The 72,089-nt window shown below is 39.2% G+C and overlaps 1 non-coding gene across 1 annotated transcript; it reads right to left on the bottom strand.

Moving 5' to 3' along the window:
• Positions 1-51,141: 51,141 nt before the first annotated feature.
• LOC139004690 (small nucleolar RNA SNORA42/SNORA80 family) lies at positions 51,142-51,276 on the bottom strand. The gene has a single exon (XR_011470535.1). It is a non-coding gene; the product is annotated as a small nucleolar RNA SNORA42/SNORA80 family (small nucleolar RNA).
• Between the last annotated feature and the right edge of the window lie 20,813 nt (positions 51,277-72,089).

The following is a 72,089-nucleotide window of genomic DNA, read 5'->3' as shown; positions in this document are numbered from 1 at the left end:
ACTTACCCAAACTCAGACAGCTACAGATAAGTTTCTATGACTCACACAGCTAGAAAGTAGTTTGATTTGGTCAAATTTGAACAGGATTTGAACCCACAGCTAGCTAATCTACCTTGAAATTCATACTGTTTTTATTATCCTGGGTACAGTCTTTTACCTGTGAAATAGAAATGATGCCTATTATATTAGTCAGGATTCCAACAGAAAATAAATGTACACCCAGTCAAGGTCAGTGGAGACGTTAATAAAGGGACTATTTATGAGCATGCAGATAGATATATGAAAAAAGGGACAGTACCCTGGGCTAGCAAGGAGGGAGAGCCCTTACCAACCCTTCTCATGAACTGGGCAAGTGATGCAGCTTCTGTTTTCTTCAGTTCCAGGCTTTAAATTCATTCTTTGTCAGTCATTTAGTCATTCACCCACTAGACAGACAGTTGTTGAGCCACCAGGCCTTCAACCAGGTACAGTGTACATGATGATGAGAAAAAACTAGTATGCTTGCTGCCTTCCTCAGCTTACAAGTGGGGGAGCACACAGACAAATATAAAAGTTCTCAGTGAAAATTGTTACAAAGGAGAGTTTTATTGCCCTCAGAGAGCCTATAATAGTGATATTTGAACCGTTAAAGGCAGGATTCCCAGGGGAGGTGAAGAATAAGATGTGATCTAAAGAAGGAGTAGGAGGAAGCCCACAAGAGCTGGTTGTCACAGAAGCCAGGGAAACAGTGGGTCCTGAAGAGTTGGCGTGGCCAGCAGGGTTGAATGATGCTAAGAGGACAAGAAAGGGGAGGACTGAAAACATTCAATGGATTTGGTAGCATGGTGACCTTAACAAGAGAGAGTATGGTAGGGGATTGAAACAGAAGCTAGATCAGATAGTCCAAGGAGTGAGGGGAGAAAAGGAACTGGAGACGGGGTGTGTATACAATTCTTTTTCAAGAACTTTGACTGTAAAAGGGGGGAAAAGAAAGAGTAAGGTAGAGTAGCTTGTGAGACTGGGAGTGGTTATTTTGTTTTTTATTCTTGTTCATGGAAGAGGCTTGAACCTGTTTAAAAATCTAGGGAAAGCTTCAGATGGAGTTTCTGAATATACAAGGAGAGAGGCATTGAAGGTGTACAATTCATGAGATGCTGGAGAGAGGAGAAGCGGGGAGAGCTGCAGAAGATAGGATCATATGCTTAGTGTCAGGGATTTGAGAAATTCCTATTGGGTAGTTTCTATTTTATATGATTGGGGTCACCAGCCAAAAGAGGGAACGGTTGGAGTTAGCGATGAGGGTCAGAGTTTTAATACAGTGAAGATTTAAAATGATGACAGGGATGGATGAGAGTGAGTTGATTGAAGAAATGTAGTTGGATTGAGGACTTACTTGAAATTGGTACTCCTGGAATTTTAATAGGACACATCTTTATGTTGCAAAATAAAATGTGATTTTTACTTTCCCACCAGTAAAAATGTGTGAGTTATACTGTGCAGCACCTGGTTCAAGGCTCTCGCTTCAGACTCACGTTTTTATGAGTTTCATTCTGAGGTTCTTCTTTTCTCACTTCAGACTACATTTTTCTTAGAAATTTCATTCAGGTTTACAATTTGCGTTGTTATCTATGACACAGGTGTCCATCAACTTGATGTGGCTTTTGGCTCAAAAAGCTTTTTTTAAAAAAAATCTTAAACTAGTTAGAGATTGGGAGAGTTTGTATTAAAATCCAAGTTTCTGATTTCTCTTGAAAATAAGAAAGAAACTGGAGGCATTGGGTCCACGGTCCCCCAGCAATAATGGATTGGACCTGAGTTGCAGCTGTCCCACTGAGATGGAACAATGCTCTGTTCAGTTTATGACAGCCCCCATCATTCCTTATTATCTACTTCACTCATTTACTTTCTCTACCCAGCAATTGTACCATGTAGACATTTAAGTTCATAATTCTCAATCTACCAAACCATGACTCCCAAAGATTTAATTTCAGCTCAGATATCTCTCTTCTACTCCAGCTACCAATAACCAGCAGTGATTGGACAGTCTTTAGGTGCCTGTAACTCAATATCGGAGAGGTAAGTGATCTCTCAAACTTGCTGTGCCACTTATAACATAGTCTGGTTTTAGCAACACAGTCTACTCAGTTTACCAAACAAAAAAACCTGGGAGTCTGAGTACTTCTCTTTTCTATTTACCTTCTCTATTCCTATTGCTACGACTTCAACTGACACTCACCATTTTTCACCTGGATTATTGAAATAACACTCAACCAGTAAGCTCCAGTTTCTTCTATCTTCTAATACTTCCTCTGTACAGCCACAAGATTGCTCTTTCCAAGCACAATATCCTTTCTGGCACATTTATTTGAATTATAGCATACTTCTCATAATTTTTTTTAATGCGCTGGCATACTTCACATGTGCATCTTGCCAATTGCTCCTTCTTGACCTAGAATGCCTTCTGCCTCTGTCTTCTTGGTGAATCCCTATTCATCCTCTGGGACACAGCTCAAATCTCTCCTCTTCTGGGAACCATCACTGCTAGGAAGGTAACTTAGGCAGAGCCTAATGGCATAGCCTTTACCATAATGCTCTGCATTCAGAGCCACCTCTCCCCTCAACTAGACCATGAGCTTGAGGGTAGACACTATAACTGTGTAATTCAGTTATCCTCGGCACTTAATTCCTAGTGGCAATTGGCTCACAATAAGAATTTGAATAAATACATTCCTAAATTCAGGAGAAGAATGATGTTATATTAGGAAAAGTTTTCGTAACTTTCAAATGAAGATTATTGATATATTACTACTTTTTGACCTGAGTCACTCTACAAGAATTAATGCTAAGACCAAGAGGATGTATTGTAACATGCTCTAAAATCTTTTGTTTGTGTGTTCTTAATATATGGAAAATGTGCAATCCTTATATCATGCTATGTATTAAAATAAATTTTCATGCTAAATGTAAAAAAAAAATAAGCCCATAAAGGAAATAAAAGATATTGGTGAGAAATTAGATATTCAGAGCATCACATCCAAAGCAGTGAATAAAGAAAAAAACTCTGTAAAAAAATAGTTTGACAATAAAATATATAAAAAACTTCTGAAATTTAAAAATAGCTTTCAAACAAATTAATAACAAGTAGGAAAAAATATTTGAAAATGTTTTATTTATGATAGGAAAAGGTTCTATTTATATTCATAATACATAAAACAGTCAATAACAACAAATGGAACTGAGGTCTCTCCTAATTAAAATGCATTATTAGCTGAAGTAAAACAAACCCCTCAGAGGCTTTTTTATGTACTACATGTTCCTCTGCTATCTTCTCTGAAAAATGGTGAGTGTCAATCTGAAGTGCTTTGCCAGATATCCGACTTTATAGGCACCTGAAGTTTTAGGTACTGGTATATCTTTGCTTTAGGTTTTTATTTCTCTGTTTTAAGCAGTTTTATCTAAGGAAAAGAGACTACTGCATACCTTTGGAAAACACATACAATAAAAGATGTATAATAATTTCCCCCTCTGGGTACCATGTACACCATTGATTGGAGCATCATCCCTTACACCAAAAGGTCATCGGTTTGATTCTGGTCAGGTACTATCCAGGTTATGGGTTTGATCCTCATTTTGGAGGCATGCTGGAGGTAACTGGTCGATGTCTCTCTCTCTCTCTCTCTCTCTCTCTCTCTCTCTCTCTCTCTCTCCCTCTAAAATAATCAATAAAAGCATGTCCTTGGGTGAGGATTAAACAAACAAAAAAGAAAAGAAATGACACTTTTTGCTTCAGTTTCCAACTGCTCATGATTCAATCCATACACATTTGGGGAGATGAATGATACAGTTTAAAGTACCTTTCTGAATATGCTTTCTTCCTAAATAAATATTTTCAGAGCTTCTGTTCTCTTTGGAGAAAGGATTGCATATATGAAAGAAGTACATAGTTAGAATATTTGATTATGCAATAAAGTTGAATAAGCATGAAAAGGATAAATGGGGTAGTAAACACACAGTGGAAGAGAAGGATGGAATCATTACAAGAGAGTCAACTAGAAACACAAAAGAGCTGGATCTCCCACTGCATAATTTTCTAGGTTAACTTCGGCCAGTGCTCGTAGCTCAGGGTTTGGATTAAATTTGTTTTTCTCCACACAGTCTGCATTTCTCCTAGCAGAGGTCTTAATCTATGTAGACAGTTGGAAAGCCTCAAGCATTAGGATACACAGGTCTGGCTGTTGTTTTTCTCTACATATTCCTTGAAAGAACAGATGCCAGACTCAGGATCTGCAAGGGAGCATGAAACAAGAACCCAAAACCATCTACAATAAATTATAAAGCCTAAGTTATGGATTTTTAAATTAAATATATTATTCAGATGAATCAGTTCAGAATCCCTTTTACATCTTAGAATTCAATGATGTTCATCATGCATAAATTAACATGGATATTAAGGCCCATGATACAAGGTGATATGTACAATACTGGCTTCAGTAGCCTGGGAATATGAGATTATTTTTGTTTGTAGAATACTCCAACAAATATCTCTCATAAATAGTCATATCTTATTCTTAAACTTGAATTTCTACATGTTGAACTTTAATACTGAAGTTTACCTTATTTTCAAGTTACTCAGTGTAAAAGAATAATATGTTTCCTTGTGGCTAATTTAGATGTGAGATTTCACACATTTTCAACCATTTAGAACTCCATAATAAACTTGCAATTAAAAAGTACTGCTGAGTGATGAATGCCCTTGTGAAACAGTTAGCATAAAGCCAAAACATTTTACTCTAAAGAAGAGATAAAGAGCCCTAACTGGTTTGGCTCAGTGAATAGAGCGTTGGCCTGTGGACTGAAGGGTCCCAGGTTCAATTCCAGTCAAGGGCATGTACCTTGGTTGGGGGCACATACCCAGTAGGGGGTGTGCAGGAGGCAGCTGATCGATGTTTCTCTCTCATCAATGTTTCTAACTCTCTATCTCTCTCCCTTCCTCTCTGTAAAAAATCAATAAAATATCTATATAATAAAGAGCCAGGGTCATAATGACCAATTATCACCGAAGGCTCGACCAGACCAGAAGTCAGTGCTGGGTTGCAGTGGCAGGGGCTGCTGCCGGCGCCCTGACCCAGCACTGACTACCTAGGGAGCTGTGGATCAGGCCCGGAGAGACGCCTGCAGAGAGAGAGGCAGGGTCTGATCCGTAGCCTCTGTGGCAGCTGTTGATCAGAACTTGCCTCTCTTTCTCTCCCAGCCTGGCCAACAGCCACACCTCCATTTCTCTCCAGGCCTCCACCAGAGCTGCTGATCAGCTCCGCCTTTCTGATCAGGCCCCATTGATAGGCCCAGAGACACTGACTGGCATAGAAACTGACGAATCAGAACCAAATCTAGGTCAACTGTGAGGAGCCAATGGCTCCCTAGAAGGTGGAGCTTTTGATGCTGGCAGAGGAAGGCAGTTGGGGGCGATATCAGGCCTGCAGGGAGGGCAGTTGGGAGCGAGATCAGGCCGGCAAGGGAGGGCAATTAGGGGTGATCAGGCAGGTAGAGGCAGTTGGGGGTGAGATCAGGCTGGCAGGGGAGGCAGTTAGGGATGATCAGGCAGACAGGCAGAGGGGTTAGGGGCAATCAGGCAGGCAGGCAGGTGAGTGGTTAGGAGGCAGCAGTCCCAGATTGGGGTCAGACATCACCTGAGGGGTCCCTGATTGGAGTGGGTGCAGGCTGGGCTGAAAGAATCCCCCCTCCATGCACAAATTTCATGCACCAGGCCTCTTTATATATATATATAAAGAGATAAAGTATTCAAAGTGGATGTAAAAGGTCAACAAATTCGAAAAAAAAGGACATAAGAGAAACTAATGCCAAAGGAATAAGACCAAACACTTCTAAAATCTGATAGATCTACAGAAGTAAAGTATGTTGGACTCATTTGGTCAATAGAATCTCAGGTCATTACCAAAGATAATGCATTATGATGATCTTGAGTCAACCCCTAACAGGGAAAAGAAGTGATCAAGTTCAGCATTCTCTTCTTGCCAAGCAGTGTGGTATGCTATATTTCAGAAAATAGTTCTATTGCTTCAGTTTGGTGGAAAATGCATCTGTGTGAAACAACTTTCTGGCACTGTTGGGAAAATGAAGCCTCATTATAAGTGGATATCCAACCTCACATCTTCCGTCAGTTTTATGATTGCCACTGTTTTAATTTTAAGCTTGGAAGATTCAGTTCTCCAATACAATCTTAATGGGATCTCCCTCAGAGCATTTTTCAGGTTTAAAGAATAGCCTTTGAGATTGACTTTGCTTAGAGCTGGAAGGCATGTCAGTATATGCCATTTTCTCATCACATTCAGCAGAAAACGGACTTTCACAAAAACTTTAAACATTAATGATCTCCCCCAGTTTAGAGTAGATGTATTTGACTCATGAACCTCTCACATTTTTATGATAGCTCATATACAGTTTAATTACATTTTGATCAAGATACTGACTCTCACAGAGGATTGGCCATATGCATTTTGCCTCCTCATGAGAGATTTCTGGGCTTTACTTCTCTACTTCTCCATGACACTGGAAAGTGACTGAAGGTCAGGGAAATGGTTGATCAAGGAGGAGCTGGATTCAGACTCCCATCGCTAAGAATTGTAGTTGTTTTGTCATTTGATTGCACTTTCCGGTTGTCTGTCTGTCTGTTTCCAGAGCCTAATCTGCTCCTATGAGGGAGAATTAACCATGTTATCCATCCCCAAAGCCAACATCTGGCATTCCTGTCTCACTCCTGTCCCCTCTTACATCACCTTGCCTGGGAGATTGCACCAGCCACATTATTAATCCATTCTGCCTGAACTTAGACAACTGTTTTTCATACTTTAATAAAACATATACAGCGTGGCTGGTGTGGTTCAGTGGTTAAGCATTGACCTATGAACCAGGAGGTCATAGTTTGATTCCCAGTCAGGGCACATGCCCTGGTTGTGGGCTCAATCCCCAGTAGGGAGCCTGCAGAAGGCAGCTGATCAATGATTCTCTCTCATTATTGATGTTTCTCTCTCTCCCTCCCTCTTTCTCTGAAATCAACAAAAGCACATTTTTTTAAAAAAAAGGTAAAGAAAAAACATACACAATCAAGTATCTGACCCAAAGTATGTGCTATGATCATTCAACACTTCAGTGATTCTGTTGCTATTTGAACTAGACAATTATGCAAGAAATCATTAGCTGCTAATTCCTACTCAAGCTTGTTACTTGAGTATCAGATTCTCATATTATCTCAGGTGACATTTCTATTACTTATTATAATCACATTTTTAGTGCTTCTGCCATGATTCTTTTAGTGGCATTCTATAGAGCACCTTTCAAATTCTTGACCAGAAATGAATTTTTATTCCCTCCCTTTAGTGTCTCTTTTATTGGGACACATCCCAGTAATTTTTAACTCTAACTTATTTTTTCCATCTTCAGCTTGTCATACCACCTTTAACCTTCTAAATAATAAAATTTACTTCAAGTAACATGTCATTATTAAACTTATATTTCCTTCACCAAGTAACACAATGGGGTTATCTGTGTGAAAGTTCTCTGTTTTCCTACTCAGTAACATTTCCCAGGTTCTAATCCTAGTTTTCTTTTCTAGCTAGCTCCAAACTGGTGGTTTTCATGATGCCTCCTATTCTTTGGCTTGAATTTAGAGCCATTATTCTTATTGAACAGCACTTATTTTCTGGCGCTCACACCCACTTGTAGCCTAATCCTCCTCCCCTCCCCAAGGTTTTGCCCAGGTGTTCCACTCATCCCCTTATTTATTTGCATTAGTATTTATCAAATATCTGCAAATCTATGTCCTCTAAGAACTGTGCTCAGCACTGGGGATACATTAGTAAAAATGATAGCCATAATTCCTTCCATCATAGACCTTACATTCCAATGAAGAAGACAGACCACAAGGAAATCCTCAGATACAGAAAATAATTGGAAAGGTGATAACTTTTAGAAAAGAAACAAACAAGTGGCTAAGAAGAATGTTGTAGGAGTGGGTCCAGAAAGCCTATTTTTGATTGGGTTGGCAGGATGCGGTCTCGTGTGGGAGAAGACTCTAACCATGAAAACGCACAAAGGTCAGGGAATCACTGTGCCAAGGCCTGGAGCAGAAGAGCACTTGGTATGTATACTTAAGGAGCTGGTGTAACCCTTGTGAGCAAGGTGGGAAATAGAGCAAGATGAGGAGCTGTAAGAATCTGGGGACTCAGGGGGTATACCCCTAAACAAGTTAGGGATCTGCTCACTGTCATGTCTGCTACAGCTCCAGGCCTCAGCGCAAAACACAAAGTCCCTTGATGACTTCACAATTTTGGAGAAAAAAACAAAAACACAGTTTTATTCTTCCATGTCTTCTTCAACAGTGAGAATAAAAAAGAAAAATCTCATTAAGTTAGCCTGCTTCATGTGATCTCTATGCTAAAGCATGTATCCTTCTGAAAAAAATACTAGAATTAAGTACTTTCAAAATTGCAAAAGATTTGGAAGCTCACCTGCCATGACATCTTTCTTTTCCACCTTGGATATTTAATATTTAAGATAATTTAATATTTTGGCACAGAGTTTATTCCCTTTATAAGATATGCTCATGTTTGAATGTTGTATCTTTGAACACCATATCTATCAATGTCACTTCTTAAAAAAAAATGTAAGCTTCATGTTACCCTCCCTGCTGAATATCTCTGCCCAGGCAAGTGGGAGCCAAGAATACTGGGCCTGCGCTGAGGTCAAGCCTGCAGGGCAAGGTGAGAACTGGGAATGGGACAAAATCCCCCCAGAATGAGAACATGTGCAGGAGGATACCTCAGGGCAGAAAGGAGTGAGCCAATGCAAAGACACAGAGTGGAGGAGGCCTGTACAGGACGTCTAGGCTGAGCTCCTGGAACAGCTTGTCTGTGCCTGAGGAAGGACTGTTACAGACACTCACCAGCTCGGGCAGCCAAGGCTGAGGGCTCAGAACATGTTTGGCCTGCAGATATTGCTTGGCATGTGCTTTCTCAACTCGATTTGTAAATGTTCAGAGCTGAGTTTTGTGATCAGATAACTTGTTTAACTCTGCTCCAGAGAGGAATTGCTTGGATTTGCTTAATCCCTGTTATCACCAACAAGTTAAGATTATGTTAGAAACAATTTTCAGACCGAGGGTTTCCATGGACCACACAGGAGCTCTTCCCCAGCTCATAGAAGTACATGCCTCCAGCTGGTCCCACGTCTGCAGCTATCTCTTTTCCAGTGGTACATTGATTTAACCTAATGCACCCTCTGAAAAGGTTGTAATTTGATGTTTTCTGCTGTACTAAAATAGCTCTGATCCAACCACCATACTTTGGGGGCTCAAAGTTTAGTTTCCAGTCTTGAATATGTGTGGTCAGTTAAAACCCAGGCACTGGGCCATCAGAAATTAACAGATGCCCTCAGATCAAAACAAACTCTGAATTCGGCTTACCACTGTGCAATCACTCTTTCCTCTTAGTCTGGCTTCTGATTGTTTTGTTTTTTTATTACTGAGCTCAGACATATTTATCTAAAGTTTATTATATTTTATCTAGCATTTTAGATGTTCTACAGCTGGAGATATTTCTCCGGATATTCAGTCTGGAAAATGGCTCATGATAGAAATTGTATTTATCTATTTGACATTATGCATCCAGTCCCGTGGCTTTAAATAGACCCCTTGCCTAAATGGACATCTCAGTCCAGATGTCTCTGAACTCCAGAATCATAAAACTACTCTCAAACTCGCTCCACCTAGTCTTAACAACCTATATATAAAAGCCTAATATGCAAATTGTCCCCTCAGGCGGTCATTCACCCAGGAGTTCAACAGGGAGACTGGGAGTTCAATAGCTCACTATGGCATGCGCTGACCATCAGGGGGCAGCGCAGAGAATAGTGGGTGTTGGCCATGCGGTGCTGGCAGCACGCAGCAGTGGAGGTGCTGCTGGTCCCGATGTGCCCCAACCAGAGCGGGACCACAGTGGGATGGTGGAATAGGTGAGCAGGCGTGACCAGGCCAAAGCAGGTGGGAGCAGGGGCCCAATGCCCCGCTGATTGCCCTGCAGATGGTGACCAGCAGCGGCAGGCAATGGGGGGCGGGGCCACCGCCCGGCTCCCAGGCACTGAGGGAGCCGGGTGAGAGTTCCTGGGCCCGATCGATTGCCCTGCAGGCAGGATGGTGGAGCAGGTGAGGAGGCAGCACCTGGCCAAGGTGGGGTGCCAGGTGGGGCTGCAAGGCTGCGAGGCTGGGGGTGCGAGCTGAGGCCCGATCTCCGCAGGGACCCCACCCTTGCACGAATTTGTGCACTGGGTCTCTAGTCTCAGTAAATAACAATCCAAAATTGTCAAACACCTTGTAATAATTCTTGTCTCCTTTCTTTCTCTTTTATTCTTTATGTCAGGCTTTAGAATTTCTGTTGGCTCTACCTTCTAAACCTATCATTGTATCATTGTCACCACCTTCACTTTTAACCATCATGGTCCAAGTTAGCACCAGCTCTCACCTGGATTATGGCAATAATGAATACCCCTGCTTCTACCTTTTCCTTCTTATAGTCTCTGTAAGACTGTAGGACTTCATCTAGTACCTATCTGAATGCCATCTCCTACTACTATACCCTTGTGTACTCTGCCCCAGACACCTAGCCCTTCCGCCTAGTCTTCAAACACACATTTCTACCTCATAATCTTTCCCTACTGTTTCTTATCTCCGTAATGTTTTTACCAGATATCCATGTGATAACCAGAATGGAGAGCCAAAGTGTTTTTCCTGGGGTTCTGTCTCCCGATGCCAAAGAATGAGCTCCTCAGATCAGAAGATTTAAGCAAAGTGTGGAAAATTTATTACAAGCAGTTTCAGACTCCCCGCAAGGGGAGGAGGACCCAATAGTGGGCTTCCCATTGAAGCCTTGTAGTTCAGGTAGTCCAGGGGAATGTATTTGCCACAAGCCTGCTCTATGTCTACCTGTGTCGTCACCCGATTGGTTCCCTCATTGTTCTTGCCCAGCAATGGACCTGAACTTTCCCTGTTTCTCTGTGTTCTTTCTCTGTCCCTATGCTGGACTTTCTGTGTTTCTATGCGTTCGTACACTTTGTTGCTGCAGGCCCTCCCTGGGTTTCCCATGCCTCCCACTTTGAGTCCAAAAACATTCTATTATTTCTGCTTGATTGGTTCCTATGGTTAGGCTTGCTCACACTGCCGTGCTTGCCCCTGCCTATGTTCCACCTGCCTTTGTTTTCCACTGGACCCCTGCCCTATCTGCCTGAGTTTCAAGTGAACCCTCTCACATGTGTCTCCTTTTCCACTTCTTTCAAGTGTTTGCTAAAATGTCACTGTCCACCCTAAATATTAATTTAATAAATTCTAATAAATGAATCCCCTAACCCAGCAGCTCAACCCTACTTGTCATGCTTTATTTTTTTTATTACCTTCTGTCTATACTGTATACTATAAAATGTAGTTATTTCTCATGTCTACTTCCTGTCTCTCCGCACTAGAATGAAGCTTCATGAAGCAGGAAAAGCACACTGGTTTGTTCCCTGGTGCAGCCACAGCACCTAGAGGAGTGTCTGGCCACATTGAAGGCGCTCCATAAATATTTGTGGGAGGAGTGATATACTGAAGAACACTGTGACAAATGGATACATTTTTGCTGTAAAAATTTAAACAACATGGAAAATCTCCTAAAGAGACTATGATAATAATAAAGAACAGAGAATGATGGTGAAACAGAAACTCATAGTCTGTTCAGAAGCTTCCAATTAATTATTTTTAAATTTTGGTCAGTAATTTTCTGAATGAGTTGGAATGTCACCTGAAGACATCCCTATAGCTCATGTGTGGCTGTGCTAAGGAGTGAGTTAAATGGGACAGCTTTGGGGCTCCCTTCCTTGGTTGAAATCTTGGCTCCTCCATTTCTCAGCTCTGTGACTGGGACAAGTTCTTTTAAGCTCTGTTTCTCAGTTGTCTTACTTGGAAGCATCTAAATTGAGAGGGTTAATCTATACTCTCCACTGAAGAAGTTGTTTATGTTCTGATCTCATCCTATCTTATCTTATCCTGGAGTCATTCAACATCTCAAATTTCTTTATCTATTAGGAACTCCCAGAGATAACCTTCATCTGATTAATGCTGCTCATATTTCCATTTTTTTTTTGTTCACAGAATTATGCAATCTTACTCTCTTTTGATCTACTGATGTTTGGAATTAAAAAGACCTCTATGACATCATTTGTGCCAAAAGCTGGTGCCCCAGTTTTTATGTGCTGATGTTAAATGTCTTAAGATGCCAGTAGCTCATGGAGAGAAGATAGGAAGGGACATCTAAGTACAAATATTTCCAAGTTAGAAGAAAAGGTTACAGTTGGCTAGCTGACACCTTGTCCCATAATATCTTTGGTCGTGTGAGGCATTAGATTGTTAAAAGAGCAAAAGTGTGGCAATGTATATTTAAAAGTGATTTACATAAGTCATTGTCTAACTATACATTCTTTGTGAAGTTATTCATCATTTGAGCTAGTAAAACTGCAGGGCTCGTTAGACTGTGAGAAATATGAATTGAGGTCCTTAAAGATTCTGTAAGTCAGACTTGTCTTGGCTTTAATATTAATGCAGGCATTCAAAGGGTCAAGCCTGCCAACCCATTATCAGAACCTCACTAGGTGGCCAATTTCATCTTGAAAGATTTCCATCAAACAGAACATTTCAAATTATCACTCTTATATTGTCTTGAGTTTCATATATCTATTTTTGTTTCTGATCAATTATTATTTATTCTACTTTCAGATACTCAAGATTAACTTTAAAATAAATGGGCACATATTTATTACTAGCGGCCCAATGCACGAGGATTCGTGCAAGAATAGGCCTTCCTTCCCCTGGCTGCCAGCACCGCCTTCGCTCCAGCCCTGAGCCACCTTTCTGCCTTCATGGCCTGGCTGTGCCATCTTTGTCGCATCAATTTGCATATTCCCTCCTTATTGTCTGTGGGTGCTGGCATCTTTGTCATGAAGTGATGGTCAATTTGCATATTCCATCTTTATTAGATAGGATTATTTGCTTTTGCTTTTCTTTCACTCTACCCCACTTTCTATTCTAGAAAGTTCAATTTACTTCAATTAATTGCAAATAGATTTCCAAGGACAATAGAATACTCTTAGATGATTTATGATACTTTCTGTCAGATGATATGATGAAAGGAAGGATGCTAAAATACATCATTATCTATTTTCATTAGTATCTTTATTATTGCTTTTCACTAGGTGTAATTGCTACATTTTATGGCAGGTATAGTAGAACATTTTTGTACAAATATAAAATTTAGGGTGCCTTTGAGCACTTGTGCCCTTCACGCTGGTTAAGAGGTACTGAAAGGATCTTCGAAACAAGCTTCAGATTGGTGCAGTGAAACATTGCATAACTGACACTGTTTCTCCAGCCTCTATTCTGGGGACTTAACGAGGTGTCACATTTCCTTCAGTAGATTTTCATAGTGCCATTGACTAGTGCACAGTAAATAGCTGACCCCATCTCTTCTCTGGTGAATTATGAGCCATTTGGGGCCTGTCAGCTTCCAAACTATCCAATGCACAAGACTGCTACTTGCCTACGGGCTGCAATTTTTCATCATCCAACTTAATTTGGACTTACTTGGACACAATGAGACAACTTCAGCTGCAGGGTATGACAAGGAGTAAAAGGCTTGAGCAGTACAGATGAGAAAAGAGGATTTTCATTCCCTCTGTGAGCCTGTTTATGGCCACTAGAGGGTTCTCTATTAATCAGAACAGTCTCCCTCTTCTAACACTGCTTAATCCTTAAGAGAGTAGATCCAGATCATCCTATGGTTTATTTTTCCTATGGAAGCCACTTGGTTGTACTTCCATGCTTTATGGATTGCTGGAAGAAAAAATAGCAACCCCAATCTCATTTTGCTTAAGCCAGTGATTCCCAATGTGGGCGCTTCAGTGATCCAGGGGGGCGGTGATGGCCACAGGTGCATTTGGGGGCTATGGGTAACTGCTATTAAAATTAAAAAAAAATTAATTTCCAGGGGCTGAGTAATATTTTTTCTGGAAAGGGGGCGGTAGGCCAAATAAATTTGGGAACCACTGGCTTAAGCAATCAGACATTTACTAATTCCCTAAAAAGAACTCTGTTTCAATATATTATATACATATAATATATCGAAAGTATATATATATATATATATATATATACATATATATATATAGATAGATAGATATAGATATATATATCTATATAGATATAGATATAGATATATATAAAGTTGGGGGCCTGGTGCATGGATTCATGCACATTGAAAGGAAATTAATTAGAAGGTGGCCGATGGGGCGGGACTGGGTGAGACGGGCCGGACATACCCTGGAGCCAACCTTCCATGGTCCCTCACCAGCTAGCCACACCTGCTGGGGCTTGAAGGATGTCTGCAGAGTGAGCAGGGTCCCTCTGGCAGGTGGGGTCCCTCAGCCTGGCCTGTGGGAACTGGGCAGAAACTGACATCCCCTGAGGGGTCCCAGATTGCGAGAGGGCACTCTGCAAAGTTGCTGTCCCTCAGCAGCTCCTGCGTTGAGCATCTGCCCCCTGGTGGTCAGTGTGTGTCATGCCTACCGGCTGGTTGGACAGTTTGTTGGTCAGACAGTCACTTAGCCTTTTATATATATAGATAATATATATAATCACATCAAGGAAAATGAGATCCCATTTTTTGTAAATAGATTTTATTGATTTTTTACAGAGAGGGAGAGGGATAGACAGTTAGAAACATCAATGAGAGAGACACATCAATCAGCTGCCTTCTGAACACTCCCTACTGGGGATGTGCCCACAACCAAGGTACATGCCCTTGATCGGAATCAAACCTGGGACACTTCAGTCCGCAGGCCGACACTCTATCCACTGAGCCAAACTGGTTAGGGTGAGATCCTATTTTTGACATCATTGGCAGCTGTCAGAATGTGGTTTTACTTGGTGTCATCCTTATGGAGTCACAACTTAGAAGATAAAACTCTAAGCTGGTGCTTCAATGATAAGGTGATATGCGACATTAGACAGGATTCTTTCCATAGGAAATAACTTAAAACTCAGCCAAACTGGCTATGTATAAGGAATCAACTGAGTCCTGTAATGAGAAATCCATGAGACAGGCTGGCTTTAGATGGGCCTGCATTCAAGGACTCCAATGAAGTCCCCGAGGCCTGATTCTCTATATCTCTGGACTTGGCTCTTTTTTAATGCACTGTCTTCGATGCTTTCTACCCTTGGTTTCTAGACAGCTATTGTGGTTTAGGATTTATACCTTTTCAGCTTCAGGTCTACAAAATGGAACTCATCTCTGCTAACAGATAAGTAAAAGTACTTGGCTTGTTCACTGGCCAATTATGTTCCCAACTAAATCCTCAAATCAATTACTCTAGTCAAAGGGATGTGAAATGCTGAATGGCTGAAAGCAACCCACGGCTCACCCTGAAGTTGAGGCAAAGGAAAAACCCATCGAAACCATATGGCCTGAAATGTAAGATAAGATCTTTCATCAAAGAAATTGAGATGTAGCAGAAGATGAATAAGTACTTCATAAGAACTCTGGATCTGGTAACCACTATAATTTTTTGTTTGTTTGTTTCAGGTTTACAATTTCGGTAAAGTTGGCAAGTTATCCCTCCATATGTCAATGGACCACTTATACAGTGGTCAATCCAATGCATAACTTATTATGAGCAAGGATGGGGCAATAGAGTCAAGCAGAGACACCTGGGATTGGTTGCTGTCCTAACCACACTGATTGTTGCCACAAGTGAGTTAGAGGATAAAGATTACCAATGAGTTGACTTAAAAATAATACTTTTAAAGCTTTAAAAGTTCCTTATAGTTAGTTGAGCCATCTCCCATGTTCCCTTTGGATGAAGAACAAAGGCCATTTCCCTGGTTACAAAGACTCATTTTCATAGTGCAAGGAAATGTTTATGAACTATAGTAGGATTTAATAGTGGCCATACCAGGCTTTTGTCTTTGTGTTTGTGTACACACTAAATGTGAGAAACACCTTGTTAATTATTATCTTGTTAGAGTGCATTTTCCTATATGACTATGCAATGCTTCTCTATAATTTTTGTATTGTAATATCTGTCACACCAAGTAAATAATAAAACTACATCTAAGATAAGAATTCTAAAATACAACCATAATAGTGAATTCTGCACATTCAGAGACCTAATTTTGCCTACTGCAAACAGTTGGTGGCTGATTTTTTTTGTCCAAACTTGTCTGGGAGAATCTATTATCTGGAAAAGGTATATTTGTCTAGAAGCCAAAGGCACTCCCTTTTTGATGCACCATCTGAAATATTTCTGTAAGAACTATTTTTCCCCAACTTTGTGTGTGTATATGCGTGTGTGTGTGTGTGTGTGTGTGTCTGTGTGTGTGTTTGTAGGATAGGAGGTAGGCTGGGAAGAAAAAAATTGAGAATCTGCCCTAGCTGATTTGGCTCAGTGAATAGAGCATTGGTCTGTGGACTGAAGGGTCCTGGGTTCGATTCCTGTCAAGGGCACTTGCCTGGGTTGTGGGTTCAATCCCCAATAGGCAGCCCATCAATGATGCTCTCTTATCATTGATGTTTTTATCTCTCTCTCCCTCTCTCTTCCTCTCTGAAATCAATAAAAATATATTTAAAAAAATAAATCAATGGGAAAAATATCCTCGGGTGAGGATTAAAAAAATTTTCTTTTTTAAAAAAAGTAAAGAAATTGAGAATCTATATTTGTTTTTACTGTTTGAAGAACTGAATGAGGGAAATGGAAATTACATCCAGATAATAGACTTAAAATATCTTACTTTTGCTGTTTCTAACATTTATAGTTCTGATCCTCATAAGACTTTGAAGAGAAAGAGACTTCAGTGATAAATGTGGGGAAGCTCATTATTTCAGTGGAACCCTATCATTACGGAAAGCCTTAACTGGAGCTACTGAAAGAAGTGGTATCCTATATACTATCCCATGATGGGTACTTACATGACACCAGGGTGAGGTAAAGCTAGTTTACACAGACTGAAATACATTTTGTAAACATAGCTGACAAACGCAAACCGACCCCCAACCTTCCTCATAGTGAAGTTGGCAGACTTTGCTGGCTTGGAATGACTCTTTATACCTGTCATAACCAAGTCTATTTAGCCACCTGTGCAACTAAGACTTTGTGTCTAAACCTGTTGGCGAATTTTATTTCTTGGAAATAGCTCTGTGTGTCCTATAAACCACACCCTCCTTATTGTGCATGAGGCACAGCTTCTCACAACGGCTGGAAAGTTCCCTGTGGCTTTCTCACACTGGGAGACATAAAATACTGTTATATGCGTTATCATAAAGCTTTCTGAGAGCGGAGTTAGATGCTCCCAGGTGATTATCTCTTTGTCATATGTGAAAGCCGGAAAATGGCCCTAACTTTTTTGGAGAAAGAAAGCACATGTCCATAATGATTGGTCTCTCCATACACTGGGCCATATTGGGAAGTCGAGTCACTGCAGCTATTTCCCCCACATCCCTTTGCTTTTATGTGGCAGATCAAGTCCCCGGGGCCTGGCTCTTTCTGCCTTTCCAGCCTCATCCCAACCAAGCCCTTCCAGCATCACCCACCAGCAACACTGAACTACTGGTAATCACGAGAACCTGTTCTTGCTGTTCCTTTTGGTGGGAATATTTGCTCTTCGTATCCCCATCTCAGCCCATCACATGGGTACCTCTTGTTCCTGAAACAATGAGTGACTCAGGAGGCCTTTTCTGTCAGGTCAGGTGCCCCTATTGAGCCTAAGGAAGGAACCACTTCTCCTACTAAGAGATTGACACCTCTCCTTTGCGAGGACAGAGCACCTTCCCTACGGACAGTATCAAAATCTCAACCACCTTTTATGCTTATAAATGTTCATTTAAAATGTTAATTATGAATTAGTTAAATATGTCTAGGGTCCTATTGCCAATCTCTATACTTATTTATTGGATGGGGTTTTCTTCTTTCTGATTTTAATTCCCAGATCTAACCATCTGGCCAAGCTGACTTCCTTTCAACAATTTCATCTTTAAATATTCCACAACCTTCTCCACTTCCAGTCATCCTAATTAAAGTACACATATGTTAATTTTCTAACATTAAATTATGTCACTTCATAACTCCTGGAATCTATGATCTATCAATAAAAGGCAGACTTTCAAGCCACTTTAAATTTAACTTAAATGCTTCCCTTATGCCTGGTGTATCAACAGTGTTTTTATCTAATAACTCCAACACCTGTGTAAGTTGAACCTAAATCTAAGAAACATTTGATAGTCACCAAACTGTATATTTATGTAAATGTATACTTCTTTTAAAAATATTTTTAAAGTAAAGCAAATTCAACAATTAGCTTTTGAAATAGAGGGAAGTAAATGAATCTATTACTTTTCCCACATTAAATAAACTCAATTATGAGATGCTAAAAATACCTTCATGATTCATTAGTAAATACACAAACACTCAGAGAAAAAATATCTGCAAAGATTGCACAATCCTTTCTCCTTTTTTCAAAAGGACAGATTGACAGAAACCATTTTATTTTTTTGCATGTGAAGACTTTAAACTTTTGTGCACATGGACACTATGGATTTTAATAAATGTATTGAGAATATTCAAGTTTACACAAATCACTTAATGGCTCCTGTATTCCCAGCCCTGAATTGTGAGGGTGGGGTGGGGGGAAGAACTCGCTGGCTAGTAGAGGAGATGGAGGCATGCAAGAAAGTGTAATAAATGTGGCACCGGGGATACCATATATGTTTTTTAACTCAATGTGTCAAGTGCCATGTGTAGGCAAGTGCAAAGGCTCTAGAAATGCAGAGGAAGGAAGAACTTAATTGTGCTTATGGTTAGGGAGAAGAGATCCCAAGAAAGCTACTGATTTCAGAAATGGCATTTGAGATAGCCTTGCGGGTTGAGTCACAGTTCATCATAAGTGGAGAAAAGGTATTCCAAGGAAGCACCCAAAGGATCAGGAGAGGGGGTGCTGGGAATGGAATGCAGATAGGGAAGGGCGCTGGTAATGCCAAAGATAAAGTGGTAAAGTTTGGTTAGGGCATCTTTGTGAAAAGCCTGTAGACTGGTCATGAGGTATTTGCCTCTGGAAATACTAAAGAATTGACAAAAGAGGAATCATGTCATCTATTTCAGATTCCTGATGATAGGCCTGCCCTAATGAGAAAGATGCTATCCCTCACTTTAGCCTTTAAATCTTGGTTTTTTAGTGTCTGGTTTAGGTCTCAGAAGCCTGTAGATTTGTGGTGTGCTCTGCTTCTCCACCTGGCTTGCCTAAGTGCATGTAGGAAGCTTCTTTCTTTAGCTCAAGTCAGACACAGTCGACATCCCCTATGACGGTGTGACTGCATTTACCCCAAAAGACAGTTCCTTGAAAAATGTTTTAGTCATTTATGTCTAAGAAGAACACATTCTGGAGAGAAACCAAGAGAGAGAGAGAGAGAGAGAGAGAGAGAATCCAGAAACACAGAACACTTTTGGATCAAGGAAGACAATGTCTGTGTTTCTGCACTTTGAGTGGATACCCTCTCTCAATGGTCTTTGTAGGCCTCTTGGTTTGTTGGGTTCCTCCTACAGAAACGAGGCCCTCAGCAGGAAAAGGAAGGCGAGCTATCCAGTCATCTCTTCATTCCTCACGCTGGGGCAAGAAGAATTGGGATTTCCACACACCCACTTACTTATAAAGTCAGGAAATAATAAAATGCTATGACTCTATTGGTCACAGGCATTATATCTGTGCCTTGTCAACAGCTATTCCAAAACCAATCTGTCATTTGCCTTTGATGGAATTAAAACACTTAATTTCTTAATTCTGTTTTAGCTATGGGTTTATTTCACTGTCACAAATGGATAAATGATTCAGACACCGGGGTGTTTGCATCTTATCACATTAGGAGTAAGGATGACAATACATGCTAATTCTAACAAAATGAACCTTTAAATGTGCATAAAATTACAGGGTGACAGTACTTTAAAGGATTTGTTTTAATCACATACAACTTTAAAATCAGAACATTTCTTTTTAACTACAGATTCATCAATAAAAATATTTTTATCAAATTTGGTCAATATGTAGGATAAATGTTGATTTATTCCAGTGATTTTAGAAAATGTAGACTCCTACTGTAAAGATTTTTTTGAGAAGGGGAGCTATTACTAGTAATTACCTGTGTCCTAATAGTATTAAGCCATTTCTATATTTAGTAGTTATATTATAGAGGATATAATATGTATTAAAAACATGTACTAAAAACATCCTATTTTAACAAGATTCCACATAAAATCCTGCCTACAAATGAAAAGAAGATGATACAGTCACAGACTGTAAGACCTGCCAGAGAAAAGAGAACAGACCAATATTTGTTAGAAGTCTGTGCTAGATGCTTTAAATATTGCTATATCTCATTTTATCTCCCGCAACACTGTGGGACAGATAGTATCCCCCTTCACTATTTAAGACAGGGAGTCTTGGATTAAGAAAAGTAGTCATGGATACACATTTAGGCAGTCTAGCTGCCACTGAACTTACTTTACCTATGCAGAAACATCATATCAAAAAAGAAGCAATCTGGGATGACAATGTGTTAAAAATCATAATTAGAAGGCCTGACTTGTTCTCAGGCAGGAAAAGGCAGGAAGAAAAAGAAAAAAATCCCCAAAGGTGAGATGGCTAAACATATCATTTAGGATGTTAAAGTGTCCTCAGAAATTCTTGAATCCACAAAAACCAACACCAAAAGAGCCTGAGAGAAGTGATTTGCCCCAAATAAAAAAGCTGAGAAGCAGCAAAACAGGGAACCAAGTTCACGGGATACCTAAGGTTGATTAACCAGCTTCAATTAAGCACTTACTATACAGAGAGTGCAGGACTGTGCTGTAAAGACACAAAAGTTATGTAGTGCATCCTGGGGAAATTCAAGCCCAGCACAGGGCTGAGAGCACCCCGCAATGGCCCCAGACCTCCTCGCTGCCAGGGCAGGCAAGGTTGCATGCGTGATGATTGATGACTTCACGGACCTTGCATTATCAACACAACTAACTGCTTATGTGGGATCTAGTCCCAGAGCAATTGCCTATTTACATACTATGGTATTTAAATTTTTACAAGATCATAAATTTCTATAATCCTCTACTACTTGTGGTTTTATTCAGAATACTGTTCCTAAATTTATTTTATTCCTGTATTCTTTGGCTGGCATTTTTCTGCAAGATAGGTTTTTATTTCAATGAGCCACACTGTAGTTTTTGTTTTTTTTTAATATGTTTGTGCACATTTACTACTGTCCTCTAGTGGATAGAATCACAGACCTGGGTACTAAGTACCAGCTACCTTCTCAGAACAAATCCGGGAACAATTCAGAGAACATCATACTTTCAAAGCTTGGTGGAAACCCGAGAGAGCATTATAATATGCTGACTGCTGTCATTATTTCCTTCAGGGACTTTGCAACGTACTGGGTTATCATCTTCGTTTGTGACTTCCTTCCTCAGAAGTTTAGGCTTTGTGGAGGTGGAGAGTTAGAAGTCATCGGCAGGAAGGAATGAGGCCACTGAGGGTCAGGTGTTTATCTGATCCTCGGTGGCAGGTTCAAATCCTGGTGTGCTCCCTCACCAAGCTCTGCCTTCACCATGCTGTGCCCTTTGCTAGTCACACCATGATGTCCTGGCCGCATGAGCCTTCTCTCTGTTTACATCCGGTGCACCTTTGAAAGTTAAACTATATTTTGAATTATAAAAGCAACACAGAATCAGCTTTCGTGCCTTGGTGTGGTTTTTAAATCTGTGTAATTCTTCATAGGGGCTTTGGAATGAATGTTTAGTTCGGAACATTTTTATCAAAGTGGAGAGAATAGTGTTATTTCCAAAGCTACCCTAAAACATATTTCTGATGTTAAAATGAGAAAATTATTTTAAACTATTAACTGCCTGGTAATCTTTATAGAAATTAGGGGCACACGAACCTATAAGACATTTAAAAAGTGAGTTATATTTATCTTACAAATTTATTTATGCATACTTGAATGTAACTGACACTATAATGCTTTCTTAAGCACATGTACACCTAGGCTTGAAATAGCTAGTCTTAGTCCTTAGCAATAATACTTAAATACTTTAATTCTCAGATTTCTCATTTGTAAAGCTGCCTCTCAGATTTTTGTGAAGTTTAACAGATAAAAGTTTTTTGAGTGCCTGGCGCACTCCATGAAATAGCATAGAAGAAAAACAAACAATCGTTTCCCTCTATCCATTAATCCCAGTATCAACAAAACGTTATTCTAAAATTCAAAGCAATTTTTAAAATATGTATTTTTTTTTATTTCAGAGAGGAAGGAAGAGGGGAAGAGAGATAGAAACATTGATGATGAGAATCATTGATCAACTGCCTCCTAAATGTCCCACAACCTGGGGACCCAACCTGCAACCTAGGCATGCACCCCAAATGGTAATCGAACCATGTTCATAGGTCCTAGTTAAGGGGTGGGCAACCCCCGGCACGCGTGCCAAACATGGCACGCCAGTAACTTTTGCTGGCATGGGAAACCCTCTCTTATAATCTTCCATTTACAATTTTTTCTTAATATCGACTTTTTTATTTTTCAGATAATTTCAGTGTAGGTGCATCTTAGATAAATAAATAATTTTACATAACAAGTTATCTTAAAGACCATAGACATGGATTGACGAGAGAGGGGAAGAGCAATTTCTGCTTCTGCCTTAACTCTCCCTGCCTTCCTAGATCCGACCAGTGTTTTGGTTTCATCTACATACGCTTGTGAATCTCTGTTCTCAGTGATAAATTTTGTTAAGTCTCGTAATAGGAGTAGCCTGACGGATGAAAGTAGTAGCTCGTGCACATCTCTGAAGGTCACCAAATATAAACCTGATGTAAAATCTCTGTCATCAGTGATGCAGCAGCAAAAGTCCCACTGATAATATCAAACGGAGTCATAAAGTTTTCTGTCGGACTATCAGTGTACATGTATACATTAAAAAATAAATGTATTTTTCATCATCACATACTGTGTTTTTGTCGTTCGAATGAATTTTATTATTTCTTCAAGGTTCTTCACATACGTACACCTTAAGACATATCAAATAAGCGTAACATGTTCTCAAAAAATTAGGGTTGGCACGCAGAAGAATTTTGAATCAGAGATTTTGCTGGTTTTGGCACGCACTCACAAAAAGGTTGCCCACCCCTGGCCTAGTTCATAGGTCCACGCTCAACCACTGAGCCATATTTGGCTTGTGTAACATAATTTTCAAGTTACTTTGGTTAAAGCAGACCAAAGTGCCCTTAAAATGTTATTAGCTGTATGTGACTATGAAAGCTTCTAGAAGCTTATGATTTGGGTTTAATTCAAAAATTAAAAGTACTCTGCATAGGTCTAAGTGTACGATTTTATGGGTGGTTGGGTTTTCTTTGCTTTCTCACCACTTTATAAGAGTGTTAATTAACAAAGAGGAGACATGATCTATTTTATGCATTCTCCAACATTCACTATACTCATCTCCGTACAAAAGTGTTTTCCCCTATTCAGACACTTTCTTTTTTCAATAACTACAGAAGTTGGTACAAGTCATAACTATCCTCTATAATAAAAGCCCAGTGACCATAATGGCAGAACGACCAGAACGACCGCTCAACCAGTCACTATGAGGTGCACTGACCACCTCTCAGTTTCTTTCCCCAGCTGGCAGGCTCCCATGGCCTGATGGTGAACGGGGACCCGGGGTGGGTGGTGTGGGATCCAGGCAGCGCCTGGCCAAGGCCTCTGCCCCACACACAGAGGGCAACCTGCAGTGGGGGTGGGGCCAGTGAGCACAGGGTGGGGAGGAAGGGGTGGACAGCCGACCTCTTGGTCCCTCCCTCCTGCCAGCAGGCTCCCATCACCTGATGGTGAACAGGGAACCGGGTGGGTGGTGGCAGGGGGCTAGACTGGCGAGCAGGCAGAATGGCCGACCTCTTGGTCCCTGCCCCCTGGCCCACAGGCTCTGATCGCCAGATGGCAAACAGGGAACCAGGGTGGGTGGCAGGGGATTCGGGCAGCGCCAGGCCAAGGTCCCCGCCCTGCGGGTCACCCCACACACAGAGGGCGACCCGCAGTGGGGGTGGGGCTGGCAAACAGGTGGGAACAGCGACCTCTCGATCCCTCCCCCATCAGCCATCAGGCTCCCATCACCCAATGGCAAACTGGGAACCCAAGTGGGTGGCGGCGGGGGGCGGGGCCAGCTGCTGGCAGCTGGGGAAGATGGCCCTGATCACAGGCTGGCCTAGGGACCGTACTCACACACGATTTCGTGTGCCGGGCCTCTAGTTTAAATTATATTTGAGTTTCTATTTAGTCACATTGACCTTTGTGGAACTTCATGTCATCTGTTACACAGCAACTCTAAGGCATCAGATGTTAATATTTGTAAATGATTATCATAAAACATTTTCCATTTTAGTGTTTAAGAGCTCGACCAAAAGTTAAAATGTGTTGGAAGGTCAGAATATAATGTACTACACGCTGTCTTTCAGTTTCAAAGGGAACTTTATAAACTTCAGAAAAGCCTACCTGGTATAAATCATTTTTGAAACAGACTCTCTTCCTTTTTCTTCTCCTTTCATTATATCAAGTCCATCAAGAATGAATTACTTCCAAACCTTGATTTTGCAATCTAGTGATTAAGCAAATTATTGGCAAAAAGTGTTGCCTGTGCATGTTACTGTCTGCTTTTGTTCATTATACATGCTATCCCTAAAATGTTTACCCTTACAAAAAGAAGAAAAACGAAAGAATGCTAAAGGTTAACTTTTTATTCACAATATGAGGCTTAAATCTTAATTCAGGTGAATGTGTAACCATGTGTTCAGATTTGTACCTGTTACTCTAATTATTATTAGTGCCCCTTTCATTCTCAAAATTGTCCCAGTTTGAATGATAAATTAAAAGGTTTTCCTATTTTTTTGGTAGTGAATCTAATTGCAAATAGCATGTATATTAATTTGTATAAATCAGTGAACTTTTTTACTTCCAAGATAATAGTGACAGGAAGTGAGAGCATACCACAGTCACATCCAAAATAAGGGTTTTGAATGGATTTAAGTTTTATTTTTTATTTATAACTCAATAATATAGTTTTTAAAAATTCACTGGAATTAAATATTTCTTTTTATAAACCATTTATTCTCTAGTATCTTTGATAATGTTTCAGTGTAAAAAAACATTAATAATAGCAAAGCAAAGGAAAAATAAATCAAAAGTACCCATAATTCTATTCCCTACAAAGAGAGAGTTCTTCCCCACATCTCTCTTTATTATTACATACATAAAATATTTTCTGGTAAAATTGAGATTGTACTGTTTATACAGTTTTGTATCTGCTGTTTTCACTTATCGTAACATGAATATTATACTGATTAAACATCCTCCAAATTATAATTTCAATGGCTACATAATGTTCCCAAGATGGCACATGTTGCTGTTTACTTAACCGTTGCCCTAATATTGCTCACTTAGGGCGCTGCCAATGCTTTCCTGTTATATAACCAACTTTGTGCAGTTGCTTTTACAGAACATTAACTAGATTAAATCTTCACTTAAACTTCTTTGATTGCAAAGCAAGGCAAAGTACACAAAACCATTCGCTCAAAAATAAAAATCACACTCACTTAATATTTTTTCTGATGGTTAAACTTTTTTTTAGGGTACAGACCTCTAAAATGTTGACATACAGTCATATAATTACCACCACAATCAAATATAGAACAGGAGTTGGCAAACTATGGCTCAGAGGCCAAATCGGGCCTTTTGACAGTTTTCCAAATATTTTCATTGTAACAGAGCCACACCCAACCATTAATTGTGAAGCCTAAATTATTTATTCTCTGGCCCTTTACAGCATCGGTTCTCAACCTGTGGGTCGAGACCCCTTTGGCGGTCGAACGACCCTTTCACAAGGGTCGCCTAAGACCATCCTGCATATCAGATATTTACATTACGATTCATAACAGTAACAACATTACAGTTATGAAGTAGCAACGAAAATAATTTTATGGTTGGGTCACAACATGAGGAACTGTATTTAAAGGGCCAGAAGGTTGAGAACCACTGCTTTACAGAATATGTATGATGAGAGTTGTAAATTTTTATAGACGTCCTTTATCAAATCAAGAAATTCCCCTTTGGTTCATATTTTGCTGAAATGTTTCATCATGAATGCATGTTAAATACAATTACTATATCTACTTAGATCTTTTCCCCCCAATAATCTGCTGTTATAAATTACATTGGTTGTTCCTGAAATGCTGAAACAACCTTGTATTCTGAGGAAAACCACTACTTGATCATGATTTTATTATCAATTTTATATATTACTAGAGGCCCGGTGCACAAAAATTTGTGCACTCGGGGGGCAGGGGGAGGGGGGTCCCCCAGCCCGGCCTGTGCCCTCTCGCAGTCTGGGACCCCTCGGGAGATAACGACCTGCTGGCTTAGGCCTACTCCCGGGTGACAGAGGGCAGGCCCAATCCTTAAGTGCAGCCCCTGGTCAGGCTCAGAGCAGGGCCAATTGGGGAGTTGGGACGCCGCCCCATCATGCACAGAGCAGGGCAGATTGGGAGGTTGCGATGCCACCCTCAGTCACGCTCAGGATAGGGCCGATTGGGGGGTTGGGGCACCGCCCCCTGTCACACTCAAGGCAGGGTCGATGGGGAGGTTGCGGCGCCACCCTCTGTCACGCACAGAGCAGGGCCAATCAGGGGGTTGGGGCGCTGCCCCCTGTCACTCACAGAAGCAGGGCCAATCAGGGGGTTGGGGTGCTGTCCCCTGTCACTCACAGTGCAGGGCCCATCAGGGGGGTTGGAGTGCTGTCCCCTGTCACTCACAGTGCAGGGCCCATCAGGGGGGTTGGGGCTCCGTACCCTGTCACACACAGAACAGGGTCAATCAGGGGGTTGAGGAGCTCCCCCCTGTCATTCACAGAGTAGGGCTGATAGGGGAGTTGGGGCACCGCCCCCTGTCACACACAGAGCAGGGCAGATCAGGGGGTTGGGGCACTGCACCCTGTCACAATCAGGGCAGGGCCAATGGGGAGGTTATGGCTCTACCCTGTCACACACAGAGCAAGGCCCGTGGAGGGGGGTTGGGGCGCCACCCTCTATCACCCACAGAGCAGGGCCGATCAGGCGGTTGGGCTGCCACCACTGTCACACTCGGGGCAGGGCCGATGGAGAGGTTATGGCTCTACCCTGTCACACACAGAGCAGGGCCCGTGGGGTGGGGGGGGCGGGTTGGGGCACTGCACCCTGTCACACACAGAACAGGGCCAATCAGAAGGTTGGTGCACTGCACCCTGTCACACACAGAACCACAGGGCAATCAGGGGATTGGGGAGCTCCCCTCTATCAGGCACGGAGCAGGGCTGATCAGGGGGTCTGGGCGCCTTCCCCTGTCATGACAGAGCAGGGCGGATAGGGAGGTTGTGGCCCCGCCCCCTGTCACACACAGAGCCGCAGGGCAATCAGGGGGTTTGGGCGCTGCCCCCTGTCACGCTGATCCCAGTGCTGGGAGGCATATTATCCTTTTACTTTATAGAATAGAGGCCTGGTGCATGGGTAGGGGCTGGCTGGTTTGCCCTGAAGGGTGTCCTGGATCAGGGTGGGTTCCCCACTGGGGTGCCTGGCCAGTCTGGCTGAGGGGCTGAGGGCTGTTTTCAGGCTGGCGAGTGACTAAAGCTTCCAACCCCTCCTTGTTTTCTTTTCTTTTTTTTTTTTTTATTCTGGGCCAGCTTTAGCTCTGAGGCCTTGCTGCTGAAAACATCGATACAATGTTTCGGTCTGGCTGGATTTCAATCCGGCTGGTTTCTGGTGTTTTGTTTAGCTTCTTATTTGCAACATAGTACATAGTTGCTTAGAGTTGCAGCTGAGAGGCCGGCAAGTCAGGCGGGGAACGTTGGAGTCCTCCTTCACTGCAGCAAGCAAGCCTCATGTTCGCTTCCAGCTGCCTGGCTGCCAGCCGCCATCTTGGCTGACAGTTAATTTGCATATACTCACTGATTAGCCAATGAAAAGGGTAGCGGTCGTACCCTAATTACCATGTTTCTCTCTTATTAGTGTAGATTATATTAAACATACTAATATTTGTTGAAGATTTTGGGCATATTCATCAGGGTTACTAGTGTGTACTGTAGTTTTCTCTGTATAATTTTTATCTGAATTTTATCAGAATAATACTTGCCTCTTCCTCTTGTATTTTTTTTGTTTGTTTCATTCACACTGGTATTATTTCTTCCTTATATGTATGGTACAATTCCCCATGAAGCTCCTGGACCTGAAATTATAGATTTTTAACTATAAATTCATTTTCTTTAATAAGTATAAAACAATTCAGGTGCTCTGGATCCTCTTAAGTCAGTTTAGAAGTTTGTGTCTTTCAGGGAAAATGTCCAATTCATTTAAGTTGTAAAATGTATGGGTGCCCAGTGGTTCATTTTATTCACTTGTTATCTTTATAACACTTGTAAGATCTGTATTGATGACCCTTCTTTCATTTCTGATAATGATCATGTATATCTTCTCTATTTTGTCTACCTCTCACCAAAAATAGTTATTATTAATTCTCCTCAGAAATAACAGAATGATCTTTATGAACACAATTCTTATAATAAAATTACCATGTTTAGAAATGTCAATCTCTTTGTTGCCTACAAAGTAAAATCTGAAGTCCTTTAAATGGTACGTAAGACCCTTATAAGATAATAACTTTCTCCTTATCCACCTTCATCTCCTGCCCTGCTGCTAAGTAACAGCAGTGCTGGACATACAGTTCCACAAACATTTCAAGTCCTCCTCTGCTGTTTTTTGCATTTGTTTTTTCTTCTTTCAAGCATTCCCCCCTCCTTTCTCTAGATCCTACTTACCCTGCAAATATGAGCACAAACAACTCCTCAGGAAGATCTTAGTGCTTCTTCTCTGACAATTTTAACACTGTGGTTTAAACACACCAATTATAGTATTTATTATTTATACTAAATTACTTTGCACTTCCACCTTGATGTCAGGGACCAATAAGCAAAGTGCATGGTACATAGTAGATGATTAGTAAATGCATGCTAAAGGGAAACAGACGAAAATTTAACAAATGGGACTACATCAAACTAAAAAGGAAATCACCAATAAAATGAACAGACGCCCTAGCTGGCTTGGCTCAGTCGATAGAGCATCGGCCTGGGGACTGAAGGGTCCCAGGTTTGATTTCGGTCAAGGGCACATGCCTGGGTTGTGGGCTTGATCCCCAGTAGGGGGCGTGCAGGAGGCAGCCGATCAATGGTTCTCTCTCATCATTGATGTTTCTATCTCTCCCTCTCCCTTCCTCTCTGAAATCAATAAAATAAATAAAAAGTATTTAAAAAAGTAAAATGAAATGAAAAGACAATGTTCTGAATTAGAGAAGATGTGTGCAAATGATATATCTAGTAAGGGGTAAATATCCAAAATTTATTAAGAACTCATACAATTCAGCACCAAAAATACCCCAAAGAATTTAATTAAAAATTGGGTAGAGGACCTGAATAGACACTTCTCCAAAGGGGAAACACAGATGGTCAATAGACATATGAAAAGATGTTCAACATCACTAATCACCAGAGAAATGCAAATTAAAATGACAATGAGTAACTATCATCAATAAATCAGCAAACAGAAAGGGCTAGTGAGGATGTGAAGAAAAGGGAACTCTAGTGTACTGTTGGTGAGAATGAAGATTGGTACAGCCACTGTGGAAAATGGTGTGGCCATTCCTCAAAAAATTAAAAATAGAATGACTTTACGACCCAGCAATTCCACTTTTGTTTATATATCCAAGGAAACCCAAAACACTAGTTCAAAAAGAATTATTGACTATATTTCCTATGCTGGGAATATATGTTATGTTCATTACAGGATTATTTACAATCAAGATATAAAAGCATATGCTAAGTGAAATAAGTCAGAGAGAGAAAAACTAATACCATATGATTTCACTTACATGAGGAATTTAAATAACTAAACAAACAAACAACAAATAAAATAGAAACAGACTCATAAATACAGAAAACAGACTGAGGGTTGCCAGAGGGGAAGGGGTTGGAGGTCTGGGTGAAAAAGGTGAAAGAGATTAAGCACAGCCTGGCCGATATGGCTCAGTGGTTGAGCACTGACCTATGAACCAGGAGGTCACGGTATAATTCCTGATCAGGGCACATGCACAGGTTGTAGGTTCAATCTCCAGTGTGGGGTTTACAGGAGGCAGTCAATCAATGATTCTCTCTCATCATTGATGTTTCCTCTCTCCCTCTCTTTTCCTCTCTGAAATCAATTTAAAAAAAAAAAATTTTAAAGAAGCACAAATTGGTAGTTACAAAATAGTCACGGGGATGTAAAATACAGCATAGGTAATTTAGTCAATAATATTACAATAACCATGTATGGTACCAGCTGGGTACTAGAATTATGGGTACTTTGTGAATTATATGATTATCTAGCCATTATTCCGTACACCTGAAACTAATATAAAATTATATTGAATGTCAACTATAATTGAAAAATAATTTTTTAAAGTCCTATAAAAGAAACACAAAAATAAATAAATGTGTGCCAGAAGAAAGAAAGAAAGAAAGAAAGAAAGAAAGAAAGAAAGAAAGAAAGAAAGAAAGAAAGAAAGGAAGGAAGGAAGGAAGGAAGGAAGGAAGGAAGGAAGGAAGGAAGGAAGGAAGGAAGGAAGGAAGAAAGAAAGAATGGGGCTTGAGGTAGGTTTGAGAAGGATTTGAGATGTCAGTTGGCTCTGGTACTCAGACAATAATTTAAATATATTCAAAAACATAAAGCTCACTGTCTCTGGAAGCCACTCTTCTATTTTGAATTGTTATTGATGTCTGTCTAATGGAAATATAATATAAGCCATATAAAGTAATTTTATACTTTCTAGAATCATATTTAAAGGATTAAAAACAAGGTAAATTTAATTTTAATAAACAATCTTATATAACGACATCCCAACTTAATATCACTTCAAAAGGAGAATCAATATAAAAAATACTACTATAATATTTTACATTATTTTGTATTAATTCTTCTAACTCCATTCTGTATTTTTAATTCCCAGCTCATTTCAATTTAGACAGCTAACATTTTTAAAATGTTTCATCTGTATTTCAATTTCATAAAATTTACAGTTGAAAGAGTATATTCTTATACCTAAGTTGTTACAAACCTACTTAAAATTTTTCTAATACTTGAGTATCCATTTAAAATTTTAATTAATTAAAAGTCAATAACATTAAACATTTAGTTCCTTAGTCTAACTAGCCACATGTAAGTGTTCCATAACCTCATGTGGCTAGTGGCTACTGTATTAGATAATGAAGTTCTAAAAGTTCTTTCTCATAAACCAAAATCTCCCTCTTCCTATATTTTACTAGTTATTTCTACTGCTGTACTCTGGAACAAAATTGTATCTTCAACTTACATTTATTATCAGGCAAGTTTCAAAGAACCAAGGAGAAATTTTCTAAATAAGCTTACTGCATATACATAATTTGAATACCATTTGGAAACCTTAGATCTACTTGCCAAATGTTGTCAATTATTGAGGTATTTGGAAAACTATTCCAGAATCCCAGATAGTTTACATGGTATTTATCAAAAGTTAGGTCTTAGGAAATTGCCAGGGCTGGCCAGCAGACCCTGAGTGAGGGATGAATGGATTACTCTGACACAACTGTTTGTTGTGAAAGAGAAGGCAAAGGGACTGCCTGGCTAATGGAACCAGACAGGCTTGATTGTCTGCCTCGTTAGGCTTTTATTGTAGCAGCAGCTTGAGATAAAGTTTATCCTATAGATACAGTCAGTAGGGTAAGTAATATTGGGAGGACACATGTGTTTGTAGTGTCCTTTAAGCAAGGACACCCAAAGATTAAGCATAAAGATTCCAGTAAACACTCGGGGGTCTGCATGTGCACAGACTTGTTTGGAAAGGTCAAGGAATAATTAGGGGCACCGCCTTCAGCACTCTGCTAAGTCAGAATTCTGAAAAAACAGGGCAGGTGGCCTTCCACACACTTCCCTTTTCTCAGAATGTCCTCCTTAGAAACTTTCCAACCAAGTCTCATGCTTTTCTACAGGAAATATATGTTTCTTTACATGTCCTTCCTTCCAAATTGGCAGATACTTATTTAAAAACAACTAATTTAGGAAATTAGCTTTGCAGATAAGCTACAAACCAGAGGCTTTAAGAAGAAAAGACAGTGCCTGCTGTGTAAGCAAGCCCCTATGGACCTATAGTTGAAATGCCTATGGGTATCTTGGAAAAGATTGTGGATCCATTCATTGTCACAACAGCTTTTAGCTAGTCCTCTGAGACAACTCAAGCATTTTTTCCTCCTCTGAGCTGTAATTGAATTAAATACAAAACGCTGAGAGATTGAAAAAGAGGTCAGTGTGGCAGCAGGTGGGCTTTGGGGAGACCTGGCTGAAGCAATAACAAAGCAGCCCTGAAGTGGGCAATGCTCTCTCTTTCCTCTTTTTTTTCCTGCCTGCCTGCTTACGTTTCTTCTCTTGAGTCTATTGAAAAGTTGCTTTAGGAATTCTGACTACCTTTGTAGGTTTGGTAAATTCCAAGGAAGAACCAATTAGGTAATAAAAACTAGAAAGAGTGCCATGTAAACGTCCTCTAGCCTTACCCAGATGCAAACACATTGGTTAAGAAGTAAGTGACTTACCAACCATGAATTTGGTCTTTATAGTAGTGGCTAAAAACAAAGTACAGTTTGTGACAGAGATACAGGTTTTTGGCAACTGAGATACTTCAAAAGGAGATTGACATTCAGAATATGTTGTATGTAGGCAAAGGAAAACAAACACATTTCATGAATGTTATAACCCCCAAAATAAAAGAGTTCAAGAAAACACACATGGATTAACTCTGTGCTTATTCTAGTAGGTTTAAACGTATAAAAAATAAAATTAAAGAACTTTCTTTTGCTGAGAACAGAGATCAACAATTTTTTCTGTAAAGGGCCATAAACATTTTAGGCTTCGTGGGCCCCAGCTGTCTCTATCAAGCAGTCTCTGTCATTTTGTTTTGTTCTGTTTCACAACTTTTTAAAAAGGTAAAAGGTAAACATCATTTCAACTCCATAGTCATACAAAAACATGTATAAGGCTGCATTGGCTCACAGACCATAATATACTAACACCAGGTCTAGAAAAATACCTTGTCCGGATACCACTGGACATGAGCATTCTGAACTGCATTATTGCTCCATGTTCTGTCTCCGTCCAACAACTACACTTAAAATCTTAGCAAATATCCAGACTATTGTCTATATAACCAACACCAGTTGGCTTTTGAGCTTGACTTTGCATTAAAGCCTCTTTCACTATAAATCTATACTAATAAAAGGGTAATATGCTAATTAGACCAGATGTCTTTCTGGACAAAGCCACGGTGGCGGGGGCCGATGCAGAGGCGGTTAGGGGTGATCAGGCCAGCAGGAGAGGGCAGTTAGGGGTGATCAGGCTGGCGGGATCGGGCCTAAACTGGTAGTCAGACATCCCCCAAGGGGTCCTGGATTGGAGAGGGTACAGGCCAGGCTGAGGGACCTCCCCCCCCCCCCATGCATGAATTTCATGCACCAGGCCTCTAGTATTACATATTCTTATAAGTAAGTTAAATTCTAAACCAAGTAAAAATAACAATAGCTAACAATTATTGAATGTTTGTCCATATGCCAATTTCCTAGAGTTATATTATTTATTCCTTGTCAAAATCATCTTACTAGGTATATACTATTATCATTATTTTAATGGTCAAAATAAAGCAAAGAATAGTTGCATAATTTGTTCAATGTTATGCATCTAGTAAATGAAAGAGCTGTTATTAAAAATCCACATTGCTTTAGAAGCTATGGGGTTGTCTAACTTTTTCTATGAAAGGTTAAATGATAATATTTTAGCTTTAAAGAAAAGAGAGAGAAAGAACTCATGGACCACAGTGTGGTAATTGTGGGAGATGGTTGAGGTGGAAGAGGGCATAGAGGGGATAAATGGCAATGGAAAAAATTAAATTAATTTTTAAAAAATTAGCTTTTACAGGCCATACAGCACCTGTCATGACTGCTTACCTCTGCCACTGTAACATCAGCCATAAATGGGCATGGCAATGTTTCAATAAAACTTTATTTACAAAAATAGACAATTGGTCAGATTTGGCCAACAGATCATAGTTTCTTGTTCCTTGCACTAGACTAGTACTTCTCATACTTGAGTGTCATGTGAATCACCTGAGAATCTATTAGAAGTATAAATCTAATTCACTACATATGGGGAAAGGCCTCAGATTCTGAATTTTTCCCATGTTCCCAGGTGATGCTGACACCACTATTTTAAGGACCTTCCTTTGAGTAGCAAGTTTCTAGGGCCATGCTACAATGCCAGGTAAAGCAAGGATTGATTGCTTAAAGCACATCATCATCAATTACCTTACAAAGCTAACATCCATTGAACATTTAACATAAGTCAGATATTGTGCCAAGCATTTTGTCTACACTTCCAATGGGACCATCCACCTGTTCTTCAAGCCATTATTTAGACCTGACTCTATCTCATCCATCAAGTCTCATGGACTGTCCACCCTTAATTCTACTTCCAAAACATGTCTCAAACCTTTCCTTTCCGTTCATAATCTACCACCATCACCAAAACATAAATCATGATTCTTGGCCTGGACTTCTGCAATAGCCTCTTATTCTGTGCTGTCAAGTATGGTCCCCTTCAATCCGTTCTTCATCAGCACCCAGAGTGGGTTTATTCGAAAGGTAAATTGGATCATGTCACTCCTTTGCCTGCAACCTCTAAATGGCTTCACTGCCTCTTAGAATAAAAGTCAAACCCTAAACATGGCACAAAAGGCATGTACAAAACCTGGCCTCTGCCTGTCTCCGAACATTTTCCCACTCACTCACTCTGTCTCCGACACGCTGGCCTTTCAGGTCCTGAAATGCAGCAAGCTCCTTCTTAAGGTAGGACCTTTTAAACATGTTCTTCCTCCTGCTGGACAGCCCTTTCCTTTCTCCTCTTCTTTCAAAGCTTGATCCTTCTGACACTTTAATAAATTAGTGTAAATGCTACCTTGTTGGGAAAGCTATTCCTTCCCACTCAAACTAAAATAGGTTCCCCTTGTTTTTCTCCCACACATCCTGCTATTTGCTCCTTAGCAAGCAACTCTATCACTCATTTCTTTGTCTATTCTATACTTCCTAAGTTAATACCACAAAAGCAGAAACAACATTCTTGATATATGGTACACCTTGAATGAAAGTTAGTTCAATGCATAAGTCAATGAAGCTCCCACTAGAATATTCTCTCCCTGAGGGCAGCATTTTGCCTTGTTGCTTTATATAGTTCTCAAAAGAGTGGCTTGCATACAGTAGACATTCAGTAAATGTTAGTTGTATTAAATATCTCATTTAACATACATAAAATAGAATTTTGAATACTATTATTATGGCCGTTTCATAAATGAAGTAATAGACTCAGAAACTTAAGAAACTCAATCAAAGAGCTATTAGTTGATGGACACGCACTTTGGATGCAGGCTTTATTTCCAAAATATGTACTATTAACTTTGGATCCCTGACAACTGTATTAGAATTTTAACACATCATTATTTACAAGTTACTTGCAAATATTTATAGTACCTTCTATTTCCATGTAAAACGTTTCTTCTCTTCATTTCCTTGCTCATAATTCTGTCTTTAATTATTCTCCAGTAATTCAGGGCATACATTTTGTATACCCAGCAATACTATAAACACCTGGAGAATATTGTGAGTATTTTGTATAATCCACCTAGCCTCAGAGCAAGCCACTAAGTATAACATGTTGTTGAATCTCCTTATATTTTTCTTTTTATTTTCATTGTGGTTTGCTTGTGCGTTGGTGTGCTTTCTTAGAACATTTTTCCAAACTTCTTCATTAGTGAGGAAAAGTAGTTTCTTGGTATGTTCTACTTCAGCTGTTGGAAAACAATTTTTAAATTAGAAAATGATGGGTTTCAAATTGTGAATTTTGCTTGTGTCTCGGAGCATATGTCTATTTACTAAGCCTAAAGAAATTGGATTTTTTTTTTTTTAACTTTAACAGAGAGAAACCTAACTCTTTAGCACCTGCATATTTTGGCAACTCTGCCTTTCAGCATCATTTAGAGCACTAAGGGAACAGTTGGTGCTTAGAGAGACATTAAAGACTTGCTTAAATGCTATTTAAAGTGTCTCAAGGTTTTCCTGTATGTAGAAAAGAACGAGGCTCTTGGAACATTGGCTTGTTGAGAAGAAAATGGAATAGCTGAATTGCAGCAGGCTAAGATGCTCTACTGCAAACTCACATGACCAAGTTAAGGCCTTCAGGGCTGCCCCATATAAGAAAGTGGTGACACAGTGTTACCATCATTGTAAACCTTGGTCCCTGGAGCACTTGGTGGCAGAAAGGAAAGGGGAGGGGCCGAAGATTGTTCATCTAATTTATATGATATGTAATGTATCCAACAAATAATAATGATTTATTTCCCATTGGTTTATGTAATTAAATTTTTCATTTCAAAAATCATGACACTCAATGTGATTCATGAAAAAGTAAAAGCAGCAGGGATGGCCAACCTGTGGCACATGTGTGGCCATGGCTTCCTCTCATACCTGAAGCAGTTATCATTTATTGATTACATTGCACTTTCCTACCAAGCCCAGAGGAGGCCTCAGAAATCTTTTCAACATGGCCTTCAAGGCAGCCACTTTAAAAATTGGGATTGGGATCAAAGGGCAAGCCAAGCTATAGAATTATTAATAGCAAATGGGAGGTGCTTAATATCCTAATATATAAAAAGCAAGGGGCCATCATGACCAAAACAACCAGATGGACGACTGAACAGCAGGCTGCGTGGGGCAACAAGGCTGGCAGGGTGGTTAGTGAGGGACTACTAAATGACTGAACAAGCAGGCTGCGTGGGGCGACCAGCCGGCAGGGGGGGCAGTTAGGGGCAACCAGGCCGGCGGCGAGGGGGCAGTTAGGAGAGATCAGGCTGGCAGGCAGAGGTGGTTAGGGGTGATCAGGCTGGCAGGGGGGGCAGTTAGGGACAATCAGGCAGGCAGGCAGGTGAGCAATTAGGAGCCAGCGGTTCTGGATTGTGAGAGAAATGTCCGACTGCCGGTTTAGGCCTGATGGATCGGGCCTAAACCAGCAGTCAGACATCCCCTGAGGGATCCTGGATTGGAGAGGGTGCAGGCTGGGCTGAGGGGACACACTCCCATGCACAAATTTTGTGCACTAGGCTTCTAGTTGTTCAATAAGTGCCATTAAAGCACTGAGCAAATTGAAGGAATCAGATTAATGTGAACATTTCTCCTTATGCTCTGTGATATCAACATTGATAAACTGAGAGTGCTGAGCCCCTTTAAGCCTGGGAACCTAACAGAATGCTGACAATCTAAAACTGTTTTAGTAACTTATAGCCTATCCTTTATATGAAAAAATAAAATGGTGATTTTATATAGGGCATGAAGTGTGCATATCACTGTGTACTGAAAGTGAAAATGCAATTGAGATAATCAAGAATAGGAAGGAATAAGGTGATGTGGAAAACAATGTAAAAACAAATTGAGAAGTTGAATATTTATCATACCGAAAACACAATTATCATAGGAAATCTACATTTTTTTATTCAAATAATATATTTGAGTAATTTAAATGATTGGCAATAATATTACTATATTTCTCAGGACACATTTTCCTGTAAGTCTGAATTGTGCACATAGAGGCAGAGCTTTGTAGGAAGAGATCTTTTTTTTTTTTTAAGTAAATCTTGCATTTAACTGATTTCTTAGAGAAGAAGAGAGAGAGAGGGAGAGATGAGAGAGAAACATCGATCAGTTCCTTCCTGTATGCACCCCACTGGGGCTGGAACCCGAAACCTGGGTATGTGCCCTGATCCAGAATCAAACCTGTAACCTTTTGGTGTATTGGATGACACTTCAACCAACTGAGCCACACTGGCCAGGGCTATAGGAAGAGATCTTTAAGGTGCACTTTGAGGCCTAGCCAGTTTGGCTTAGTGGATAGATCCTGTGGACCGAAGGGTCCCGGGTTTTATTCTGGTCAAGGGCATGTACCTTGGTTGCAGGCTCTTCCCCAGCTCAGGCCCTGGTCAGGGAATGTGCAGGAGGCATCCAATCAATGTGTTTCTTTCACATTGATATTTCTCTCTGTCTTTCCCTCTCTCTCCCAGTCTCACTAAAAATCAATGGAAAAATATCTTCAGGTGAGGATTTAAAGAAAAATAAGGTATACTTTGACCAACTTCATTTCATTGATGAAATTACTAGGTACCTTCTCCAAATAAAACCAGTGGGTTATGATTTTTAGAACTGAGATTCAAATTTTCAGTATCTCTAACTACTTTTTTTTCACTATTCCACATTTTCCCTCATATTATTGGTCCACATAGATTTCTTGTCTATATTGCATTTTTTTTTATCTGACCTAGCTTCCATCAATTGTCAGAAGTACTTTCTAATAATATCAAAGAAAGATCCTTTCTAATTGTCTCTAGCTGGGACTAAACGTATTATGGCTGCCACACCATCCAGACTGAAAGCATTTTTCCACTGCTACAAAATACCACTGATTTGTTATTTACAATCAAGAGAGGCATGCATCAGTGTAATAATGGGCCTCAACTCAATTAAACATCATTACATTCCCCAACTGGAAATGACACTGTAGAAAGGAAGTCTGCACTATCATTTACTTGCCTTAGTACATGTTTAGCTGTAGGCGCTGGAGCATGAAATAGCTAACTACATTCATTATTGTTTTGGGTTCTGTGGGCTCTGTTCACAGTTTTCACCAAAACTACAAGTTTTCACGTTTCCTCTCTTTTTCTTTTTTTTTTTTTTTAATGAATGTGGACACAAGTATAAGTTGTTGAAAAATGCCTCCCTAATGAAAATATAAATGTATTGATTTTAGTCTCTTTTTTGATCATTACTAAATTTAAAGTTCATGTCATGAAATCTCCTTTAACTGTCATTTTTTAAATTCTTATTCCAGCAGGAGTACCTGCCCCTTTTGAATAAGTTAAAACTATTTTAATCACCAGCAGAGTCTAAGTTATGACAAATTACTGTAAGGACTTTTTCAAAAAAAGCAATACTCAGACTTCTATAACAGCCTATCAAAAAGCATGTTAGCAAGTTTTTCCTCTCATAAGTATAAAGCAAATAAGAAACAAACAACTTCCGTGGTTCACAATGAGATACAAATATAACGGGATTAACAAATCGAAAGCTTAATATTGGCAATCCCTAGGTTTTGCTCTTCTGCTCATTTGAGTCCTGCCAAGTTCAGACAAAACCTACTGCTCATCACCTTTTACCCTTTTATTTACCAGCTTTCCACACGGTGTCAAACTTATTTGATCAAGCAACCACTGATTACATCTTCCCCCTAATACAATCCTTATTTCTACCCAGGTCCAAGAAGTTCATTGCAAATAAAAGCAAAGTTCTCACCTACATGACTTAAAAACTTTGAACCTGGCCCTGGCTGGTGGGGCTCAGTTGGTTAAGCATCTTTCCATTGTATGGAAAGTTAATGATATGTACATGGAAGCGATTAGGGGTGAAGTGGACTGCTGTCCTTAATTTACTGTGAAATGAAAATAAAATTGAGTTAATAATTAGATAGGGGGTGAGTAGAGCGATAGATATGTGATAAAACACGTAGGGTAAAAAGTAAACTGTAGAATCTCAACTGTAGATAGTTGAAGGGTATCCTGTGAAACTCTTTCAACTTTTTGTATGCTTGAAGTTTTTCATAATAAAATGTTGGGGAAATGCAATGATTGATTAACCAGCATAAAAATGTATCACCTCTTATGCTTGGATGAGGGCAAAGGCCAATAAGTTTTCTGGAGGAGATAGATTATGTCTCTTGGGTATTGAGAAGAAAGGGCACAGGAAGTGAAACAGATGAGGGTTCAAATTCCAGATCTTTTACTTACTTGAGCAAATAAATTAGATAATTGCTTAAGCTCTTGGAGCCACAGTTTCCTTATATTTAAATGGAGATCATACTCTCTATTTCATAGGGTTGTTGAGTGGATTAAATTAGATGATAAAAAGAGAAGATGTTAACTGCCTCCTGAAGGCTGATCTACCCACAGTCAAGCACTTTAGATTCCCTCTCTGTCTGTGAATAAGCCAAATATGGGCCTCTCCCAAAACTCTCTGAATCATAATTAACCCAATTGTCAGCCTCACTTTGAGCACAAGTGTTCCAGATAAACATATTGTTTTCTATATTTTTAAAAAATGTTTCTTTATTGATTTCAGAGAGAAAGGGAGTTGGAGAGGGAGATAGAAACATCAATGATGAGAGAAGAATCTCTGATTGGCCACTTCCAGGTATGTGCCTTGATGGGAATTGAACAGTGACCTCCTAGTTCATAGGTCAGCGCTCAATCACTGAGCTATGCCAGCCAGGCTCTATTTTTTTAAAAAAAATAATAATATTTGGAATAGTAATTTCCAACCACCCATATCCCTGTACTTTCTACTTTGAAGAATAAAATGTCTGGCAAAGAAATGCGTTGTTTCTGTAAGTAGGGACGCTGCTGTATTGAGAGAATTACATTATTTTGTGTAAATCTGGGCCTTGATGTAGTAATTATATGCTACACAAACAAAATTATGCACACATGAGAGCCTGAGCCAGCTCTCACATGTTTCTAGCCTAGATCAAGTCATCTGGACTGAGAAATCAGCATATCTGCTACCACCTGGTGGTAGTTGACCCAACTTCCAACTTAAAAATTCTTGTACTTGAATAAATACCTTGATCAATACATGTCTCAATCTATAAATCTAAAACATGACGCCAACTCAAAACACTTTGAGGACATTTTAGTTTTATTTTTAGGAATCAGTCCAGATGTTTCATTTACTATTCTTAACACAGTAAATCATTACCAAATGTAAGATCCTAAGACTTTCATGTGGTACTATTTCAACCTTATTTCTTGTTCTCCAATTCAAGCAATCACTGTTCTCCCATTCAATGCACACAGTGTGCATTATCTGCTTGCTGCATTTCACACTTAGTCTGTACTTCTCCCTGCAGCTAGGAATGTCCCCGCTCATGTCCATATCTGCAGATACAAATTAAATACTCTAATGCCACCTCCTCCACAAAATCTTTTCTCTTTGCTGGGCCAGACACATTCTTTTTTTCCTATAGCCATTCATTGTAACATCCAATCTCATAGTACATAGCATTTTGTATTACAGTCACATATACTTCATCCAGTTTCCAGGGAACCACAAAACATGGATGTGCCCACTGGTGTTACACAAAATTGTTTTTATGGTTCAAAAATAACACTTATCATTTTCATAAATACATATTAAGAGGCATTTTAGAATCAGCTCTTAGGCTGTGGGATCAAACAACCTGGGTTCATGCCCTGGCCAGGTGGCTCAGTTAGTTGGAACATTGTCCTGTACACCAAAAGGTTGTGGGTTTGAGTCCCGGTCAGATCACATATCTAGGTTGTAGGTTCAATTCTTGGTTGGGGGCACTTATTAATTTTTATAGGCCTGTTCATCACTGGTCAAAAGTTCATATATGGGCTATATAACTCATATATGTTGTTGCTAAAGACAAACTCTGATATAGGTAGGAATGGAGAACTATTAGCAATTTTGTGAATTTTGGTTCTTTTGGCAATAACATTTTTAAGGATAATTCTTGTGTTTTTTTTTCTAAATGCCCTGCATTTTTATCAGTGATACCATTATAACTGAAACTAAAAATGATGCCTGGAAATAAGATGTTGCTATAACAAAATTCTAAATCATATGACATTGGATTTAGGACTAGCCACTAGCATAGAACTTCAAGGAGACTGTAACTGGGGGCTGGATAGACAGTGAGGACATTGTTATTGAAGACTGAAGACATGATTACCCATGTTATGTAGTGACAGAAAGTTGGGCAGTAGTCATACCTGCAGTGATATGGGAGACAGGAAATATTCTTCATGAAATTGTATGTAGCTAAGAACATTTCCAGGCAGAATTTTGAAAGTGTTACTGGAAAACCCCCCGTTGGGCTCAGGATGCCTGTCACTGTGTTCAATCACAAAGGCAGGGTTGAATCATATAAGGCGTTTGTTGAGAAGGCTAGCCAACCAAGAAGACAGGGTACTTACAAACATTCAAATCCTGTCTTCCCAGCAAGGTGCAGGGAACAGGATTATAAAGCTAGGGTGCTATGTGCAGCCCTGGGGGTCACCAGATGTTAGCTATTGTAGTCATCAGGTGATGAGATGATGTTTTGACTCCTGGTGGGTTGGCCTGACCATGCGTATGGGTTCCGCTTGCTGTATTCACAGCTGAGTCACCTTCTCAATTGCTTTGCACAAGCCTTGAAAAGAAAACTTAAGAAAAACTTAACCCCCTATTCACATAAGTATATGTGTTCTAAGATTTAAAATAATATGATTATTTTTCAGGTTAATTCAGGTGCTCTAGCTATCAAAAGTGCCAAATGTATTTTTTGACTGTGGGTGGTAAAATTAAAACTGAGGAGCTGATTAAAGACTTGTTCATTTTCATGTTGAATATAAAGGAAGCATTTCCAACCCCAGAATTACTGGTTTGGGAAATAAAACTTTTTGTCATTCCCAAAACTTCCAGTTTACAAAATATATTCAAAGTAAATTAAAACCTGGAGGCAATGCAAGGGCACTGCTAGTAAAAACATAACCTCAGGGTCAAGATCAGTTCAGGGATTTGTAAGACCCTTTGTTGAGACTTCAGAAAAAAAATGTAGTGAAGTATTCTGTATGCCCTTTGAGCTACACTATAGAACTTCTAAGAATTTTTAGGACATATCTTATAAACTCTCTCAATGTAAAAAAAATTTAGCCCCCAGGAATAGCCAGCACCACTGCCAGCCACGTGAGTGAGCCAACTCGGACTCCAGCCCAGGGGAGACCCTGATGATGTGGCCTTAGCTGCCATTACATGGACCAGAAGAACCACCCAGCCAAACACAGTCAGCCATCCAGCTGAGCCCAGTTAGCCAAGAAAATCACTAATATTTAAAAAGTTTTGGCCCAGCCACAATGGTTGAGTGTTCACCTATGAACCAGGAGGTCTCAGTCAGGGCCTATGCCCAGGTTGCGGGCTCGATCCCAAGTGTGGGGTGTGCAGGAGACAGCTGATCAATGATTCTCTCAAATCATTGCTGTTTCTGTCTCTCTCTCCCTCTCCCCTCCTCTCTGAAATATATATATATATATATATATATATATAATTATTTTTAATCCTCACCTGAGGATATTTTTCCATTGATTTTGAGAGAGTGGAAGAGCAAGGGAAAGACAGAGAGAAATATTGATGTAAGAGAAACACATCAATTGGTTGCCTCCTGCAGGAGCCCTGACCAGGGTCGGGGAGGAGCCTACAACCGAAGTACATGCCCTTGACCAGAATCTAACTTAGGACCCTTCAGTCCACAGGCCGATGCTCTATCCACTGAGCCAAACGGGCTAGGGCAATAAAAAATGTATTTTTAAAAAATTTGGTAGTTTCAGGCTTTTAAGTTTGGGGTGATGTATTCTGTAGTAATAGATAAATGAGAAATTTGTATTCTGATATTAGATCTTCAGTATGCAATAGATGTGTGAAATTCAAACATGGTTATTGACATATAGATATTCATTTTTTTAATTAAAATCCTACAGAAAATAATGCCATAATTAGAAAATTTTAATGTAAAGAGAAAGTATAATAAAATAATTTTGTGACCTGCATCTCCTTAACTTGTTCTATAGTCAAAATATATAAAAAGTGCCCTGGCCAGGTGGTTCAATTGGCTGGAGCATCGTCCTGTACACCAAAAGGTTTCAGGTTCGATTCCCAGTCAGGGTGTGTACTAGAGGCAGCCGGTTGATATTTCTCTCTCACATCGATGTTTCCCTCTCTCTCCCTTCCTCTCTCTGTAAAATCAATAAAAACATATACTCAGGTGAAGATTTTATATATGAATGTACAAACTATTTATTAGATTTCAGTTAGGTGATGTTTGCACTGTGATCGAAACAACACTGCATTTTCCCTAAGAGAATTTTGTTTTTCAAGAAGCATTAAATTGCTTTGTATGTCTAAAGTGCTTTTTAACCATAGTTTACATACTTTTTTATCATTCTGGGAATGTGGAGATGTTGCAATACCTGATTTATGAGCTGGGAAACTAGATTAGATGTTGAAATACTTAAGTCAAAATAAATGATGTGCCGGATTATTATCTAAATTCCAAGTTTGTGACACTTTAAAAAAAATCTTTCAGTTTTTTTACATTTCTTGAGTAAATAACCAAGAGAGTGCCTACCCTGCTGCTCTCGAAGTGGAATGACTCAGGTCCTTTATATTCTCTGTGAGTCTGCCCACGAAGTAAAACACAATGGAAATGCTCTGGGGGAATGGGATTCGATTCGTCTTGGCTTCTTCTCTGCTACCACCTACCGGACATCTGAGAGGTCTGGCCCAACCTTATCTGAGAGATGGGACACTTGAGAAGTTGAAGAGGCGGGGAAATAAGCACATGACCTGGCCCCAGGCCAGAATTTGTAAGCTACATTTCCAGATGAGTCAGGCCTTGCTTGGGAAACAGGACTGCCCGCAGGAAAATGCACTGGGAAAAAGCCAAAGGGAACGAAACTGTGGATCAAATCCAAGACTAAATTCACGGGACTGAGTCCAATGGTCAGTGCCCATCTTTCTTAACCTATTGACAGCATTTGCACCGTGGATCCCTCCTTCCTCCTTGAGGCGTTTACTTCACTTGGCCTCTAGGACAATACACCCTCTTGTGTTCTTCCTCCCTCACTGGTCACTGCTTGTTCTGGCTCAGGATAAAGTTCTGGTATCTATCTGTCTGGTCCCCAACTTCTCAATATCCCAGCGTCTTAGGGCTCAGGTCTTGGTCCTGTGTCTTCTCTCTCACTTACTCCCTGTCGTCTCATCCAGTCATGCTGTTTTAAGTACTTTCTGATAGGCCAACAATTCCCAAGTATATCCCAAATCTCCAGTATAGACCTCTCCCTGGAACTTCAGATGTCCACAGCTGCCTCCTGCTTAAAACCTGCCCTGAAATATCTAGCAGGCATCTCCACTGGATGTGTCCCAACTGAGAGCACTTGGTCTTTCCACCAAACTGAACTTCCCATGTCAATGAACGCCAACTACTGTACATCCTTCTGGTTGCTCGGGCCAAAACCTCAGAGTCATCCTGGGGCGTTCTATTTACTTCAGACATCACACTCACTTCCTGAGCAAATCTTGTTGCCTCTCTGCTCACAATAGATCCAGAATCTGACCACTTCTCACTACTTTCAAACCAGCATCATCGCTCCCCTGGGTTAGTGCAATGACTTCCTACTCGGTCTCCTGCTCCACCCTTGCCCCATCCAGTCTATTCCCAGCACAGCCTCCAGACGAAATGATTCACCTGGAAGAAAAGACAAATCAGTTCTCTTTTCACATCCCTGGAATAATTCCCCATTTCATTCAACATTGCATTGGCATTCTCAGCCTTATGTGTCCTGAGCCATCCATCAGCTTTGACTCTCTCTCCTACCCCTCTCCTTCTAGATCATTCTACTCCAGCCACGCAGCCTGCCTTGCTATTCCTGCATCTTTCCAGGCATTCCCTTTCCTCATTTCTTTGCACTTGCTGTTTCCTCTCTTTGAAAACCTCTTCCTCTAGATCAGTGATTCTCAACCTTCCTAATGCCACGACCCTTTAATACAGTTCCTCATGTTGTGGTGACCCCAACCACAAAATTATTTTCGTTGCTACTTCATAACTGTAATTTTGCTACTGTTATGAATCAAAATGTAAATATCTGATATGCAGGATGTATTTTCATTCTTACAAATTGAACATAATTAAAGCATAGTGATTAATCACAAAAACAATATGTAATTATATATGTGTTTTCTAATGGTCTTAGGCAACCCCTGTGAAAGGGTCATTAGACCCCCAAAGGGGTCTTGACCCACAGGTTGAGAACCACTGCTCTAGATACTCCCATAAATTGTTCTCTTACCTCTTTTAAGTCCTTTCTCAAATACCCCTTTCTCGGTGTGGCTTTCCCTGATGGTCCTGTTCATAATTGCAAACCCCATCGCACCCTGATACTCTCTATTCTCTTTCAAGTTTTATTTTTCTCCACAGCATTCACCATCTTCTAGTATTCTGTGTAATTTACTTATTGCTTAACTCTCTGTCTCCCTCTGTGAGACAATAAGACTTACAAGGGTGGACATTTCATTTTTATTTCTTTTTCACTGATGTATACCCACCACCTAGAACAGTCTGATGTAGTACAGGTGCTTAATAAGTATTTGTTAAATGAATGTCGATTCCATGTTACAGAAAGTTCTCCATCTCACTCTCCTCCTCAATAATTAAATTGATCTATTTATTGCTTAAGAAAATATATGAGAACAAAATGTTCAAACTGAGAAAAATAAAATAAAATAAAAAGGTTCTGCCCTCAAACAAATTGATTTTACTAGCTGATTAAATGCCAAGTTATTTCTGGAAATTCGGTGAGCTGAGCTGAAAATTGGTTTAAAAAATTTAAAATAGCCCGGCTGGTGTTGCTCAGTGTTAAGCATTGACCTGTGAAACAGGAGGCCACGGCTTGAATCCCTGTCAGGGCACATGTCTAGGTTGCAGACTTGATCCCCACTGTGGGACATGCAGGAGGCAGCGGATCAATGATTCACTCTCATCATTGGTGTTTTTATCTCTTTCTCCCTCTCCCTTCCTCTCTGAAATCAATAAGAAATATACTTAAAAAATAAAATAAAATCTATAACTGAAATTAAAACACAAATCCTATTATCTTAATCAGTCTCTTTTTTTGTACTAATTTTTCTTTTTTTATTAAAAAATTTTTGGTGATATTGGTCAACATGAGCATATAGGTTTCAGGTGTGGGTTTCTATGTTATAAGATCTGTATATTGCACCATGCTCACCACTCAAAGTCAAATCTTCTCCTATCACCATATATTAGGACACCTCTCCTTCCCCCACCCCCTTCCCTCTGGCAACCACCACCCTGCTGTTTTAATCAGTCTTCATAATACTTTACATACATAAAAGCCTTTTTATTTAACAGTCCCAGCCTCTCCTCACTGAATAGCTTATTCGTGGCCTTACATTTTCTGTCTCCAGAGAGTTTTCTGAAAATAAGGACACAGAAATCCAAGAGAGCTTGACATTAACTTAGACTTTCTCTGAGCAAAACCTAATCTGGGCTTTTTATCAACTGTTAACATCTTAATGGAAAGAGGTTTTGATATCAAGGCGTAAAGTGATGATGCAGTTAGAAGGCACTACATTTTAGCTCTTCATCTGGCTTTACTGAACAAGCACTTGGTTGCCTGAGGTGACTGGGTCTGAAGCCTTCATTTGTCAACTTTGGAGCTCAAATGTCTCTTTCAGGCACCCCTGGGCACAGAATCCAATTCTCAGCCCTGGCGTCCAAATCAGTAAACACAACACTCCAGCAGGGAGCCCTCTGTGGGGCACTTGAAGTCCTAGGGGGCGGAAGGAGGGCAGGTTTGGGTTTTTCTCAAGGAATATATCCACCTTTAGTGTCTAGATCTGTGTGTGTCTTGGAAAGAAGGTAACAGGGGGGTGATGCACATTTATAGTGGCCTTTTTATTTCCTGTTCCATGATTTTGGTAGAAGTCTCCAATTGTCTAGAAAATAATAATTTCAAAAATGTATAACATCTGAACATTCGAATGTTTAGAAGACTTTTTTAAAGAATTTAAAATTTTATTTAAAATTGCAGTTTATATTCAATATTATTTCGTGTGAGTTTTAGGTATACAGCATAATGGTAGACAATCATATACTTTACAAAGTGTTCCCCCCAATATTTCCAGTAACCACCTGGCACGATACATAGTTATTACATTATTGACTATATTCCCTCGGCTGTACTCTACATCTCCATGACTTTTTGATTGCCCAAAGAGAAAGCAACTTTTTTCAAATCAAATCACTTGTCTCAATAAAAATACAGGTGATTGTTAACAAAACAAGTAAGCATTGCTCTCTGCTCTCAGCTCCATTCACTATACTCAGATCCATTCACTATATCAGTTCCTTCATCTCCCAGAGGCATCTCCGGAGTCTCTGCTCTCCAGACCTATCCACCTGTGGTGTGACCCGGCTGATCCCAATTTCTCCAACAAAAGCAGTGTTCTGTTTGTGGACCTTCTAGTCTTTACTATCAAAAATGACCTATTTTGCATTTCTTCCCATTGGCCTTCTAATTTTTCTTTCCAATGGTTAATGCTTGTTTTGGGTTTAATGCATGGCATCTCCCTAGTAAACTTCAACTTGAACAAGGATCTTTTGGAGATACCACTGCACTTAACCTAAAGAAAAGTCCCTAGTGCAGAGGATTTGGGAGTCAAGAATGAATGTTACACAGAAAACAAACATTAGGTTTTTGGGGAAAAGACTCCAGCTGGAGACCCAGCTGTATTACTCATTAACTCTATGGCCTTCAGCAAGTCACTTAAATTGTTCAAGCATCTGTTGCTACACGCTCATCCTATTTGATGTGCTGGAAATAAAACTAACAGAATAATATGTTCAAATAATGCTCTAGGGTTCTCTGCAAACCCACCACCATATTATTGCCTATGTGGATGGACTTAAGGGACAAAGCCCTTTTGGTGACCTTTAGATCACACTGTATGCTGCCTACGCCACCGACATTTAGAGCTGTTCCTATGCACATGGATCAAAAAATAGATTTTGAATAACAAGTGATTGCCACAATCACAGAAGAACTATTATTAAAAACATCACTTTGATTAAAAATGTCAGTTTTGAGAAGCTTTTAATATCTTCCGCCAGTGCTAAACTGACATCAGTGACATTTCAATGTTGGTTTCTAAAAGTTGGTTTTCGTTTATATCTTTATTTAACTGAGCTTTGCACACTGTCAATTTGCAGAAGACAATGGCTTTCAGTCATCATTTAGTTCACAAAGAAATTTTCTTGACAATTAACACATCAACCTCTACAGACTCTGAACAGCTGTAAATATTTTCCCAATAGTTGAATACTCTGATGTTTTTTTTTTTTTGTTTGTTTTTTTTTAAAAATATATTTTATTGATTTTTTACAGAGAGGAAGGGAGAGAGATAGAGAGTCAGAAACATCGATGAGAGAGAAACATCGATCAGCTGCCTCCTGCACATCTCCTACTGGGGATGTGCCCGCAACCCAGGTACATGCCCTTGACTGGAATCGAACCTGGGACCTTTCAGTCCGCAGGCCGACGCTCTATCCACTGAGCCAAACCAGTTTCGGCTACTCTGATGTTTTATCACCATATCCTACTTCTATGAGATTTTTTAAACTCATAAATTAAAACATGCATTTCTTTTTACTATTTCCAAATCAGTTTACACTTCAAAATTAGGCCTTCTGTGATAAAATTGGTGTTTTGATGTCCAACTCAGAAAATTAGAGGATTCTCTATGAAACCAAGAATAAATAGCATTCACTCACTCAGCCAAAATCTATAGAGCATCTTTTCTTTACAATATTCTTTGCTTGACATTGGACATACATCAGTGAATAAGATAGATGATCAGTTTCTATACTCCCAGAGCTTATGTTCTTCATTATCCAAAATAGAATCCTAGATGAATGTGTAACCAAATGAACTCTCTGAACTCTTAGATGAGCATGTATGTCTGTATGTATGTAATATATGCATGTACATATATGTATGTGTACACATATATGTATGTATATACACATGTATCATACTTTTTGAAGCCAAGATAAAGTGTATTTTAAGATAAAGTGGAAAAGGAGAAATGGGCTGTCAGTTCTTCCCATGCTGAAAATATTGCCTTAGGGATTTACCTAAGGACCATCAAAATTATTGAGTTATAACATTTTCTCCCCTCAATACTCCATTCCCCCATAATCTCTAAAACCTTAAAGCTGATACTCTCCCAGCATGATACCCACTCAGTTTTATGGGAAGGTCTGCTAGATGAAACACACTTCTGTTATTTAAGAGACCACATCAGTTCCAGGCTCTTTGCTGAGCATGCAATTTCCATCTAAGTTTTCAAGTTTATGTCCACCTCACCTTCCTGCTTTCTATCTATAATTATTTCCATATCAATATATTCTAATAAATAAGCGTGAATTTATGTTCTTATCTCAAATTCTAACCTAGAAGCACAGGGTTTATGCTAACCTTCCCCTTTTGTGTATTTTTAATTTATTTCTGTGACAATGGTAGCATTTATTTACTTATTTGACTACACTGTAAGGTTAAAGAAAAAGAGAACTAGATATAAATAATAATAGAAATAGATATTAGTAATAACAACATAATAATAGTATAATGTAAATATACTTTCTTTCTCACAGAAATATGTGTCCACAACGTGAAATTCTATTTACATATACAGAGACTGAATGAATCATAATAAATTGTAGGTAATGGAAATAAATAAAGAGGCAATTTGATACTTTTGAAAACAAACAAATGGCAGCAGCCTGACATGGGCATTGTTCAATTTTACCAAATTTCTCTTTGTGTAATTTTCAACCTGATTATAATAATCTCCAAACAATAGGCCTTTGAGGAATTGTTTTTAGGAACAGAATTATTTTGACTGTGGCACACATTTTATCATGACACTGTGTCATGTATAATAATTAATCCATATGGTCACTTAGGCCAGAAATAGGGATTTAATGTTGACAATGTTGGATTTGTTCATTTCTATAGTTACTAATGTCTGTATATTTAATCAGAGTACTTTATCTGTGATAAATAAAAACTAAAAATGACCATAATTTTATGAAATCATTATGATCCTGAGGACTCATCTTTTTTTTTTTCACACTGTACAACCCCCTTCAGTCTCACAGCCCACAGGGAAGGGGGCTGGGTAATAGTTTGAGACTACAATTTATTCTGGCATGGGTACACTGTGAGAGGCCCACAGGGAATGACCCACCATAATCCATCATCACACTATGAGGGCTCATCTTCTGAGCTGGGCTTCAGAATTCCTTAGTTGTGTGGTTTAGGGCAAGTTGATGAACTGACAGTCTTCACCTACAAAATGGATGTAAAAGAGTGTTAAAAGCTGTACACACACACACACACACACACACACACACACATATATAGCTTTTATGGTGTGAACATGTGCAATGATCAGAGTTATTTCTAGCATGTGGGTCAAGTTGCAAAGTAGAACTTGTTTCTTTTATTTCTAACTTCCAGTGAAAGCCATGAAGAACATTTCTTTTACCGTCTTAAATAAATGCCTTCTAGTGACATATGTTTTCAGAGCAAAAACCTAAGGTGCCTACAGTTACTGGAAAAAAAAAGAGACTGTAGTGAGTTTTGTTTTTTGTGTTCGTTTTTTTCCTGGTTTTCTTTATCTTTTCCACCCAGAAGGCTAATGAGAAAACCGGGTCCTCATGCTTCATCATGCTTCCATTTCTGCACACTTTAGAATGACTTGCTATCACTTCTGGCCTTTCAAGCCCTAAGTCTATCCTGAAGATCTGACGAAGAGAGAACTAGAAATATTCTGAACGTGTAAATGGATTCTCTCAAGTTGTTTTTTTTTTTTCATTTCTTAGTCGTCAGAGTGGAGATGATTGGACCAATTCCATGTTTTATTCTTTTGGCACTTAGCCCTATAACCCCAAAGTTCTGGGGAGAGTTTCTATGAATAGCACTTAGACATTGAATCTAATTCCTTTTGCTTGACATGGCAATTACTTCTACTTGTCCCCATCCCTCAGCTCACATGTCTGTTCTCCAACTGTGGCAAGATGGATAGCAAAAGATAATTTGCTATTTTAGGATTCAGTAAAATAGAGTTAACCTAAGAAATAATTGGGTACTAAGCAGAGTTTGCCTTTCACTTTTCTCGAATCAGTAAAGGGTTTCATGGGGTGAAAAATGCCCTTCATTCTATAATGCATATAATAGTTGGATGTTAATTCTTGACATATAGCCATTTGAGATGAATCTACATTTTGTCTCTGAAAGTCTGATTTAACCTCTTGAAGTTCTCTAATTAAAACATCGCAAACAGAGTTCTTGTCTGCAAATGACAGACGTTGATCCTAGTTCTCTTAAGAGAGAAAAGTATTTATAAGAAATTTAGCAGCCGGAACCGGTTTGGCTCAGTGGATAGAGCGTTGGCCTGCGGACTGAGGGGTCCCGGGTTCGATTTCGGTCAAGGGCATGTACCTGGGTTGCAGGCACATCCCCAGTGGGAGGTGTGCAGGAGGCAGCTAATCGGTGTTTCTCTCTCATCGATGTTTCTAACTCTCTATCTCTCTCCCTTCCTCTCTGTAGAAAATCAATAAAATATATTTTTTTAAAAAAGAAATTTAGCAAATGATCATGGAGTCAATGGCAGGCTAGAGATCAAGATTTGGAAAAAGAGTTAGGATAGTATGAGAGAATAAATAAGAACAAATAAAATGATAGTCTTTTTGCAGGAACCATTTCAATAGGAAGCCAAAGGCTTTATTTACTCCATATTCAATGTACTAGGTAGAAGTATCTGATTGTCTAAGGCATTGCCATGCTCCTATACTTGTTATCTTGGATGGCAAGGGAGTGTTTAAAATATAGTTCTTAATAAATGCTTAATAGTGAATGAATGAATGAATGAATGAATGAATTTGTTGAATTTGTAATCATAAAAATTTTGCCTGAGCCACTTCTAGATGTCAAAACCATATTCTAAATATCATTTTAGTTTCTGACACCTACAGTGAGCTAATATAAATCATAGATCATTTTTTTCTGTCCTCAATTCAGTGGGTCATTATATAGTAACTGATTCCATTTTATTTCAGTCCCTATTTATCTTCCACCAGGAGAAACTAGGCTTGACTGGGCTGATGATATTTCAAGTAGCCAGTATGTCATTTGTTAACTTAATAGTAGCATCTGATTTTCATTGTCCTCAAAGGTCTCTTGAAATTTCATGAGTGATGTGCATAAGAAGCAGGAGGAAAGCATTAAAAAGAGAGTTCTGATTGTATTGAAAGGGTTTGAAATAAAAATATATTGAGGAGGAAAAAGAAGTATCCTAGGTTGATTTTTTAAATCTGTGTTTTGCTGCATCTCAATGAGGGCCTGGGAGATCATTATTTACAAGACACTCTTCTTCTGCCTAGATCAGACTTATTGTCCATTCAAGATCTAAATGCACTATTTTATTTAAGGAGTTAAAAAATATATATGCCTGTCCTGAGCCTTATCCACAGTGACCATTCCAGATGACTATGCCCTGGGGAGATAAGACATTGTCTCATCTCTGGGTGAGCTCATCTAATCCCCAGGTATAAGTACTATCTCTATACCAATGACTTCTAACTTCTTATCCTCAGCCCTGACACACTCCAGAAATGCAGGCTCAAATGTCCAGCTACTTAATTGAGATCTCCAAAAGTAGCACAGCCAAAGCAGAACTCTTGATTTCCCCCAAATTGTCTCTTTCCAGAGCCTTCCTAATCTCATCAACTTTCTTAATCCCAAAAATTATTGATCCCTTTCTCTTCCCCACAATTACAGTTTAGCAGTAAAAACTGTGGTCTCTGACTAGAAAACACACCCCTCCCAGCTCTACCTAGTCTTTTCATCTCCGCAATGACCAGCCGCCCCATCTCTTGCCTGGACAACAGTAGCCATCTCACTGGCCTCCTCCCGGAGACCAATTCCAGCATGTACAGCAGGGTTGCATCTGGGAATGGCTGAAGGCATTTCCCCAAACCTGAATAGGATACATTAAATTGATTCTTGGTTGCCAGACAGCTAAAAGGCATCTTAATCTACATGTTATTGCCTCCTACTGGCCAAACACCTGAACAGCCGTAGGCTAATTCCCCCATTCTGACAATGGACTCTGTACAAAACCCTGACCCTTTGATGTGTATATCTCTGCTTCGCCTCAGGACAAGTTGTGTTATTAAAAAGCATGGGGTCCTGAGGAGAGGAGAACCTAAGACCTTAGACTTTAAGACCTTAGAACTTAGCTCCTTTAGCTAAGCTCCTCTGACCCCCAAAATGCCTTTCAAAATTATATCTTGTCTCCAGACTCTTTATTAGTCTCTGGACTCCTCTTATTTAACATCTACGCACAGCCTTCTCCAGATTTCTGACCCCTTCTAGATGCCAGGACAAGAACCCCGGCAGCTTCCTTTCATTTTCTCTTGTCCCCCTGCCCCCCGACCCCCGCCCCCACACACATATATACCTTTCATCCAGCAACCAGTGTTATCTTTTAAAAATGCGAAACAGATCATATTGCTTCTGTGATTCACACCCTCCAGTGATCACCCATTGTACTTAAAATAAAATCAAACTCCTTTCCCTGGTTTGTAAGCTTTCTAGGTGGCTGGATGACAAGCCCAGAGCTGGTTTAACAAGGTCAGCTCTACCACTTGTTACATGTGAGAAATCTTAGATAAATTTCTCAATACATCATTTCATCTCAAAAATTGAAGTTAATAATAACTTCTCTCTCATTAGGTATTGAGTTGCTATGAAATGTACTTGAAGTTGTATAGGACAAAGCTTAGCACAATCTCAAATATAATAAATACTTAATAAGCATAACTATTATTTTCATTAACAGGGTAAAATACCTGGACATTTTTATTTTAGTAAAAAATAGCTTCTAATAAAAAGGTCAACTAGATAGTGTCATTTTTTGTTTTGAAAGATAGAAAATATTTGCATATGAGAGTGTGTGACTAAAAAGAAGAAAATAAATTCTGAGGTTCAGATTTAAGGCTGGGTCCTATGGTAATTTGCCAGTTTTCCCCCCAATTTGGGACTCTTCCAATCAAGAAAAAATAATTCAATTAACTTCTATACAAAATTAGAATTAATTTCACATTTTAAGTTGTTTCTTAGATATTCTTTCAATTGAACTATAATTTCATGCTATCAGGAAAAACAAAAACTTAAAAATAATTTTGCCATGAATAGCAGGAAAAAGTTATATAGTATTGACTTGCCAATCAAAAAATATGGAACCATAAAACTGAGAACTACATGTAGGGTGTGGAAACTTCATAGATAACAAGGGGTCTACCTTTCTGACTTAGTTTTAATAAAATACTAATTCTAACAGGATGGCTAAATATCTCTTCAGGTAAATTAAAATAACAAGTGCTAAAATATAATAAATTCCATGTTAAAGAATAACCAAATGAGGTCATCACAACAGTACGGTATTTTCAAAAGAAGAGACAAGTCAATCAGTAGAACATAATAGAGAGTCCAGAAATAGGCCCATAATAGACAACTGACCTTTGATAAGTGACCAACAGCAATACAATGGAGCAAAAATATATTTTCAACAAATGGTGCTGGAACAACTAGGCATCCACATGCAAAAAAAAAAAAAAATGAATCTAGGCAAGACCTTACATCCTTTACAAAAAATTAACTCAAAAATAGATTAAAGGCATACATGTAAAATGCAAAATTATAAAACCCCAAAAAGATAACATAGGAGAAAACCTAGATAATCTTGGGTTTGGTGATAACTTCTTAGATACAACACCAAAGGCACAATTTGTAAATGAAAGAATTGATAATCTATAATTTATTTTTTTTTTCAAACCCCACAAAATTCCTGCTCAGTCAAAGACAATATTAAGAAAATGAAAATACAAGCCTCAAGCTGGGGGAAAAAAATATCTTCAAAACAGATATACTTCAAAGTGTACAAAGAACTCATAAAACTCAGAAATAAGAAAACAAACACCCTATCAAAAACATTCCATTACGGACACTTCACAGATGGCAAATAATCATATGAGAAGATACTCCAAATCTATGTCATCAGGGAAATGCACATTAAAACAACAATGACATACCACTACACACCTATTAGAATGGCCAAAATCTGGAAAACTGACAATACTAAATGCTCACAAGGATGTGGGGCAATAGGAAGGCTCATGCATTGCTGGTGGGAATGCAAAATGATATAGGCACTTTGGAAGGGAGTTTGGTGGTTTCTTATAAAACTAAACATACTCGTACCATACAATCCAGCAATTGCATTTATTGTTATTTATCCAAATGAAGTGAAATTTATATCCACATAGAAGTCTACACATGGATGTTCATAGCAGTTTTACTCATAATTGTCAAAACTCAAAAGCAACCAAGATGCCCCTTGGTTGGTAAATGGGTAAATAAACTGGTATATCAAAACAATGGAATATTATTCAATACTAAACAGAAATGAGCTATGAAGCTCTGAAAAGATATGAAGGACACTTAAATGCATATTAGTAAGTAAAAGAAGTCAATCTGAAAAAGTTACATATTGTATGGTCTCCAAGTATATGGCATTCTGGAAAAGGAAAAAAACTATGGAGACAGTAACAAGATCGGTGATTATCAGGGGTCAGGGGAGAGGGAGGGATGAATACATGGAGCATGGAGGATTTTTAGGGAAGTGAATACTCTGTAGGCTACTATAAAGGTGAATACATGTCATTATAAATTTGCCAATCCATAGAATGTACAAGGCCAAGAGTGAACTCTAATGTAAATTCTAGACTTTAGGTGATTATGAGGTGTTGCTGTAGGTTCATTGATTGTAACAAATGTATCACTCTGATCCGGATTTTGATAATGGGGGCGGGGAGGCTATGAAATAAAATCCCTAGAAAGGAAGTCTTCGTGGGGGAAGTAAGACCTTGGCTACGTTTCTAGGGATCCGTAGGATGAACAGAAAGGAAGAGAATGACTATTCCCGATACCAGAAATGTCACAGTATTTAAGTGTATGTAAGGAAGAAAGGTTCTAGAAGCAGACAGTCACACAAATTCCATCTATTAGTTTTTTACTAATGATGAGCTAGATGAGCTAGATGCTGTACTGGAATCTTAAATGCCTTCTTGTATTTTACCATTACAGAAGTTTTAGACAGCTGAAGTTATTAGCCTCATTTTACAGAAGAAAATACACAATAAAAGAAACCAAGGTCAGATCCCTAATTATATGGTAAAGTTGCAATTTAAACCCAGATCTCTTTGGTTCTAAAATTATGCTCTTCCTACCATATGAAGCTCTCTTCTTTGCACACTCAAATATGACATTTACTTCTGCACATTTAACTTTGATCTTACTTGAATAAAATTAAAATACACATGGCTAATATTCACAGTCCTTTTTTCTTGGGAAGACAGTACTTTTATAACAAATAATTTTTAATAGCTACATTTACATGATCACAAGTCAAAACAATCAAGTAGGCTCAGGAGTCTTGCTTTTTCTCCTCATTTTTTCCTGATTATATAAGTTTCCTGTTTGTCTTTCTGTGATTCCTTAGCACAAGCAAATATAAATAAACAGCCTTTTCTTTTCACTATCTACACTGATCTGCACTTGCTTTTTTCATCAGCAATCTATCGTGAAGATTATCCTGTATCAGTCTCTTTTTTCTCACTGTTTAATACTGCTTCAGAAACTAGGGAAATTCATCTTTTTGTTCGAACTAGGAGGTGCAAATATTTTTCCCAGGGTTTCAATATGTAATTTGGTTTTGCTTATAAAGTTTTATTGCAATGTAATAGTGTGTGTGTGTCTGTGTATTGTCAAATTTATCAGTCTTTTGTGGTTTCTAGATTTTAAGCCTTAATTACAACAGGCCTTCCCTACTCCATAGTTTTAAAGGAATTCTCCCAAGTTTTCTTCTAAAAGCCTCCACAAACCTCAATTTTCTTCAAAACATAAAAATAGTGCTTACAATGCCAATGTAGGGAAAGTAGTTTGTTTCAAGTTAACATGTAGTAAGCACCTACAAGGTTTCAGGCAGAACATACATACAGTGAATGATAAGACTCTGGCCCTGTGTTTGAATGTGTACAGCCTCATCCTGATATGCTCTGTATTAGAAAGGGCTTTGTTCCAAGAGCTATGTCAGCTCAGATATGGACACTTAGCACAACCTGGTGGTCTATGAAGGCTTCCTGCAAGAGAGGCTGCTGCTTTGTAACTCGAGGGAGACGGGATGAAAGAGATTATTTTTGGAGAAGAAAAAAACTAAACAAACAACACGGATGAACTGCATACAATTTTCTTAACGGACAATTTTATTTGTATATTAATTCAACAATTACTTATTTCACAGAGTGCATGTAAAAATGTAACTAGAAATAGGTCCTAAGATAGCTTGACTTTTATAGTGGGTCTAAAAATTCTAAAAGCCCTTGCTGCATGGTCTTCGTTAATTCTGTCTCTGAATTAAATCATCTTTCTCTTGAGTCCCAAGCTGACCTTCTGGCCTGGCCTGCCACTGATTTTTTTTCTATAGTTCCTTTCTGCTTTTTTACTAAGAAAAGTTAATGTTCAGTGACCAAATTTACCCCTAAGCCAACCAGCAAGCAAGGGCTACCATTGGTTTATTGATCAACCCTTTTGCTCACTGTAAGTGAATTATAGAATCACTGACAGGAATTAAGACAGTTGGTAAATAAAACTGGTTTCTGGAAAATATAAAACAATTGTGTTCAAATTTAGGGATGTAGACTCTGGAACATTCATGTGCCTGAAGTCAGATCTAGATTACCTCTGCCTGTGTGTTTCTCATCACTCTCTTGGGTCCTGGGTTCACCCTCTCTCAGAACGTTGTTCTGCTCTCACCTCCAGAGAGGCCTTCCCCAGTCTATCCACATCCAAGACCCTCTCCCTATTTCATCAGCCTATTGACTATCCATATTTAGTAATATACATAATTATCTGACTGTCTATAATTATTTTTGTTTGTTCATTTGGTCGTCTTCTAGCTGCTTCACTTCACTGAGATATAAGCTCCATGATAGCTAAGATCAGATCTAGTTTGTTACCTGTTGTATCCTCAGTGCCTGGCACATAATAGATACTCAGTAAACGTTTGTTGAATGAACAAGTACAAAACATTGTGGTCAACTGTTTTCCCCTGAGAGATGGCATACACTCATTTTTTAAAAAAATATATTTTTATTGATTTCAGAAAGGAAGAGAGAGGGAGAGAAAGATAGATATATCGATGATGAGAGAGACTCATCGATTGGCTGCCTCCTGCAGGCCCCACACTAGACATCGAGCCTGCAACCTTGGCATGTGCACCTGGGAATTGAACCTGTGACCTTCTGGTTCATAGGTCAAAGCTCAACCACTGAGCCACACTGGCTCGGCTGGCATATACTCTTGACCAGGAATAAGACCACTATTCCTTTAAGAGATCTTCTAATATCTGATAAGATTATCAGAATCACATCAAGTTTTAGTTATGATAAAAATGTAATTCTGTTTGTTTTTTACATCACCTATGGGAAATCCTAAAATATAAATTCACAGGTTAAGCTACAACAGAAGTTATTTGTGACAAAATGTGGATTAATGTTCTATGGATGTCTCTTACCTCTTTGGGAAAGGATTTCAATAGGGGGAAAGGTTTTACTCTGTGAGTAACAAACAGCACTTAATTACAATTGGCAGAATGGGAGCAACTTTATTTACACAGCAGTTACCTGAACTCTCAGATGATAACATCTACTTGATCATTGTCAACTTAGCAATTTGGACTTGGGAAAGCAGTGAATCTCTGGGTTCCTGCTTTTTATTTGTGTAGGCACAAGATTTGCTTAACTTTTTTCAGCCTCCAATATATCATATAAAATAACTGTGCTCATTTCTTTGAAATAACTCCCTTAGACAGTTTAAAATAATAAATATAAAGGCATAATGTATATGTAAAAAATGTTGTGACATTTACTGCAAAACAAATCTGAAAAGTTTATTCTGCCAACATTTATATTAGGAAATAAACAAGATTTAATTACAGCTTCAGAGATGAGGGTTAACTTTATGGATTACAAACTATGTGATTCTAAAATGAACTTTTTCAAATTGATTCTAATTGTTTCTCATGTTATTTTGTGAAAGGATGTCAAAGAGGTGATGTAAAAATGATTCATGAATTTTCCCACAGTGAAAATTTAATTTGGCAGGTGTGTGCAGGCACCCGACAGGAATAAGCATAACAAAAGGGAAATGATTTTATGGGGCAGGTGGGAGTTAATGAATCAGAAGATTCTGTTGAAATCATAATTTTATTTGTTCTTTGGACTGTCTACAACATGTACTTTATAATTTAAAAAATATGACAACAAATTTAAAAAAGAATATAGCATACGAATTGCTTATGTAATTTACTTAAATAAATATAGTTTTAAATTATGTTACAAACAGCTAAAAATATAAATACCAAGAATTGAAATGATTCAGCATGGAATCACACATTTAATTTTTCTTCTAGGCCTATAAGTACTTAGAGAGCTGAAAACTGAAATGTTTGCTAGTTCTCCTTAACTTTTTAGAATTTTGTGCACAAAAGAGGCTTGAACTTGTCATTACAAATTATATACCTTTGTGGTTTCATCTTCTTCCATTAATGAGACCCACATTTTAATTTCCTTGGTTTCTATGAATCCTGGAAAGCTATAAAGAAGAAAATGCAGAAAAGCTGGATCATGAATACTTAATTGGAACAAATACCTAATTTGTTCAAATTAAGATGCTAGTACAGCCCACAAATCTTGCTGATAATGTGCAATCTTCACAAAACACATAATTTTAGTCAATCATCTTTGGCATCAGGCCGGAAGTGAGTACCATTGGGAGCTACCTAAGCAGACAACTCAGTAGCATTCAGCAGTTGAACGTACTTTTCAGAGGTGGGGTGCGGATAAGGATGGGAAAATACGGTGGAGTTACTTGGAGAATAACAGAAGGCTTGTTAAAGCGCAGTCCATCTAACACAACCATAAAGGTGGCGAGACCAAGGTGGGATGAAGGGAGCTGAAGAGTGAGTGGAAGGTTTCTGTCTGAAAAGGAAGGAAGGTAGTGAGATGGCTGAAAATCTAGACTCTAAAAAAAATCTTTAGCTTTTCCTTAGTCCAGCTCAATACTCCAGGAAAGCATTTTAGGTTACTTTGCTCTCCTTTTTCTCTTAAGCATGTTAATTTACAAAATGCTTCCATTAATCAAACCTGAACTTGAGTCGCCTAAGAAGAAATTCACAGCATCTCCTGGCTTGTATCTTGAAAGAAACAGAGCAAAGCTTTTCGTACTCAGAAAAACGCAATCCTCACAGATGACAGAGGTACCTCGGTAAATTTCTGGAGTTACCGAGAATGTGAAATAGTGTTATGAATATCTATTGCTGTGGAACATACCATCCCAAACTGATTGGTCTAAATAACAACTACTTATGCTGCTCACGAGTCTGCAATTGGGACAGAGCTCATACATTGCCAACTCGGGTGGCTGAAAGGTTACAGTGACTCAATAACTGGGGCTTGATCTTCCAAAGGCTCATTCACTCACATATCTGGGGTTTGATGCTGGCTGTTGGCCAGCACCTCAGCTGGGGTTGTTGGCTGGAATATGTAGACAAGGCCTGTCCCCTGGGACGGGTGGACTACCTCAGAGGACGGTGGCTGGCTGTGAAGAGCCACTGGCTGAGAAGACAGGTAGGAGGAGCTATAAATTTCTTAAGACTTGACGGGCACAGTGTCATATGCTGTATCTTATTAGTCAAGCAGTCACAGAGCACCGGGATCCAAGGGAGAGGCATAGGCCCTGCTTCTCAGTGGAGAAGTGTCAAGGATTTTAAGACCATTTTCTGAAAACTGCCACAAATTGCAATTCCATTGCCATTTCCTCAAGAATTAAGTTGACATTTCTCCTGAGGAATCTAAAATTATCTCCTGTTCTCAATAAACTGTTCAGGTGTGGGCTGATGAAACAATATGCAAATTATTTCAACATTTACAGGGTTTGAAGACCAGAGTTCGAAGTCATTGCACACATTTCACCTCAGTAAGGCCTCATGTAGTTCCATTTATTAAGGTGCTAGACAAAATACTTTATTGTGATATTAATAATTAAGTAAAGCCAAGCTTTGGGTAGCTTTAAGTAAAGCCATGACTTTGACTGTCATGGTATCTGAGTGTCTAAAAAAATCACCAAAATGTCATATAATAAGGTGATGGGACATCATCTATCTTTGGGATAGGAACTCATCTCAGAGACATCTGTTATAAGAGGCTATACTACAAAATAATTCTTGGTGATTACCACTTCCTTAGAACTTGGAAAATTACTAGAGATGAATGCTGACTGGCAAAGAAAGGAAGGGAAATGAGGGGCGGCAATTAAAAAAATGAGATATTGTTAACTGACCTCAAAATATGAAATAATTCGTTCAGATACCTGTAATTGTAAGATTTAGGTATAGATTTATTAATCTGGAATCGTAAGCCAATTAATTCATTCCATTTGTAGTGTAACTGATGAGAAAAGATAATAGTTTAACCCCCAAATTTTTCTCCATAATTATATAAATGACTATTTTCTGATGCCACAGGATGCTTTGTACCCTGATTTATCCAAAGCTACTTACCTTTTCTTCTTATATCTCAGGTTCCAAGTATTATGTTAATTACTAGTGGCCCGGGGCACAGATTCGTGCACATTGAAAGGGAATTAATTACTGCAGCTCAGCAGTAAACCAGATTCAGGCCCACTGTGCCCCAGCAACAACATAACCCATAGCTGAAGGTGGAATCAAGCAGCACCACGAGGAATCAGGCTCCCTCCTCTCTGGTTCCAGGGTGCGTTACCTGAGAACCACCGCTGCAAAGTCACCGCAGCACAGCAGCTCCTGTGTTGAGCATCTGCCCCCTCCTAGTGGTCAGTGCATGTCATAGGTACCAGCTGGTCGGAAGGTCAGGTGGTCAGACAGTCACCTAGCCTTTTATATATATAGATAATTCTTGATTAGTGGCATACCACTCATATAAAAACATATTTTTTATAAATGTATTTGTCTTATTATTTATTTTATATTTATTAAATGTATTTATTTGTATATATGTGCTGGTTATTCTGTTTGCTTCCTTCCCCAAATACATTCTCTGCCTTTTGAACAGCCCCCAAGCTCCTTGCCAGCTGGTTTCTGGTTGAGTTTGGCCAATGTGAGGTCATGTCAGGTTATTTCTCACCCACTACTTCCCTGCTTTGGGCTGCATTCCTGGCAGAGACTGTGTCTCTGCCTAGCTACACAGCCTCTTGGGTGTCTTCTTCTTGCAGGGCTCCAGCTCTCTCTGAACTCCAATAGCATCATTTCCTTCCTTTGCTCTCTCTTCAAGTCTCTAGGTATCTCCATATTCTTAAACTGGATCACAATTTTGCATTTACTCCTTCCATTTAAATCTCTTGAATTGTATTCCATTTATTTAGTCTAAGATATTAAGATATTTTGTTTTCTGCTAAGATTCTAACTGATCATAATGTTAAACTAAAGGAAAAAGAATAATGAAGGCAAGCTAAGAGGGTCAGGAGTTGGGGGAGTTAGAGTAAGCCTCCCTGAGAAAGGTGACTTTGAGCTTGACTTTGCCTTGAAGTAATCCATGTATTGCCCCTATTTAATATCTAATTTTATTAATTTTTCCTTAGGCTCTCATTCTAATTCAATTTCTATTCTTTTTCCACAGGTAAATGCTCTTATGTATTTAAAGTGGATTCATATATAAATATATATAATGTATATTACATAAGTATGCATATATAAAATACACATTGTGCATGCTATATATATATCACACTTGCATGTGTATATAATTAATTATCCACCTATATGTGTGTGATATGTACACTGTCTACATATTTGTGTGTAATATGTATACCACAGCTATATGTATACTAGAGGCCCAGTTCATGAAATTTGTGCACTGGGAAGGGGGTACCTCAGCCCAGCCTGTGCCCTCTCACAGTTTGGGAGCCCTGTGATCAATTGCCCCAAAGAGGTAGGCCCCACCCACCCATCCAGCTCCTCGATGGATCGCTGGAGCTCCACAATTGATCACCGCACACAGGGAGGCCCTGCCCACCTGGTCGGGGCTCCTCAATTGATTGCTGTGCAGAGGGAGGCCCTGCCCATCCAGCCAGGGCTCCACGGTTGATCACCACGCAGAGAAAAAACCTGCCCAACCTGCTGGGGCTCTGTTATTGATTGCCACACAGAGGGAGGCCCTGCCTACCCAGCCAGGGCTCCTCAATTGATTGCTGTGCACAGGGAGATCCTGCCCACCCAGCTGGGGCTCTGCAATCAAGGGGCAATGGCGAGCCCTCCCCCTTCAACTCCCAACCAATCGCATTGCACCTGCTTTGTCTGGCCTGGTGCCAGTGCATGTCATAGCATGGTCGTTTGGAAGGTCATCTGGATGGTCATTCTGCTGTTCGGTCGTTCAGTCGATATGCATATTACACTTATATTATTATAGACTAGAGGCCCAATGCATGAAATTCGTGCAAGGGGCTAGGCCCTCGCAACCCCAGCTTTGTCCAGAAGGTCATCCAGAAAGTAGTTTGGCCGCCTGGTCTAATTAGCATATTATGTTTTTATTATTATAGATATGTATAATGCACATTTATATATACATACACATGTGTATACACACATATTTATATAGCCATGAACAGTATGGTATTTGTATTTTTCATAAATGGTATCATGCTTAATTTATAACTTAAACTTAAATTTTATATATATATATATATATATATATATATATATTATTGATTTTTTACAGAGAAGAAGGGAGAGAGAAAGAGAGTTAGAAACATCGATGAGAGAGATCGATCAGCTGCCTCCTGCATGCCCCCCAGTGGGGATGTGCCCGCAACCAAGGTACATGCCCTTGGCCGGAATCAAAACTGGGACCCTTGAGTCCAAAGGCCAATGCTCTATCCACTGAGCCAAACCAGTTCGGCAAACTTACATTTTTGAGATTTGTCCTTCATTATATATAGGTTTGTTAACTGTTGTATTTATTCTATTATTTGCAAATAATGTTTTATTTGTATCTTCTTCAATTGATGACATCAAAATCTTTTCAACTCTTTACTATTGTAAACAATTTTGGTTAACATCCTTGAACATGTCTTTTTGCTTATCTGAGTAAGATTTCACATTCTCAAAAAATATGAAGCCCTTAACTAGAGTAGAGCAATCACTAAGAAGAAAGTTCCAGGAAATAGTGTACAATTAGCAAAGAGAATGAATCAAATTCCACTTGAGTGGATTATAAGTGAGCAAAAATGGTATTCTTTATCCTTTCTTTTTTTCACTTTAAAATGCAACATTCTGGTTCACAGAAAAAAGTCCTCAAATATCAAGTCGCCCAACCAAAACATCTTAAAGCACAAGATGTGAAAACAACGAAAATATGTTGACATTTTTGACTATCATATAATCAAGAGGAAAGGTTTTTGTGATCAAATGTATTCATGGAGCTGGAGATTATTTTAAATTATGTAATATGGAACAGTTGTTTAAATTTATCACTACCAGAAACTCTCAAGTTAAAGGAAAATATAATAAATCCTGGAGGAAATCTAAAATAAGTTGATTCTTTTCTTTTGAATCTCATACAACATGTCTCAGTCGATAGCAGTTTTAAAGCAGTGCTGATTGTGATAGGTAACAACCACCTACTCATCTCAAGGGTTTTAAATGTTTAACATTGGCCTCTGAAAGGGAAGTCACTGAACTGTCAGCTCTCAAGTAACCATGATGATTTATGCACACCCTGCTTCTTATTGGACTTACATGCAAAAATAAAAATGAAGCTAAATAATATTTCATTATATTGATTTATTTGTTTCTTCCTACACCACCTCCCACCCATTTCAAGCAGTTTGCCAACTTCTGTCTTCCTTGCACCTGGAGCACAGCCAAAATCCATTCAGGAGATTATGCTATTTACTCCTTTAGAATAACTTTTAAGAGAATTGGCAATTGCCTGAAAAATATGGCAGAGTTGGGGTAAGCAAAAGGAAAGATGAGATCTAAGTATTTGATAGCTCCTCAGACCAAACATGTCTGGTGCCCTTTGGTGCAGTGCCACCACAACTTAGTCAGACTTGAGATGGGAATGATTATGTAGGTGGATGGCAGGACCATAGGCAACTTTGACAAAGATGCTTATGCCCCAAGAGTGGCACATACTCAGCAGAGGATTGAGTAACATGAAGGTCTGTGTAAGCTGCTTAATCAATGACGGGGCAAGATAAGCAAGGTTTGGGTGGGTAACAGAAAGATTGGGCAGAATAACCAACGACCATGAATAACCAAGGGCTCAATGGCCTTCCTGCACCCCACCCATCACATCACAGATTTGTGAGTAAGTGAGAGTAAAGGACCCCTTGCAACATTAATGTTATAGTTTGATTTTTTGTTCCTCCCAACCTCCCTTGCCAACCAGACAAGAGAGGCAATTGAAATAAAAAACTAAGTTGAGTTGTATAAAAGAAAACATTATATAGTGACCCTTCCCCCACCTCCTGTGCCATGGGACTGCCCCAAGTCCCAGAGTCCTGCCCCATGTGGCCAGTGCACCATGGGACGGTCCCAAGTCCTGGAGTGTTGCCCCAATGCCCCACCTCCAGGCCGAGCACAGCGGCCACCGGGCCCTGCTCCATCAGCACGCACACAGGGCTGTGAATACCTTGGCAGAAGCCACACAAAGCAGCTGCTGGGACCCCCACACTCCCACAGGGCTGCAGGAACCCCGGCAGAAGCCATGCATAGCGGCCGCCAGCCCAGCCCCCGCTGCCCCACCCCTGCTGTGCACGCTGCCATCTTGTGATGGTGTTACGGTGTGAGGGTCAATTTGCATATTGCCTCTTTATTATATAGGATACTCCTGAGTTTGTAGAGTTGGGGTTTTTTTATACCTGATGACAGTAACTATTATGCTGATATTACGCAAGAGTCTGAGTTATGTGATGGAAAGTGCTGTGCTTCACTGAATTTGGAGTTTCCCAAGCAATCTCCAAAGAGGTGTTGCAGTGAGCACTTGCCAGTTTTATACATTAGGACACTCAACTGGAGGAATCTAGACTAAAGATGCAGCAGTATTAACTAGGTGAATAACAGGAAAACAGAAATGCCCTTCCTCTCTGAAATATTTCAGTGCTGGGGCCCAAATGTTCCTCAACATGACACACACTCAACATCATGATCCTCATTCTCTCAGCTCTCCAGACTCTTGAGCCAGTAATTCTCTAAAATTGAGCCTTACACTTGCTTCTCCCAGCTTAAATCTGGGTTTGCTTCCTCTGGTACCCTGAGGTCAGCAGCTGCAAATTATTTCTGTAGACCAGGGAGGCAGACTTTCCACTCAATTCCTCCCTCAATACTCCCCTTTCCCTTAAGAATCACTTCCCATCCTGAGCCCTCTCAGTCTTCCCAGAAGTTTAACAAAGTTCCCTCTCTGGGCCTCTGTCACAAAGCTTGGCTCATGTTCTCCTCTGACAGTCAGTTTATCAACTCTTTCTAAGACTGAGGTGAATGCACAAAGACACACTTCTGATAACCATGGAATGTGCAAGTGTTCTATGGTACAAATTTCCCAGAATAACATTTCTGTGCACGATAAATACTGAACAGTAACATTACTTCTCCTCTTGGATCAGCCCTTTTGTTTTTTTCCCACCCACTGACATCATGCATGTCAAATTGTTAATCCTGGCCTTCTGTTTACTTGTGAACTATCACCAGCTTTTGGCTTTTAAAAAATATTTCACTCAGGTGTACAACATAGTGATTAGACATTTCTATATCTTATGAAGTGATCACCACGATAAGTCTAGTACCCATCTGACACCATAACTATTCTTGACAATATTACTGACTATATTTTCTATGCTGTACTTTATAACCCTGTGACTGTTTTTATAACTACCAATTTGTACTTCTTAATCCTTTTCACCTTTTTCACCTAGCATCCCAAATCCCCTCTCTTCTGGTGATCATCAGATTGTTCTCTGTATCTATGAGTTTGTTTCTGTTTTGTTTGATCTTCACTTTGTATTTTTATATTCCATATGTAAGTGAAATCATAAGGTATTTGTCTTTCTTTGTCTGACTTATTTCACTTAGCATAATGCCTTCCAAGTCCATCCATGTTGTCGCAAACGGTAAGATTTCATTCTTTTAATGGCTGAGTGATGTTCCATTGCATATATGTACCACATCTCCTTTATCTACTTGCAGCTTTTGCCTCTTTATGTCACTCCATGGTGTCAGATCTTGGCAAATTTCCCAAATATTACTTAATTAGCTCATTTTATCTTTCACTTGATCACTAACCCCCACACCCTCTTCACCTTAAACACTCAACATATAGAAACATTTAGTTAACAACATTGGCCATCTGATAACAAAAGCAGATGATATGATTGTATTGCTCATGGAGGAAAGAAAATAAATTGCCTACAGATACAGAAATAGTGACAATTAAACAAAGTCAAAAAACATGCCGAAGACTGTTATGAAGTTGTGGGGGGAGGGGGAGAATGGGAGATGCTGTAAATAAAACTAAACCTTGACCTTCTGCCCCTCCCCCATTGGATAACTACAGTCTACCATTGGACATCTGCCTATTATGTGATTTTATTCTACAAGTGTTTACTGGTAGAAACAAACATCTAGAAATTGTCCGGATCATCATTCCTTTTCACAAAATTACCTCCTAAGTGCCTTTCTTTGACATTGCCCAAACCAACTGGTCACAATATTTTCACCGTGACTTATTCTTCTCCAAGAACTTCTCTCCCTTTCCATTTCCTGTGGTTTTAATATCATTGGTCACTTTGTAAATAATTTACTTGTAGATAGTATTGATATTTCTGAGAAGTGTTTGATCTTTTCCAATATTTATAGGCTCTAGGGTAGCAATAGCAAGTGCTAGACTTTTATTAATGAGCCAGTGAATTCAAAATACCAAAACCAGTTGTTTCATTAAAACTTCAGGGTTCTTATTTGCTTGAGTTTGATTTTATTCCATATCATTTTCCACCTCTGGGCTGCAGAAGGATTATAGGTCCACTCTGATGAGTGAACAGTGGAACCCAGTTGGGGGCAGAATGTGATAGCAACACTAATGACAGAGGTTTAGTGATAATGTCCTCTGGTAAAGGACAGCCCAAAGAAATTGGCAGGCGTCTACAATTAATTCCAAAGCTTTTGTACAAGGTAGAATTGAATTTTAAATCTCTGCCTCAGAAGAGTCAACAACAGTATGACATTCATCAATAATTCATCGTTTTCTGAAACTCCTTACAGCGTATCCAAAGGAGCAGTTTGGAAATGAAGAAATATAAATTCTCATCCTAGTCTAGCATTTTCTTAACATGACTGAAAGTCACCTATGCTTCAGATATTTAAAGAAGAGTTGCTTATTATTTTGTAAGATTAATGCTTATACTTTGAGTTAATTGTAGTACAGTTGGCCATTTTGGTATGTTTATAAGTAATTTGCACTTCACTTTGAATCCATTATGCCCTATAAAAATGCCACCCCCCCAAAAAAAACAACAATGCTGGGCATTATTCTGCATGTGTGTTTTGTTTTTTTTCCTTATTTGTATATGGGCCTAACATCTTCACCTGGCCAGGTTGTGAAAATTCACAGAAAACAAATACTTTAAATTATGATATGGTTAGTGAAGGTTTTTTATTTGCAGAGGTACAAGTATACTATATAACTTATAGCAGTCATTTTCTGTGGTTGTTAAATAGCAGTTTTATTCTTTCGTAGCAGTTAATGAATTAGTTCCAACGGCCAAGTGCTGTTGTAATTGAAGGACCAAGATAAGCATGAAACAGAAAACATAACTTTTCTTTCAAAATAATGGAATCCACATATTTTTGGCAGAATGTCTTAACCCTCAACAATGAGATGATTGGTTTATGCTAAAGGAATGTGCCTGGATGATGTTTATTTTTGCTTTGTAGACATAAGATCTCTGATTAACTAATCAGTTCTGCCCAAGACCAGACACATCAACTGGAATTTCGTGTTATTCAACACAATGGTATAATACATTTTTTGTATCATAGTGATTACATATGTTTGTATATACAAGCACATCTTTTACAATAAGTTAGTGGTATTTGTGATGTGTTTGAAGACAATGTTAAGGTTCCATGTCTCTGGATCCACTCTGCTCATCAGTCTACTTTGTTTCTTAGATTCCACATATGAGTGAGATCATGTGATATTTGTCTTTCTCTGACTGGCTTATTTTGCTTAGCATAATTGTGTGCCTCGTTACAGACCTTGTATTGTAATTAAGTGCTCCTTGCCTCCCATGGGCCACTCAGGAGGGAAGGCTTATTTCTTACTCAACTTGCATTTATTAATATTCATAGTGGCATTATTTACAGTGGCCAAAAAGTGGAAACTACCCCAGTGTCTGTCAACAAATGAATGGATCAACAATAATGGTGTATGCATCTAAAGGGGTGGCTCAGTGGTTAAGCTTCAACCTATGAACCAGGAGGTCACGGTTCGATTCCTGGTCAGGGAACATGCCTGGGTTTCGGGCTCAATCCCCAGTGGTGGGGGGTGCCGGAGGCAGCCGATCAATGATTCTCTCTCATCATTGATGTTTCTATCTTTCTCTCCCTCTCCTTTCCTCTCTGAAATAAATAAAAATGTATTTTATTAAAAATAAAATAAATAAAGATACTTTCAGACTTGGGAAATTAAATTACTTATTCAAAGTGAGATAGATTTTAAGCAAATGGGGGACATAATAGAGAAGTACAAAAAAGTATGACTTTCATTGTTATTTCTACTCAGAACCTGCCTTCTTTGAGGAGTATATGATTTTCCTAGTAAATATGAATATTTATGAAAGTGCATTTGATTTTCTAAAGCCCTCAAACTTGACATTTTCCTGAACTCTCAATTTATTCTATGCATATTTCCATCACTTCTTTCAATGATTGATCCGCCGCAGCGCGCTGCCGTGGAGCACTCTGAATTATGTCCTGAATGCCTTCAACCGTCAGAACATAATGAAGTCACAGCACCTTCTGTTTTCCTTTATTCAATTTACTGACAAATCGCTAACTTAGTGGAGTTCACATTTTCAGGCTTATCAAACTTCAAATTTGAAAGGATTCCATTTACTTTCAGATTAGGTGTTGACCAAACCACACACTCTCTGCAGCCTCAGAATTTCCGTCTCTCGATGAGAAGACATTTCTCGGTAGCACCTGGAAACCTTCATTCAGAGTACAACTGTGACAAAAAAACAAGTGGTTTGTGGGTTTGCATCGGCTCCCAGAGGTAATTGTCTGATTGTACGGTAATAAAAAGTGATTTTAATTATTGCTAACTTCACTGTGGCTGGAATCACCACAGAGCTTTCACCAGTAGAAAACTCCGTATGCATTTCATCAAAAAGATCCCAACTATGGACATGATTTTCATTACTTTTAAACTGTAACAAATCTGGTACTCAGTAATTAGTACTGAGTAGAAAAAACCAATTATGAACTAATTATACTTCTTGTAGTCACCTTATCATCTCAACTATGCATCCTGCTTTCGGGCTGTTAGGCTTGAAGCCAACCACATCAAGCAAGGCTAAAGCAATAATAAAATCAGAAATGGAATGCCATGGAATGTGATTACTCCTCTTTATTTTAATTTGTCTTTAATTCAAATGAGAAAACCTAAAAAAGCCAACTCACTAGTCCCAGAGGTAAATGCCAAGATTTAAAGTGGATGGGGCACAGGCTTTTTCCCCCCTTCTGTAAGCCAACTGCTCAGCTTCAGAAAATAGGTAGCCGGCTTCCATCTGACCATTAATAAAGGACAGAGCAGCAGGAAGCTTATTGATATTCGTTCTTTTTATTTTCTTCAAGCTGTAGACTTG

This window comes from Myotis yumanensis, unplaced genomic scaffold (assembly GCF_028538775.1).
Source record: "Myotis yumanensis isolate MYYU_CA2020_CCGP unplaced genomic scaffold, mMyoYum1.0.hap1 SCAF_2, whole genome shotgun sequence".
NCBI classification, from domain to species: Eukaryota; Metazoa; Chordata; class Mammalia; order Chiroptera; family Vespertilionidae; genus Myotis; species Myotis yumanensis.
Note: the sequence above shows the minus strand (reverse complement) of the source record. Positions and strands in the feature narration are given on the sequence as shown.